Source organism: Eubalaena glacialis, chromosome X, assembly GCF_028564815.1.
Source record: "Eubalaena glacialis isolate mEubGla1 chromosome X, mEubGla1.1.hap2.+ XY, whole genome shotgun sequence".
NCBI lineage: Eukaryota > Metazoa > Chordata > Mammalia > Artiodactyla > Balaenidae > Eubalaena > Eubalaena glacialis.
This window is the reverse complement of record NC_083736.1, coordinates 32,168,704-32,240,792: the sequence shown is the minus strand read 5'-3', so window position 1 is coordinate 32,240,792 and position 72,089 is coordinate 32,168,704. Positions and strand designations below refer to the sequence as shown.

The 72,089-nt window shown below is 37.7% G+C and overlaps 1 protein-coding gene across 1 annotated transcript; it reads left to right on the top strand.

The window, feature by feature from the left end:
- The first annotated feature begins 57,955 nt into the window (after positions 1-57,955).
- On the top strand, positions 57,956-61,206 carry LOC133081753 (E3 ubiquitin-protein ligase RLIM-like). The gene is made up of 2 exons (XM_061178122.1): positions 57,956-58,199; positions 59,549-61,206. The coding sequence occupies exons 1-2, from the start codon at positions 57,956-57,958 to the stop codon at positions 61,204-61,206; spliced, it is 1,902 nt and encodes a 633-aa protein (XP_061034105.1).
- The last annotated feature ends 10,883 nt before the right edge of the window (positions 61,207-72,089 follow it).

The window sequence follows — 72,089 nt, the reverse complement described above, 5'->3', positions numbered from 1 at the left end:
ATTCTAGCCCTGCTCAGTTCCTTCTGTCACCTGGAAAAAACTGCTCTCACTTTCTGCAACATGTACTCCAAAACAGACATTCACTTCCTTGGAACCTCCTTAAAATTCATTAGCATAAACCCAAACCCGAGAACATTCCCCAACTCCTTCTTATTGGAATGTCCCACTGTTCTTCATGGTTTAGTCTCCTTGGCTGCAAAAATAAAGTTAACTTTGTTGACTATAGATATTCCTAGTGGTGCCTTGCTGGAGGGTATTAACATAGGGTACAAAAGTTAGCACCTTCATCATTAGCACAATTAATCATAAGTACAAGCTGTGAGGGCACAAGTGAAACCAGAAAGCAGCTGATAGATTAAAAGATGTAGATAGAACTCACAACAATGGTGAAGAATTGGTTTAGGCTGTAAGAGACTATGGTCAGGGAACATAAAGAGAGGACAGATTCGCTATGATGATGAGAGTTTGTATTGAGCACTTACTACTTATAGCTCCAAGCACAGTTCCTTGCACTCAGTAGACTCTACTGATTGAAGACTAATGTTTATTTTAAACACGGAGCTTAGAGCAAGTTCTTTGATCTCAAGATGAGTAGACTTTGCACATCAATTCAGATTCAGAGAGTATGTTAGAAACACAAGGACACTGTAGTGTTTCCTTTCTTTCTCCACTGACACGGTAGGGAAGAGATGGGGTTTCCCTGGCCAAAGAGCAGAGCTGAAGGGATCACTTTCTCTCCTCTCTTGCAAAGTAAAATAAATTAAATGAAATTCGTTTATTTTGTCATCCAGATACTACCCTCAACCACCAACTCATCAATGGAGAATAAATATTAAATATCCAATCTATAATAGTTTAAACTTATTCTGATGAAATAATATTGAGGAGCATCTTTTAAAATGCAGGTTATCAGATTTAGAGTAAAATATTTAATTTTTCAGAGAGCCTCCCTAAGGCCTTCCCTGCTTCTCTCCCTAAGGTGGTATCAGGGAATATGGACAGAAGGGTTTTAAGGATCTTCCTGATATGAAAAAGGTCCTCAAGTGTGATGCTCTCTACTCCTCTGGCCTCTGTAACAAGATTCGTTGTAAACATCGGTGTGGTTAGCCTTGCTAACAGTATGGCTGAAATTCGTGATTGGTTCAATTAGTGATCTGGTCTCTTTTAACTTGGTCAGAACAATTGGACCTCAACTTGCTCTCCACTGGCAGCAGGTTACTGATTGCAACTGATCGCCCCATCACATCTGCTGGCTCAACAGCTACAGTGAGCCCCTCATCAGGCCAGCCAGTTCTCAACCCAATGCCTGTGCCATATGGGAATCGGGATTGGTTCAGGAAAGGAAAACTGTAGGTCTTCCTTCTGTCAGATCCCATTATAGGCCAACTTCCTCAAGTCTTGTTCAGGGTTGGTGGGAGAGTGAAGTGAGAGTGAAGTGAAGGGAGAAGTGAGCTTTCCCTAGCTCTCTCAGTGGATAGTAAAAGCAACCGCCTCCTTCTCAGCCATTAATGTTACCCTTATTTATCAAAAGTACGTCCTTCGTATATCTGTAGCCACAAGCTGAGAAATTGGCGACTGCTTCCTTCTTTCCCTCTCTCCCTCCTTTTCCTCCCCCTTCCATCATTTCCTAGCCAGAAATGGGCACTATTTCTCTAGAGCTCCCCTATGCTCTACTTTCCTTGTACCACTGGGAAGTAAGTTTAAGAGCCTAAAGTCTTACATGGGTGGGGTAAGGAATAACTGTAAACTGGCTTCATTAGGTTGATGCTTCATAGCCTAAGATTTAGAAAATACTTGCTAAAGACAATGCTGGACTTGCAAGGCTGCCACTTAGCGTCATAATCCAATTTAGAATACCTCTTACCTAGGTCTTCTGTAACCAGTCACGGTTACCTCTCAGGAAGATGGATGCCTAGCGAAAACTAAGTCAATTGTAGTTTACAGAGGAAGTAAAAAATAAACCAACCTGTTAGTTCAGGAGAACTGATTGATAAAGAAATTGTAATGATGGTGTAAATCTGTGATAGCAAAACAGCAACCAGAAGAGCTCTAGGGTTTCTGACATTATGCATCTTGACATGTCATATGGGTTTGAGTGTTCAGGGTGAAGCTGGGGTCCTCTGATTTTTTCTGTTGCTGGAGGAACACTTGATGGATAACTCTGAAAGAGACAGCACTATACAAAACTTTTACATTCCAAGAGATTTACTCTCTCTTTTAATGTCAATAAGCACAACAGATGGTGGTAATATATGTTTTATATGTGTATTTTGGATTTATTTTAAGAAACTTTGCCTATAGTCATCTCAATGAATGATTCCATTTTTCCAATCTACTGTCTGATTCGCTTACTCTATAATTCTCTATTGTGACTATTTTAGAACTACGATGAAAAGGCCAAGCATAAGATGTAAGCATTTCCCTAACCAGAGCAGAGAAGTGAAGATTTTAATAAGTCTATTTAAAATGCTCTGGGGTCTGTAATAAAAAATGCTAACATAACACAAAATATACTATTAAACATATTTACACACTAAATATCCCCTAATGTCGTACAAATACTTAAATCTTAACCAAAACTGGTTTATATTCTACATTACTAAAATTCCATTTTTCCTACTTCATGAATTATTTCAAAGGCAATTTTCTCCAGCATGTGACTGTAAAGTGCTGGTATTTTTAATCCTCTGTAAATACATTCAAAGTTTAAACACAGTGGGAAGTTCCTTCTCTGTTGGAAATTTAATACAGCTGTACTGAGCAAAAAACATTGAGTTGTCTTTCAAATTGGACATATTAATTTAGCTAAAGTAAATTAAATTCCATACTGTAGGACGCCAACCTGATTTAAAATTTTGTAGCTCAAAGATTAAAAATCACTCTTGTTTCAAATAAGACATTAAATTGTAGAGTAAGAAATAGAATAATCATCTTAATATCAGTTAAGGGATCAAGTTACATGCATTTGGAAATGACTGATTTATACACACATGCCATAGAGTAGTACTGATTTAGCAAATGTGCTCCATTTTCATTAAACCTATTTACATGCATATGCAAAAACCCTGCAAAATATTCACTATATTCTATCATAGATACCACTTAATAAAAATATTGTAAGTATTATAATTTCCATAATTCTCATTACTTCTCTAACTGTAGAAATATATTGAGTCTTGCCTTGACTAATGGCAAGATTGTACTATGGAATGTTTTCAAGGTTTTACATTTCAAAGGGCAGGGAGTACTGTTCCAGGCAGTAATTTCTAGGAAGCATGATATATAGGGGCAAGAGTCATAAAAGCCAATCCTTTGATTCTCATGTGCCTACAGAAAAAACAAACCTTTCAATATTTGGAACCATGTCATGAATAAATTGGTCTTTTGATTTAACCCTACTCAACCAGATAGATCACCAACTGAATAAAACATGAAATGGTCTATAAGGTGCTGCTATTGACTGATGCATAAAGGCAATAAGACACCCTGGAGACTGTGTTCCACTTTGCTGAGTTAACTAAGGGAACTAGGATGATTACAAATGTCCATAAGCCCTACTCAAAGTACCTGTTAGATCCAGAGAAGCCTTAAAATTTTAGACTATACCCAGCAACAAAGAGTGCAAGTTGTTATTAATTAATCTGAACATAATACATCGTCCCCTTAAGCATAAAGAAATAAAGGCAGGGACTTCCCTGGTGGTCCAGTGGTTAAGACTTGGCCTTCCAATGCAGGGGGTGTGGGTTCGATCCCTGGTTGGGGAGCTAAGATCCCACATGCCTTGCGGCCAAAAAACCGAAACATAAAAAGAAGCAATATTGTAACAAATTCAATAAAGACTTTAAAAAATGGACCATATCAAAACAAAAATCTTTAAAAGAAAAAAGAAATAAAGGCAGAATTCAGCAATGATGCATTACTTTAGAGACAGGATGCAATGACAAGTAGACATGGAGTTCCAGGCCATTAGGTTGCATGCTATGTGGTGATGTCAATCTGTCGGTAGATAAAGGCTCAGTGGAGAGCACCCCACTAGAGTATGGGGGTCCTAGAGAGGGACATACAGTCATCTGAAACAAATAAGAACCAACATCAAAAAGCAAGATATGTGGTTTCTTTCCTTCTACTAACTTTGGGTTTTGTTTGTTCTTCTTTCTCTAGTTCCTTTAGGTGTAAAGTTAGATTGTTTATTCGAGATTTTAGTTGTTTCTTGAGGTACGACTGTATTGCTATAAACTTCCCCCTTAGAACTGTTTTTGCTGCATCCCATAGGTTTTGGATCATCGTGTTTTCATTGTCATTTGTCTCTAGGTATTTTTTGATTTCCTCTTTGATGTCTTCAGTGATCTCTTGGTTATTTAGTAACGTATTGCTTAGCCGCCAAGTATTTGTGCTTTTTACCTTTTTTACCCCTGTAATTTATTTCTAATCTCACAGCGTTGTGGTCGGAAAAGATGCTTGATATGATTTCAATTTTCTTACATTTACCAACACTTGATTTGTGACCCAGGATGTGATCTATCCTGCAGAATGTTCCACGTGCACTAGAGAAGAAAGTCTGCTGTTATCGGATGGAATGTCCTATAAATATCAATTAAATCTATCTGGTCAATTGTGTCATTTAAAGCTTGTGTTTCCTTATTAATTTTCTGTCTGGATGATCTGTCCATTGGTGTAAGTGAGGTGTTAAAGTCCCCCACTATGATTGTGTTACTGTCGATTTCCTCTTTTATAGCTGTTAGCATTTGCCTTATGTATTGAGATGCTCCTACATTGGGTGCATGTATATTTATAATTGTTATATCTTCTTCTTGGATTAATCCCTTTATCATTATGTAGTGTCCTTCCTTGCCTCTTTAACATTCTTTATTTTAAAGTCTATTTTATCTGATATGAGTATAGCTACTCCAGCTTTCTTTTGATTTCCATTTGCATGGAATATCTTTTTCCATCCCCTCACTTTCAGTCTGTATGTGTCCCTAGGTCTGAAGTGGGTCTCTTGTAGACAGCATATATATGGGTCTTGTTTCTGTATCCATTCAGCAAGGCTGTGTCTTTTGGTTGGAGCATTTAATCCATTCACATTTAAGGTAATTATCAATATGCATGCTCCTATTACCATTTTCTTAATTGTTTTGGGTTTGTTTTTGTAGGTCCTTTTCTTCTCTTGTGTTTCCCACTTAGAGAAGTTCCTTTAGCATTTGTTGTAGAGCTGGTTTGCTGGTGCTGAATCCTCTTAGCTTTTGCTTGTCTGTAAAGCTTTTGATTTCTCTGTCGAATCTGAATGAGATCCTTGCCAGGTAGAGTAATCTTGGTTGTACGTTCTTCCCTTTCATCACTTTAAATATATCATGCCACTCCCTTCTGGCTTGTAGAGTTTCTGCTGAGAAATCAGCTGTTAACCTTATGGGAGTTCCCTTGTATATTATTTGTCATTTTTCCCTTGTTGCTTTTAATAATTTTTCTTTGTCTGTAATTTTTGTCAGTTTGATTACTATGTGTCTCGGTGTGTTTCTCCTTGGGTTTATCCTGCCTGGGACTCTCTGCTCTTCCTGCACTTGGGTGGCTATTTCCTTTCCCATGTTAGGGAAGTTTTCGAATATAATCTCTTCAAATATTTTCTCGGGTCGTTTCTCTCTCTCTTCAAAGATCAGAGCAGAAATAAATGAAATAGAAACAAATAAAACAGTAGCAAACATCAATAAAATGAAAAGCTGGTTCTTTGAGAAGATAAACAAAATTGATAAACCATTAGCCAGACTCATCAAGAAAAAGAGGGAGAGGACTCAAATCAATGAAATGAGAAATGAAAAAGGAGAAGTTACAACAGACACCACAGAAATACAAAGCATCGTAAGAGACTACTACAAGCAACTCTATGCCAATAAAATGGACAACCTGGAAGAAATGGACAAATTCTTCGAAAGATATAACCTTCCAAGACTGAACCAGGAAGAAATAGAAAATATGAACAGACCAATCACAAGCAATGAAATTGAAACTGTGATTAAATATCTTCCAACAAACAGAAGTCCAGGACCAGATGGCTTCACAGGTGAATTCTATCAAACATTTAGAGAAGAGCTAACACATATCTTTCTCAGACTCATCCAAACAATGGCAGAGGAAGGAACACTCCCAAACTCATTCTATGAGGCCACCATCACCCTGATACCAAAACCAGACAAAGATACTACAAAAAAAGGAAAATTACAGACCAATATCACTGATGAACATAGATGCAAAAATCCTCAACAAAATACTAGCAAACATAATCCAACAACACATTAAAAGGATCATACACCATGATCAAGTGGGATTTATTCCAGGGATGCAAGGATTCTTCAATATATGCAAATCAATCAATGTGATACACCATATTAACAAATTGAAGAATAAAAACCATATGATCATCTCAATAGATGCAGAAAAAGCTTTTGACAAAATTCAACAACGATTTATGATAAAAACTCTCCAGAAAGTGGGCACAGAGGGAACCTACCTCAACATAATAAAGGCCATATATGACAAACCCACAGCAAACATCATTCTCAATGGTGAAAAACTGAAAGCCTTTTCTCTAAGATCAGGAACAAGGATGTCCACTCTCGCCACTAGTATTCACAACATAGTTTTGCAAGTCCTAGCCACAGCCATCAGAGAAGAAAAAGAAATAAAAGGAATACAAATTGGAAAAGAAGTAAAACTGTCACTGTTTGCAGATGACATGATACTATACATAGAGAATCCTAAAGATGCCACCAGAAAACTACTAGAGCTAATCAATGAATTTGGTAAAGTTGCAGGATACAAATTAATGCACTGAAATCTCTTGCACTCTTATACCCTAACAACAAAACATCAGAAAGAGAAATTAAGGAAACAATCCCATTCACCATTGCAACAAAAAGAATAAAATACCTAGGAATAAACCTACCTAAGGAGGTAAAATACTTGCACCCAGAAAACTGTAAGACACTGATGAAAGAAATCAAAGATGACACAAACAGATGGAGAGATATACCATGTTCTTGGATTGGAAGAATCAACATTGTGAAAATGACTCTACTACCCAAAGCAGCCTACAGATTCAATGCAATCCCTATCAAATTACCAATGGCATTTTTTACAGAACTAGAACAAAAATCTTAAAATTTGTATGGAGACACAAAAGAGCCCAAATAGCCAAAGCAGCCTTGAGGGAAAAAATACGGAGCTGGAGGAATCAGACTCCCTGACTTCAGCCTATACTACAAAGCTACAGTAATCAAGACAATATGGTACTGGCACAAAAACAGAAATATAGATCAATGGAACAGGATAGAAAGGCCAGAGATAAACCCATGCACCTATGGTCAACTAATCTATGACAAAGTAGGCAAGGATACACAATGGAGAAAAGACAGTCTCTTCAATAAGTGGTGCTGAGAAAACTGGACAGCTACATGTAAAAGAATGAAATTACAACACTCCCTAACACCATATACAAAAATAAACTCAAAATGGATTAAAGACCTAAATGTAAGACTGGACACTATAAAAGTCTTAGAGGAAAACATAGGAAGAACACTCTTTGACATAAATCACAGCAAGATCTTTTTTGACCCACTTCCTAGAGTAATGGAAATGAAAACAAAAACAAACAAATGGGACCTAATGAAACTTAAAAACTTTTTGCACAGCAAAGGAAACTATAAACAAGATGAAAAGACAACCCTCAGGATGGAAGAAAATATTTGCAAACGAATCAACTGACAAAGGATTAATCTCCAAATATATAAACAGGTCATTCAGCTCAATATTAAAAAAACAAACAACCCAATCAAAAAATGGACAGAAGACCTAAATAGACATTTCTCCAAAGAAGACATACAGATGGCCAAGAGGCACATGAAGAGCTGCTCAACATCACTAATTATTAGAGAAATGCAAATCAAAACTACAATGAGGTATCATCTCACACCAATCAGAATGGGCATCATCAGAAAATGTACAAACAATAAATGCTGGAGAGGGTGTGGAGAAAAGGGAACTCTCTTGCACTGTTGGTGGGAATGTAAATTGATACAGCCACTATGGAGAACACTATGGAGGTTCCTTAAAAAACTAAAAATAGAATTACCATATGACCCAGCAATCCCACTACGAGGCATATACCCAGAGAAAACCATAATTGAAAAAGACACATGCACCCTAATGTTCATTGAAGCACTAATTACAATAGCCAGGTCATGGAAGCAACCTAAATGCCCATCAACAGACGGATGGATAAAGAAGATGTGGTACATATATGCAACGGAATATTACTCAGCCATGAAAAGGAACGAAATTGGGTCATTTGTAGAGACGTGGATGGACCTAGACACTGTCATACAGAGGGAAGTAAGTCAGAAGGAGAAAAACAAATATCATATATTAACACATATATGTGGAATCTAGCAACATGGTACAGATGAACTGGTTTGCAAGGCGGAAATAGAGACACAGATGTAGAGAACAAATGGGGGGAAAGCGGGGGGTGGGGGGTGGGATGAATTGGGAGTCTGTGATTGACATATATACACTAATATGTATAAAATAGATAACTAATAAGAACCTGCTTATAAAAAAATTTTTTTAAAAGGCAAGATATGTGGAATGTTTTGAAAGAATGTCCAAAAAATTCTTAGATACTTTTCCTATTAAAAAGTGAAGTCTAATTCCCTTCTTGAATATAGGCTGGACCTAGTGACCAGCTTTCAATTAATAGAATGTGGCTAGAATGATGCTGCATGACTTCTAAGGCTAGGTTTGAAAAAGCAATAAGGTTTCCTTCTGGCTCTCTCTTTCTCACGATGTTTACCAACAGAACCCGGCTCACATGAAGAGGCTCCGTGTAGATGTCCCAATCAACAGCCTTTTATGAAGTCCCAGCATACCGCCAGAGTCACCTGCCAGCCATGTGTGAGTCGAATTCTCAGAAATGATTCCAGTTTCTGTCACTGTGCAACTGCATGAAAGACTAGAAAAAAGAATTGCTGAGCTGAGTACAGTCAACACAGTGAAGACATGAGAATAATAAATGACTAGTGTTGTTTTACTTCATTAAGTATGGAAGTGTTTTTATACAGTAATAGAAAACTGAAACAATTGGAGGTTAGCATACTACCCTCAAATTCTCCAGGGATTTAGACAATTCTCAGGTCCCCATCAGAGATGCTGAAATGCAATTCATGTAAGACAACGTGTGATTGCAAGTAACAATGACATGCTTCGTGTAATTATCTCTTTAATATGAAGTGAAGTGATTTGTATATAATCTATGAAATGTGGAGCTAAAGAGTTAAGAATTGTTTTGTTTGTAAACAGCATTGTCTAAGAGAAAGTGTGACTTGACTATCTGCCATGAGTATTCTAAACACTTTGCCAGGTATATGCTTGTGTTGGAGATAGGGGATATCCCTGTACACTCATCTGATGGAACTAACCATGTAATCATTTTTATTTAAGTTAAATACTTATACCTCATATTGGTTCAGAAAATATTTGAGGAAGCTTTAAAGGATATATCCTTTGCAAAAGGCAGCATATATTTTAAAAGTGACACAAATTGGACTCTAATTATTTTAAGATCCAAAATAAAATGTGAAATTTAGACAATTACATAATTCACAGAGCTCATACATTAAACAGAACAATTGCTCAGGAGTACACTTATTTCTGTCATAAAAAATGAAATAGAACTATGTTTCTCTGAGTGCAGGGTCATAAGAAGAGGTTATTGTGTGTTGTAAACGAACAACATCTTTTCAATTACTGCACAGGCAAGTTCTGGAAGATTTTTTCTTCTTTCTGTTTTTCTCTTACTGTCTTACAGTTTAAATTAAATAAGCAAATTTTTTTACTAAAAATAAGCAAATAACACGAAGATATATACTTTAAAAGATGAAAAATACCCCTTTATTTTTGCCCCATCCCTGCCACCCAATTTGAAATGTCAATTTCATCAAACAAGAAATTTTCGATTCTATTAAACTTCATAAATTTGTTTATTCCTGCAACAGTACCACACAGAGTAGCACGGCTGTTTCTCAGACTGTCCTTAAATAAGGCTGATGGTAAAACATTTCTGTATGTGTGAGTAGCAGGGAGGGAGGCAATATAATGTGATCTAGTTATCACATCTTCTGTTATGACAATCTAATAATTCATCAAAAAATATCTGGAAAAGAATATGTACCACATGTTCAAACAACAACACTCATGAAGTATTATTTTTTATTAATTGACCTGGTGACAAATTATGACTGGTGGTGAGGATAAGACTGTTTTTCCTAGTAATTGTCTAGAATGTAGTTTTTAAGTGTTCATCATTAGTCCAGAGTCATAGGTCTCATCAGTAACAATGTAAGGGTATTGATTTAACCTTATTTTGTGAAACCATAATATGGATCCATCTGGAATAAAGGGATACTCACTCTCTCTGAGGAGAGCTGAATGAGGTTGGGGCATATCTACGTGAAGGGGCAGGCTCCCTTCAATAACCTGTTTGAATTAACTGTAATTTATAGAGGATTGGGTGACCAAGGCCCCAGGGTTCTGCCCCAGAGCTCAGTCCCTTGGTGATTAGCATTACCTTCATTTGATTTTGGTCAATAAGTATGGGTCAGATAGTACTTTCCTACAGAGAACAAAGAAACAGATCTTTTGGTATGAGTACTCATGTCTGTTGGCAGCCTTATTTCTCAGTGCAAATTAATTCATTGGTATTTTATTTATCAAACATTTTTCCATGTTTTCAAGGAAAGTATCGTTCACCTAGTACCTAATTACATTTGGCCAAGTGAATAGAATCAAGTGATAAAAATATGCTGTGCTGTGAATGACTTCATCCTTGCATGTAATAAATAATAACTATGCTTGGCATTATTTTTGATGTGCTGGCTGAGGTGAAGAATGTTTTGCAAGATGGACAGACCAAGTTCTTCTGCTCTATATACGGGAAAACCAACAGCATATAAATAAATATGACAATTCCAGATGATGATGAATATTATGATGCTTTAAAACTGTGTTTTGATTTTGGAAAATGGTCTTTTGACTGGAAACTATAAGTCTAAAGGCAAGAGAAACAATATAAACACTGTAATCTAGTTTTGGTAAATTTTTTCTCGTGGGAGTACAGGTTAACAATTCCGTAGTTGCTACACATGTACACTGGGACTGAACAAACAAGTAAATGGATAGCAGATGGTGGGAGTCAGGTTTCTCACTGTTGGAGTAGGAGGTTATAGATAAACAAGGAGGTAGAATAAACCCTTTGATACTGGATTAGAGTTGGAGACATCAGTATAAACTCATCTTCAGCTTATTATAATGCAGATGGATAGATAAAAAATTTAGATAAGCGTGTGTACATGGCTTAATATGCATACATATATTTTCTACCTCTGTTCACTGAGAGGGTTTATAAGTAAGCATACCTCTATAGCAACAAGCACATTCAGTGCCCAGATCATGATTTCTAACACCATTCTCCAATTAAAGGAACTGGGGTTTCTTGAAGAAACATTGGGGCAGAGAATATGCAAGATGAGCCTGGAGCATCTTCTGGTACCAGAAAGTAAGGAAGTATTCAAAAAACAAAAAAGATGAAGTTATATCAAAGGGACTTAAGAGCCAATCTGAAAGAGTTACCATTGGCCAAAGCTGGAACAATTTGAGCAACAACAACAATAAAAAGTGATGGATTATAATTCAAAATATTAAATAAATATCCATGAGTCCATATAAAAACATAGACACGGTGGTGTACTAGTAACTGCTCAATATAAATAAATAATTGAGTAAATAAATAAATGGGGGAGAGTGGACAAATCTCTGTTACAGAAGAATAATTTATGTAGATACCCTCCCCTCGTGGAAATGGAGCTTAACTCCCCACCCGCCCCCCAAGTGTGGACTGCATTTAATGCCTTTCTTCCAAAGACAATTCTGATGGAAAGGGTGGGGCAGGGAAGAGTAAGAGAGTGGAGAAACCTGATAAACACTGTCAGCTCAGCCAGCTGACCAAGGTTAGTATCATCAGTGATAACTCATGCTGATAGCACATACCCTTGATATAATCTAACGAGAATGACACTTCACTTCTGTGGTCTTCCTCTCCGAAACCCATAACCTCAGTTCTAACCATAAGAAAGACTTCATAAAAACTTCAGTTGCAGGACATTCTACAAAATGCCTCAACCAATACTTCTCAAAACTGTCAAGGTCATTGAAAATAAGGAAAATTTGAGAAATTATCAAAGACTAGAGGGGGCTAAGGAAACATGATGATTAAACATAATGCGGTATCCTGATGTGATCATGGAACAGAAAAGGACATTAGCTAAAAAAAAAAAAAAGTGAAATCCAAATACAATGTGGAATTCAGTTAATAGTAAAATACTAATGTTGGCTTTTCTGTTGTTAAGAAATGTATCATAGTAACACAAGATGTTAATAATAGGGAAAACTGGACAGGGGATATAATAGAAGCTTTGAACTATCTTTGGAAATTTTCTGTAAATCAAAACTGTTCTAAGTGTAACAGTTTATTTAAAGTAAAACCCTGGATTTTGTGAGAAAAGGGTGACTGAGAGGCAGAGCGAGTTGCTTACTTTAGTCTGGAGGTAGTCGGAGAAGGCTTTTCTGAAGAAGTGGTATTTGAACCTGGATAGAGGAGGGATGCAAAGTTCTGGAGGACGGGAAGTCTTGATAGAATAGCAGGTGCAAGAGCTTGAGGCAAGAATGAGCTTGGGGTGTTTAAGGAATAGCAAAAATACCTGTGAGGCTAAGAACATAGCATTTGAGTAGAGAAACTGGTACAAGGTGAGAGCAAAGAAAGCAAAGGAGAAATCAAGGGAGTATGATATGTAGGGCTTTGCATGCCAAATGTCTTTCTCTCACACTAGACAAGAAGCTACCTCAGCATAGGGCAAGTGACATCCTTTTCTCCCCTAACTCTAGCACATTAACTCATAAGTACAGTATTTTTTTAGTGACTTAAAATTCAAAACTGGGGAAAAAACAGGCCCAATGGTGTGCTGGTAAATGTTTAACAACTGATTCTCTAGAGAAAAATAAAACCCAGATTGTACTGTTGACCAACTTCCTTGGTATGAATAGTCCCACCATGGCCGATTTCAACCCACTGATGTAATATCACCAAATGAGGCATTAGGAAGAGATGTGTACAATAAGCTCTCAAGAGCTGGCATGGCTCCAGCACATCACTGCACAGAGACCACTTAGGATCTCTTCTGAACAACACTCTCATTTAGCACAATTCTCAGTTGGCTATGATTCCACCTGTTCAATCACAAACACTTATTTTCCCAGCTTTTTCAGAAGGACATTATGAGAGACATAATTAAATGTCTTAAGTTACAAGTCAAAGTTACCTAGAAAAAGAAAGTTCAATTGATAAATCCTTCAACTTGTTCTTGGCGAACTAATTTTGGCTCCCCCCAAAGCACCAATTCCCTGTCACAGTATTCACAATTCATCTCTGCCAAGATCATTTCCTAAGGTTTTCTGGGTATTGAAAACTCGTCCACCAATCTTTTCTTGGAAAGTTATAATATTCACAGGTTTTTTTTGGCCTCGTCACGTGGCATGCGGGATCTTAGCTCCCCCACCAGTGATCGAACCCATGCCCCCTGCAGTGGAAGCACGGAGTCATAACGACTGCACCGCCAGGGAAGTCCCTATAATCTTCACATTTTTGAAGATCAGAACATTTTTCACTTCTTTCAAATAACACCACTTTCATATCAATAATTGCTCAATGATTACTGGCAGCAATTTGGTTAGTTATGGCAATGAATCCCCCTTTTAGTTTAAGTAGCTGGTTGGAATCACCATTCTGAAGTCCTGGAGTTTGGCCAGCATGCTAATACTGGAGAGCTCTTCCTGGAATTGAACATCTCTTCCTTGGATGAAGCTAACAATGAGTGATAGCAACATAACTAAGCAGTTGCTCTGCGGTCTTCTCAGTCAAGAAAATGGAGGGAGCCAGGGCTGAAGGAATGGCATAAGGACATATAGAAAGGCAACAACTAAAGAAGCCATTCTAGCCAAGGTATACAAGAAGCCGCAGCTCTTTGTGAGAACTCTCATATGATGGCATGGACTTAACAGTCATCATTAAATTTCCCAAAGTGTGGAGCAGATTTTATGTGCGTACACAACAAAAAGTACTGCAGAGCATAATCCAATGGTGTACAATGCCTAAACATAACGACTAGCATTTACTAGTAGTGTGGTCTCTAAAGGAGATGAAAGAACAGCTCACATTATAATTTTAGAGTGGGATTACTTATAAAAGCTCATTTAATCCTAAAAATAGCCTTCTGATAATAATATGATACCATTTAAAACACAGGAAACAATGCTCAGAGTTAAATCATTGGGCTGAAGTATATAAAATCACCATTTTTGTGGGTCAAAAAAATGCAAATATCAGTAGTTTCATATCCAGTCTATTCTGGCCAAAAGTCACAGTGTTAGTAACGAAGCAAAGACCCCACTAGAACTGAAGTCTACTAAACCAGATCCTGTTCTCTTTCCATGTCACTACATTGTATTTTTAGGATGTCGATCTCCTGGTTTATAAATTTCTGGAAAATAGGGTTTCTGACTTCTTATATGTGACTTGAAAATAATAAATGATCCAAAAATTATTAGAAAATCAATTATATCACTCAGTAATATGTCGATGAGAGCTGTTAGCCCAAATCAGCATTGCCTAGGGAGATTAATAAAATGCATATTCCTAGGCCACATACCTGGTGACTCTGATTCAAGAGGTTTGTAACAAGGCTCAAATTCTGTATTTTTGATAACCATCTCACATGGTTCTGATGCACCCAGTTCTGGAGAGATATTGGGGAATCACTGATATAGAAAAGGAGACAGTTTTGATGAAATCGATTTTTCTCTTTGTGCACAGTGTTTTGGCACTATGCAGATACTCTGATTCTGAGTATTGAGTTTGGACGATACAAACAGGCGACTCATAATAATAAAGCATGGACGGGCTGATGTGCAGTGTACATCCGTACACAACTGGCTATGACTGCATCTTCGATTCAGCCTGTTCTGAGAACACCTGCTAGGGGTTTGAGTAAACTGGAAAGAGTCAATTCCTTCCTTCTCACACTCTCCTGCTCCCTCTTACCCAACATCAGCAGCCCCTGTTTTCTAGTCTCCTTGACATTTCCTGAAGCCAACAGCTGCTATTAAGTAAGTGTGACCAATCAGACTTCTGGTGGGAGAAACATCCCAGAGATAAACCATTTTTCACACAAAGTTCTTAAAAAACGCTTCATTTTGATATCACAGTAGAAACCTTACTTGTTGACTAAAGAAAATAAGTATCTCAAGAGACAGCATATAAGAGTAAACAGCAAATAAAACGTAAATAAAAATAAGGTAATTATCTTTCCTTCCTTGAGATTTAGAGTCTATTTTCTTCAGCCATTAGTCAATTGGCCTTTTATTTGTGTGTATAACTCCCTAAATTTAGCTATATGCTCTTAAAAATAGCAAATGATTATATTTTCTCTGTGTCAGTCATTTGTCAATGTCACAGGTATCTGTGTCGTCTACCTAAATCTCTTTCCTGCCCCTCCTCCAAAATACACACACACACACACACACACACACACACACACACACACTCATCAATCCTGTTTTTCTCTATGTCTACATCCCCCCACTTTAGGGGACTAGAGAGTAATAATAAGGACTTAAAATTTTCCCTTCTTTAGCTTTACCTCACAAATCATTAGGTACTGTTCATAAGTTCTAAATACCTAGATGAGATTTTAAAACAGCCACTAATATATTGCAGCACATTTGCTGAGCACATACCACATAGCAGATGCTGTGCTAAGCCACTAGGATATATCCCTTCAAAAAGCCAGGCATTAATCATGACTTCTTGAGCTTATATTCTAGGAGGGAAGTGATCCGGACGCAATTACCTCTATAGCCCCTTCTTGTTTTAAAATAATGATTGTAAGTTAGAACGTTAACATAGGTATAAGATGAGATATTAAGGGTATGCATGGACTGAAAGACTTCACTGAGGTTAAATATATCATGATTTAGGTAAGACTGGTTTCCGAACTACATGAAATCAATAAACTACAAAAAAAGATGCTTCTTACATGTAATGTATTGATCTCACTTCCATTCAGAGATGCCAAGGGGTTCAGTGATCAGCCCCAGACCACACTGTGGGTTAGGACAGAGCAAGCAGAGCTATACATGCTGGTCTCCTGATGTAGTTTCAAAGTTTCTGACCATGCCATACAGCTTTTCCCAGTCCTAAAATGTAAGTTCAAAGGCCACCCTCAAACAATGGAGATTAAAAATGTGGGACCCAGCATATATCCAGACAAAACTCTAATCCAAAAAGATACATGTACCCCTATATTCATAGCAGTACTATTCACAATAGCCAAGACATGGAAACAACCTAAATGTCCATCAACAGATGAATGGATAAAGAAGATGTGGTACATATATACAATGGAATACTACTCAGCTGTAAAAAAGAAAGAAATAATGCCATTTGCAGCAACATGGATGCAACTAGAGATTATCATACTAAGTGAAGTAAGTCAGAAAGAAAAAGACAAACACCATATGATATTACTTATATATGGAATATAAATATGACACAAATGAACCTATCTACAAAACAGAAACAGACTCACAGACATAGGGAACAGACTGGTGGTTGCCAAGGGGCAGGGGGTTGGGGGAGGGGTAGAGTGGGAGGTTGGGGTTAGCAGATGCAGACTATTATATATAGGATGGATAAACAACAAGGTCCTACTGTACAGCATAGGGAACTGTATTCAATATCCTATGATAAACCATAATGGAAAAGAATGTAAAAAAAAAGAATGTATATATATGTATAACTAAATAACTTTGCTGCACAGCAGAAATTAACACAACATTATAAATCAACTGTACTTCAATAAAAAAAATGTGGGGCCCAGGACTCTTACAATAGTTACTGTGCCAGTAAATTTGATGTAGAAAATATACTTTTATGCCAGCCAGCTGAGTTTAAGCACTGTAATCAGAAAACAAACAAAATAACTCCTTCTCAAAGCAAACCTCTTTAGTGCCCTTCTTGATAAAGACAAGGGTTGCTTGGACCTTAACATATAAAAGAGGTGTATCAAATAATTATCAAGGTTCAAATGTTGGCATTAACTTTCACTAATTTTTTCCTCTTTTAAAAAAGAAAACTTTGTATTAAAAAATTTCAAAGGGTTTTACAGAATGTAAAACAGTTTTTATAAACCCGTAACATAATGGTATAATATGAAATAAACTTAAATTGAATGCACACAATTTCCTTTCAAGATAATCTTATTTTTAAAAAGTTAAGGAAGAATGCTTGAAAAACATCTTTTGATTTTATGATTCCCAAAATAGCTTTTAAAAAATGAGGACAACGTGAATTTGCTCATCCTTAAAGGGGAACCTGTTGCTTCCAACAACAGTAATTTAGCTTAGTTTTTGTTATCTACTCAGATACACACTGTGGGTTGTGTACTCTCCGGGTGCTCAGTAAATGGTTGCTGCTGGACTGACTGACAGATGTGTTTGATCTCCTCAGCACTACAGTAGCGAGCACAAACAGATACACAGATGCTGAAAGGGAGGACTTCATCGACTTAGAAAGCGAGGCAGGGCAGGGGAGGAGGTTAGGGCTCATCAAAGGGCTGAGACACTTGAGTTCTATGTGTCATTTGAAATTCATGTCCGTCAATTATTGGAAACATATGTAGGGAATTAGTGAAGCTGAGCTACACTCAAAAAAAGTGTTACAGATTACTGTTATTATTAGATAAATAAAATAGGGTTCTATCTTGATCTTTTATTTTCCTCCCAAACATTTTTATAAATTTCAAGAGGCAAGCAAAACTTACTAAGTAGTGCAGCCTAGGCCCTAGAATACACCATATATCTATTATCAGTTCCTATGGGCTAGGCTCTGAGGTCTGGCTGGGCATGTAATGACAGATAAATCAGTCATACAGGCGAGGTGTCTCTCTCACCATGGGCACCAACATGTATTAATCATGACTTGTATTTTTTATATTCTCATGCTTTGACATCTTGTGGCCTTGCTGACCCTGGAGAAACTGACCCTCCCGGGGTTAGCCAATTCCTAGAGACAGCAAACAATTCACCTGGGAAATGTGCCTTTCATATGCAAACCAACCAATCCAGAGCCCGTTCCTCCAGCCACCTCTTTTATTGGGGTCTTGCACTCCAGGCCACTATCCCCCTTGCTCTAATTACTCCAGAGCCAGGTACCAGACAACTAGGGACAGCTGCTATGCCACAGAGCCCACTGAAATTATTCAAACTACCTAATCCTAAACCTGCTGACCTTGTCTCACCAGTTCCTTCCCATAGAAACCACAATATAAGCTTGTGACCATGTTTTCCTCTTGCTCTGTCTACCTCCTGACTGACCCTGGTGCTCCCCCACGTGGCCTGGCATGGCATCCTTTGCCTTGTGTTTCTAGGGACCTGTGAGTGGAACAAACTTTTTCCTTCATGACAGTCATGTCTGTGTCTGAATGTCTTTGAATGTCTTACCAGTCCTCATTAAAACAAATCCTGGCTACCCTTAGTACATAACTCTACCAAACCATTATTTGCTTTCAACTAAGGGCTCTGAGATAATTTGGGGTTGGTGGGGGGCATGAGGGTGCATGACCAAGGCAGTAAGCATCTACAATGTACAGCTAAATGAGTTATGAATTCTCCATAAGTAAAGGAAGGAAAAGGCCATGAAATGAATTCAAGAGAACTAGATCTCATGTTATGTCCAGCATATGAAAGGCAATAACTTAGAAGCATTTTAGAGATAAAGCTAAGTGTCAACCTCCAAATAAATTTCAAGGAATGAGATGGTTTATCCACATAGGCCAGACTGTATTTATCATTTTCATTTAATTCATTCTTCAGAAATCATGTAGCAAGGTTTTTCACAGCATGGGTGAAAACATATGTGGTCAGAAAATCCTGATGGTGGTAGTTGAAAGTACTTGTGCTTTGAAGGATTAGATGGAACCCAGGATTGAATAATTTTTATATAGTTATGAAAATAATGGACCATGTTAAGGAATTAAAGTTTTGCAGTCATATATACTTTAGGAACCAAAAATCAATATTAATTAACATTGTTAAAATGCTCTCAGTGTGCTCAATATTTTAAAATACATTTTGCCTACTCTTTAGAAATACATTTATGATTAAGAAATGGTGACTGAATTCCTTTTTTTTTTTTACAGAAAGAGCAACAGTAAAATAAAGAGGATTTTTATTTTGAGAATGGATGATAGAAATCTCCCTTCTCCCAACACGGAAACATGGCCGTAGTTTCCATGACCTACTTGAATGAAGACCATTTATAATGCATTTATATGCTTAACAGTAGCCATGATGTAGGCCTCCTTACACCTGGTACTACCAGACCACTTACTCAACACTTGGCTGTTCCTACCTTCCTATCATGCACATGCTTAATAGAAATTATTGAATAGACAAGGCAGATGCCCTGTGCTTTTTTGCTGTTGCTTTTCCCACACTGATTAGGTCTGTGCATATATATATGACATAGTTTCAGGCATTATTCAATTAATCAAATCAATGAAGGAAGCAAAAGAAAAAGTAGCCTAGAGAACTGCATTAGGAAAATTCTCAGTAAAATGTGTTACTGTTCAGCATGGAGGCTCACATCATTATGTTTATCCTGAGAAAGAATCCCTTGAATTGCTGCAGCTGTGGAACCAAATGAAAATCCAGAGTATCTGTACCGTGACAGACATTCATTGCCAAGACCCTGGTGCCAGCCCACTAGTGAGTGTGGAGAATGTCTACCACTGTCTTCAAGAACATTCTTCAGACATCCCAGAATCATTGTGACTGGCCCCATGGAAAGACACATTTATCAAGGCATTGCAGCAGATTGTTGATTTTTTTTTTTTTTTTTGCAGTTAACGTGTAACAGAATGGAATGACAGTCATTCTAAAGTCAGAGGTCATACTTGTCTAAGAAAGGAAGATACATAACAAAAATCTATTGCTAATACAGAGATGGAATTCTGACTAGTCTATTGTAGCAACAAACCATCAAATGTGAGAAATTAGAAAATAAACTCTCACAGGGATGAAAGGAGTCATGAAGGCTACCCATACCTTAGATGCTTACAGAAAGGGTGAGGAACTTTACATATATTGAGTGATTAAACTGCCCCATGCTCTGTACTAGAGGCTTTACCTATGTGATCACACTTTAATCACCACAATAGCCCTAAGGGCAATGATAATACCAGCAATAATAATATTAATGACAAACATTTTTGAGTACTTGCTATGTGCCAAGTACTAAGAGCTTTACATATATTAACTCAGTATTAAACTTTTTCAACAAAGCTGAGTGGTAAGACATATTATGGTCCCCATTTTACAATTGTAGAGACAGAATATGTAACATTCCCAATAGCCAGAAAGTTGAAGAGACCCAATACATGTCATGTGAGAAACAGTTGGAGGATTCAGTAACAAGAAGGGAAGATTCAAAATGGAATCAGGTTGTATGAATGACTGTCATCCAAAGGAGGGAATAGATTGGATCCCTATGGCTCCAAAACTTCTTGCCATGAACAATGAGTGGAGGAGACAGGATGATATTTTGAACTGCTCAAGATTGAACACTCTGCCTTAGAGAACCGGGAACTCTCCAGCAATCTCTCCATCACAGGAAATTTCAAGTAAAACTAGGCAACCACCAGGCAGAATAAAATGAAGCAAAGAATCCAGCCTTTCGAATCTCAATGATCTGGGTTCAAACGTCAGCTTTGCCACTTACTGTGTGACTTTGGGAAAGCTACTTACGCACTCTGTGACCATCCTTCCTCAATGTGAATGGAACAAATAAAGGTACTTGGTTCACAGATAACAATGCTTGCCACATGACAGGCTCAATATAATGCATCACTTGGCAAATATGCCAAGATCATTTTGACAACAGTTTATATCGAGCACATTTCTAAAGTGTGAAGTTGTAGTAATCCCTGACTAGCTATATGCAAAAAACATATACCTGATGGGTTTTTCCCTTATCTTTTATGTTTCTGGCTTTTATGTGGACTCCATTATTGACAGTTCTGTGAGAATTTTACATCTAAAGCCAGCAGAAAGAGACCAATGGTGAATATATTTAGGAGATTCTGGCTCATGATTTTTGTTTCTATGAGAAATAATTCTAAAAACTTATTTTATCTCATGGTGGTTGCAGTGGGTATGAGGGGCTTTCTAAATATTGAGGGGATGATGCCTAACTTTTTACTTACTCATTCTGAAGTTTTCCTACTAGTGTGATTCATATGCAGAAAATCCTTTTTGTGGATTTGTCCTTTTCTTACATTTGTCTGTTGTGACATATTTTCCCTAAAATACAGCTGGCAGTTTGATCTGTGTGCTGCGTCAGCTGGAGGGGTATGAAATGCCTTTCTCACGATTCAGCTGGTCCAACGGAGTGGCTTTGATTTTCTTTCCCAGCTGTTGCATAAATTGAGTGTATTAGAACTAGTTTATGTTTCATAGCATTTAATAGCTTTAGAATTACCAGAAATAGCTGTCATAATAAACATGAAAATGGGAGCACTCATTCTTCTCCTTGAAGAGACACAAACTTTCTTCCATGTATTCTATCCCCTACTCTGACAGGTAAAAGCAACTACTACATAACAACTGTGATTCCAAATTTGCAATCAAGTATTTGGGAAGGTTCTGCAAATCTTCCTTCTTTAATTCTTCCCTGCTTTAAATTTTAGTTGCTTCATTTTCTTTATTTTAATTTTCCTTTCTCCATGTACTATTTGTCTGTATGAAAATAATCCTTCACCTCCTCAATTTCACACAGAACAAAAGACTAGATGCATATGACACCTGCTTTCTGTGCTAAATATGGTCTATTGCTAGGGAAAACAGAATGAGAAAATGGGGTCTAGAGAAACAAAGATGTAAAATTTGACATAAATGGTGGATTCCCAGTTATTCCATCTAATGCCCTCTTACGATCTCCAAGCCACCCAGGCCATTTACTTTCCCTTTCAATCCCTTCCATCCAGTAAGGTTGCTCTGAGCTTCAAAATGAACCCTTTAAATGGACCATAGAAATCTATTAATCCTTAACAAAGATAAAGCCTTTCATTTTCTAGGCATGAAACAAAAGCCCTAAATAGAAATAATTATAAAAAATATAATATATGGAATTAAAATTACACAGAAAATAGTTGTACCTGAGATACCCATCATTTGGGGGGAGAAGATTATGCACTGGTTCTCAGAAAGTTTGAAAAGGAAGATGATGCCTCTGTAGACAAAGCAGACAAAACTTTCCCCCAACTCTTACTAGAAATTGTCATGTCCTAATCATGTCCTTAACCACTGGAGAGTTCTGTCTCCAATCTGGCCTTTAGGTTATCAGTGAGGGCATCCTTTTGTATTAATCCACATTCTCTGAGTTGACCCCATTTATTCAGCCCCAAAGCATCCCAGTGAATCTAGCTTCCTGGATTCTTCTCCCCACTCTCAAACTTGAATCACAGAAAATGTTTAAAATAATATAAATTCTAGTTTTGCTTACCCATAATTAGACACAAAACATACTTCTTTCTGCCCTAGAAGGGAGCAGTCCACTTAATGTTTGATGAACTTACTTAAGGAGACAAGTGGGGAGTCACAGATTATTACAACTTGATATGTGGGCAACTACATAGCCTTTGGAAAGGAATGGTGATCTATTAATAGCCTGAAAGTTATAAAAAGAAAATTCCAATCATTTGGTGTTGCATTTTCCCGACCAGCTAAAACTCCAACTTGGATCCAGAACCGTGGCTGCCACACCAGGCCTTGAAGGACTTGCACACCCCAAGAATATTAGTTTTCCTCATTCACCCTTGGGTTTTTCAAGTTATTTACTAAGACCTTATCTACCTCTGCCCTGTCTTGCCCTGCTCCAAAGGAACGTAAAGAGAAGGAGTCACCCTTTTGGCATTTATAATCGCAGGTGGACAACACTGTCAACCTCTACTGAGGTTATTTTAACTGTCTCTTTCATGACATGGATTTTTTCCTCTCTCTCTTTCTCTTTTAGTTCTGTTGATTTCACACTCAAAATATTCATCTGAACACGGTCGGCTCAAGCTGATTCTTTTAATGGTGCCAGGTGGCATGGCTGAGTGTTTGACCTCCCTTTCATTAAGTTTTTTTTTGCACTGAGCCAGCAAGCCTTTTATTTCAGACCCAAATGAAGAGCGGAACAGGCACAGCACACTTGGCCTGCTTGTAACCATCTGGTTCAAGTGACTTTTGACTATACCAAATCCATCCCCACTTGTGAATTCACCCTTGAAACTGAGCTAAGGGAGAAAGAGTAACAAGGGCAGCCAGGGTTTCCCTGAGTCACTGTCAAGTATTGGTTTCACATCTGACAGAAAGGATGTTTTCAGCCAACTGACATCCCTTCCATAGCAAAGGCAAAGTTGTTTATGTAATTTTAAGAACCAGAAAAGACTTTGTTTAAAAATTGATTTATTCATAATGTGTAATTTGTGGATTGATAGTCTAATTCAATCCTGCACTGTTAGAAGAAATAGAAAACACAACTAGCTTTCATTCCTTGGGATGTAGTTGTTGTCATCTCAGTGAAAGCATATGTCCCACAAGGAGACCCAATTAGATCTGTCTTCTCCTTAGAAATGTCCATTTCCTAGCTCGACTGTGATAAATTCCCTCCACATGCTAAAATCAGATACAGAGCAGTTGTAGATAATGAAGATCTGAGGTTGCTGCTGAGACTCACAGCTTCAATGGTGGCTGGAGAATCCTGCCTTTTCACTAAAGCATGAGCAATTTCAGTACTTATTTTTACATGTCACCTGTAGTTTTTTACACGTCACCTGTAGTTCAACTGCCTCCCTCTCATATTTATTCATATCTTTTGAAAATGTTTATTTTATGGTCCCAAGAATAGCAGCACTGTTTCTTCTTCGATCATTCATAGTTGCCTCAATATTTATAAGGTTATATGTATCGGTTTGTATTTAATCAGTTTTCAAATTTTAGAATTTAGGGCTAAATCTTAGATTACCAAAACTGACAGTGAAGAATGTCAAAGTATCTACATTTGCGGGGTATTATTTTTTTTGCTTTCATCTCTCAAACCAGGTAATTAAAAATAACAAAGAATAAAAAAAAACACAAAGAATAAACAAAAGACACAGTTTTAATACTCAAGGTGGACAAGTTTCAGGATAATGAGGTGTTTAATATGACTCTATAATATTAATGTTCTCCTAGTTATATTTTCTATCAGTCTCTGTTAGTCTATTTTATAACCTTTACCAGAGTTTGTCATTATTTAGTTGACTTTCTGTCTTCCACACAAGCAGGTAAGTATCACAAAGGCTCAGGCCTCAACTCTATCGCTGCCAATTAAGAGCTTCTTGGACATCACATGCTCTCAGCAAATATTTATTGAGTGAATGAATGAATGTATGAAATGCAATTAGGCAGTTGTCAAAAGCAGTAAAATAAACTTAGAGCCTTTGTTCGTGTTATTCTTTTTAGGAATTTATGATAAGGTCCAACATGAACAAGTTCATTCAGTGTAACATTTTTAACATCCCCAAACTAGAAGAGCTGGCAGAATTTCCTGACAGATCAGTTGTGGAACATGAACAAAATAGAGGAGTCAGCAAGGTTGTGGTCTGAGCAATTAGAAGAAAGGCATTGCTATTAACCACGGTGAGGAGACTACAGCAGTCTCTGTTTACTAGGAGAACTATCAGAAGTTCAGTTCGACACATACTAAGTTTGGACATGTTAAGCAATTGGATACACCAGTCTGGAGTTCCGGGGAGAAATACAAGCTAGTGGCATAAATTTAGTAGTCATAGGTCATGAAATTTCGTGTAATCACCTAAAAATTAAACATAGATAGAAAAGAAAAGAGATTCAAGGACAAGGCCCTAGGGCATTCTAACACTTAGATGTCTTGGGAATAAGGAAAGAATCCGTAAAAGAAACCAAAAAGCAGTAGTTAGAAAAGTAGAAAGAAATTCATAAAAGTACACTGCCCTGGAATCCAAGAGAAGAAACTGTGACAAGAAGGAAACTGTGACCAACGGTGGCAAATTCTACTGCTAAATAAGATGAGAGCTGAGAAATGGCTTTTGTTTTTCATGGGGGTCATTGTCAACATGGAGCTCACTGAGGGGAGCTTTCCTGTGTTCACAGTGGTGTGCAGGTTAGGCACAAGAATCTGTTGTTAAAGGGCCACGGGCAGAATGGGTACAATTTGGTAACAGTGCCCTTGGAATCAGTATGTATGGCTTGGTGATAGGCAGGCAGTGAGACAATGAAGGTAGCTCAACAGAGAGGATCAGTGGCATTACAGAAGCAGTGGTATTAGGCAAAGTTGTAAGGATGACAAGGATATCCCAACATGCCTAAGCTGAGCTACTCTGAGGGTATATCCAATAGGATTTGCTGACAGATCAAATGTAGGTATGAGAAATACAGAAATACATATAGTCAAGAATGACTTCTATGGCCTGTGCTTCATCTCACATTCTATTCCTCCTGGTTCTGACCTATGCACACAATCACTTCATGTTATCATCTGCAATGTATGAACATGTTTGCCTTTCTATTTACTAAAAGAAGAGTACCACTTAAAGTGAGATGAGCTTCCACAGATCCAGTACCTTACTCAATTACAAGCAACCTCTTAGCACTAGCTTAGGGACTGAGACTGGTCCTTAAGAAATGTTATATAACATACACATCCCAAGACTTTTGTTCCCTTCCAAATACTCATTTTAGAAGTCAATGCAGTCTAATGATTTAGGCAGAATATTTTTTGAATTTCTGTTTACGTAACACTCCTTAAGACCGTGTTTTGTCCATAAAGCAATAAAATGTGGCTACAGAAGAATGTTAAAGACATAGAGGATATGATTTTTATTAAGTAAAAAAAAAAATGTTATAAGACAGTATGTAAAGTTTGTCCCTGCTTTTGGGAAAAATTATATATGCATATTGCATATATGTGGTGGAATGATTTGCAGTTCACACCTCCCTATATCCTAGACCTTTGATAGTGCCCTCCTATACTGACTGTGGCCTTACTTTGGCCAATGGAACAGAAGCAAATATGACTCAAGCAGAGACTTGACAAGTTCTTGTGTATTGGGACTTGCCCTCTTGTTGCTCTTAGGGCTCTCCAAAAATCATGTAAATCAGCCTGAGCTAGCATGTTAGATGATGAGAGACATAGGGAGAGGCTTATGTCATCCCAGCCTTGCCAGATGAGGCCATCATATACTAGCCAGCACCAGTCACCGCCAGTTGACCACAGACACACGGAATCAGCCAAGCCTGGCTCAGCCCAAAAGAACCACACAGCTGAACCCAATTCAAATATCCAACCTGCAAAATCATTATCTGTTATGGACCAAATGTTTGTATCCCCCTGAAATTCTTATGTTGAAGTCCTAACCCCCAATGTGGCTGTACTTAGAGATCGGGCCTTTAACAAAGTAATTAAGTTTAAATGAGGTCATAAGGCTTTCGAATAGAAAGACATCAGAGAGCTTATAAGAAGAGACACCAGTGAAACATCTCTCTCTCTGACACTCTGTGTGTGTGTGTGTGTGCGCGCGCGTGTGTGCGCGCTCATGCGCACACACGCACACACATACATCAAGAAAGGGCCACTAGAGTAAACAGGTAGAAGGCAGCCACCTACAAGCCAAGAAGATAGCTCTCACCAGAAACCTCCCATGCTGGTATCTTGATTTCACACTTTCAGCCTCCAGAACTGTGAGAAAATAAGTTTAGTTTTTTAAGCCACTGAATCTGTGGTATTGTAATAGCAGCTGGAGCTGACTAATACATGATCTAAATACATGGTTGTTGTTTTAAGTCACAACATTTGGGATAGTTTATTACACATCAAAAGCTATTGGATATTCATATATAGTTGATTTATATATATATATATATATACACTCACATTAAGAATTTAAAGTAATTAAAAATTAAAAATAATAACAGCCCAAATGTTCCTCTGAGTTGTGGTAGGATGATATGTAATTTTTATTATTTTCTTCTTTTAGTTATTTTCTCTTTTTCTGCAATGAGCACTTTTTTTGCAGTAAAACATATAAAAACATCATTAAAGTGAAGCAATATGAAAGGCTAACTTTTGAAATAGCAATGGAAATGAAGGATGAGAAAAAGACAGTCTAAAGCTGGAAGGAATATCATCCACTAACTGTGGGTTGGATTGAGAAGGAGCGTCCAGAGATTTGAAACTTCTACCTCCAGATCAACAGCATTAAAAATGGCTATAAAGATCTGAAAAGGCTCTGCATTATGTCCATGTCTGATCCTGGCACAGGACACAGAGATACACAAAACCAATCTCCCTTACTGAAAAGAGTCAAGACCCTCCATCTTCCCCATCCTAGCACCCTCAATGCCTAAAAGCCTCAGAGTTTCTTCTTGGATGCAAAACCAGGCCAAGGAAGAGAAGGGAGGACAGAAACACATGTATCCTGTTATACAGTTTCTTTTGCTGGGGTAGATTTGTCTTTAAATGAAAGGTAGTCAGAAGCCTGGTATGTAAAACACACAGATCAAAGCTAAGATGCTCTACTTGAAGAAGGGGTTGGAGAAAGAGGGAGTGATGTGGTCTTCAGAAAATTGAAATTCTATTCCTAAAACAAATTCTCCTGCTGCCTATCTGATGCTCTGGCATCACCATTTTTCTCCAAATAAGAGTCTCAGACTGGATGAAAAACAAAGCCCCAATTACATATTGCTTAGAATAAACAACTGTTTATCAATTATACCTCAAAAAGAAAAAGAATAAACAACAGTTTACTGCATCAATTTGAAGACAGTTCTGCAAAACCAAAGAGAACTCTGAAGAATATTTTCACCAGAGGAATAGGAAATAGTCTTTTAAGAGAATGAGTTTTGAAGAGGATGGTACACACTTGGCTATATAAGTAAGAGTATCTTGATTTTTACATTAGAAATAATATTCTAGATTTACATTTTGTGTACACTGGTATACCATAGAGACAAAACAAGAAATTAGAGGACACAAATTCTATTATTCAAATTTTTGATTGTCGACTATGAGTCCAACTCCGTGCCTGATATAAGAAATACAGATTAGAACAAGACATGCTCCTGTTTTCAACAATTTTTCCATCAAATAGTGGAAATACTCAAGGAATCAGCAATTACAATAACATGTGATAAGTACTACAACAAAGAAGCAATGATAGCAGAAAGAAAGGCTTCTTGAACAAGGGCATGAGGTCTTCTCTGTGGAGTTGACACTTCAATTTGATTTTCAAGAGCTAGCAAATCAATGGGCATAGTTTCAGTGAAGCAAAATGAATGAGCGCTAGTGCTGCACCACATTGTACCTACAGCCAACAAATAATGTATTGCACACTTAAAAATTTGTTAAGAAGGTAGATCTCATGTTAAGTGTTCTTACAATACAATTTTTTAAATAAACATATTTTATACATTTTAAAATAAAAATGTCATTAAATAAAAATATAAAAAAATTTTAAAATAGGTAAGCCACAGACTGGGAGATAGTATTCCCAAAACATGTATCAGGTAAGAACTGGTAACCAGGGTATAAAAAGAACTCCTCCAACCCAATAGCAAAAAGACAACCCAATGAATGGCCAGTATACACATTAAAAAGATGCTCAACATCATTAGTCTTCCAAAAATGCAAATTAAAACCCCAAGGAGTTACCCACCATAATGTTCACAATTAATAAGACTGACAACACCAAGTACTGGCAAGGATGTGGAGAAGCTAACAACTCTCATACATTGTTGATGACAGCGCAAAACGGTACAACTACTTTGGTAAAGGCTCTGGCAGTTGCTTATGAAACTAAACACTCACCTACTCTCTGACCCAGCAGTTCCGCTCCTAGCTATTTACCTGAGTTAAGTGAAAACAAATATCCACCAAAACACTTTTACATGAATGTTCATAGCAGCTTTATTTGTAAGAACCCCAAACTAGAAATTGGCCCAGTGTCTATTCATAAAATAATGGATTTATTCATGGTATTAATTTTCAGAACAAGCAAAACTAATCTACGGTGGTAAAAAGATCAGAACAGTGGTTTCCTCTGGGATGTATGTGTAGGGTTTGACTGGGAAGGAGTATGAGGGTACTTTATGCAGTGATGATAATATTCTATATCTTGATAGGGATTTGCGTTACAAAGATGCGTACATTTGTCAAAAACTCAACAAGCGTATGTTTAATATTTTTGAACATCATTATATGTAAATTTTATCTTAAAATTTAATAAAAGCTATAAACAAAAAATTAGTCAATAAATAAACCTGGACAAGGAATAACAGTAGGAACAGAGAAGGAACAGTATGTCTGGAGGTACAAAGGTGTGAAACTATATGGTAAGTTTGGAGAACTACAAGGATGTTGTCCAATGGCTAGACAATCTTGCTCCTCTTGTGTTTATATCAATAGTTCTCCCCAAGAGAAAATTAGTTTTCATTATCTCCAATGTGAAATAAATACTGACAGGTTTGTAACAACCCCAAGGGAAATATGCACCACTTTAATGCACAAAAATGTCTTCTGATACATCTAAATAGGCCTCTATCATTCTCTCTGACCTGGTATGGACTTCAGAACCTAAGTAATAGTTCTGTTTTCTATGCCAAGGTCCAGCATCAGCCTAGAGGGCTTCTATATCCATATGGATCTCCTATCCAATTTCCTATTTGCCAAGCTTCTTGATTTCCTGGGTACTCAACCACTAGTCTATTATAGCCTCAAAGTGGACCTTGCCACACCTAAAACTGTAATAACCCTCAAGTCAACCCACCACTTGAAACCTCCTAAAAAACTGTATCTCCTGATTTTCTTTCTACCTCTCTGATCATCTTTCCAGTTCCCTTTGCAGGTCTCACTAGCTCAGTCTACTAAAGTGTCATTAGACAAATTGTTCTGTTCTTGGCTCTATTTGTCACTATACACACGTTCCCTATCCAATCTCATCCATGCTCATGGTGACTCTCAAATGCCTATTATTAGCTCAGAGCTCTCTCGAGCTCCATCCTAGTACATAAGCTGCCTAATGAACATTCCTACCTAGATATCCTAGAGAAGCCTCAAATTTACCATCTCAAAGAGAGCTCACTGTTTTTCAGAAAATCCTTTTCCTATTTTGTGTTCCTCAACCTGGTAATGGTACCACAGCCATGAAAATGAAAGTCATCATTTATTCCTGCAGTCACTTCACCAGCCCTCCACATCAAAGGCTGTGTCCTGCCACTTCTAACACCTTTTTCTGGGCATATAATGTAATTTATTTTTAAATTTTTTCCAGTATTATTGTGGTATAATTGACAAATAAAAGTTGTATATATTTAAGGTATACAGCATGATGTTTTGATATACATACACATTGTCAACTCACCACAATGAAGCTAGTTAACATCCATCACCTCACATAGCTACTTCTGTGTGTGTACGTGTATATATGTGTGAGTGTGTGTGTGTGTGTGTGTGTGTGTGTTAAGAACGCTTAAGATCTACTCTCTTGTAGAGTGGTGGTTACCAGTTGCTGGGGGGCGGTAGGGGAAATGGGGAGATGTTGGTCAAAGGGTACAAACTTACAGTTATAAGATAAATAAGTTCTGGGGATCTGATGTACAGCACAGTGATTGTAGCTAATAATACTTTATTCTATATTTCAAAGTTGCTAACTCAGTAGATCTTAAATGTTCTCACTAGAAAAAAGAAATGGTAATTATATGACATGATGGAGGTGTCAACTAACCCCACAGTGGTAATCATTTTACAATATATGAGTGTATCATACCAACACATTTTATACGTTAAACTTACACAATGTCGTATGTCAATTATATCTCTACAAAGCCGGAAAAATCTACTCTCAGCAAATTTCAATTATACAGTACAGTATTATTATCTATAGTCACCATGCTTTACATCTCCAGAACATATTCATCCTGCATATAACTGAAACTTTGTACCCTTTGAGCAACATCTCCCCATTTCCCCCACCCCTCAAGCCCTTGACAACACCATTCTACTCTCTGCTTTTATGAGTTGACTTTTTTAGATTCCACATATAAGCGAAATCATGCAGTGTCTGGCTTACTTCACTTAGCATAATGTCTTCTTCTAACATCTTGACTTTTTTCACACCTGTTCATTCCCCCTGCAAAATTCCACTCAATTTCTTACCTTGAAACTTGCAGCTAGAAGAAGCATGTGAGTACGTGTGTACATGTGTGTGTACACGAAGTGTCATGATACTCATCTAGTAACCCAGGCATTCTCAAGCTTGGCTGCACATTAGGATCACCTATGGAGCTCACACAGTCTGACTGAACTGGTCTTAAATGGGATCCTGGTATGGTTCTGGAAGATTCGATGTGCAGCCACAGATGAGAATCATTGGTCAACCATTCGATGGTCCTCTATACTCTGCAGAATAAAGGTTCCCTTCTCACCTCAGCTATGTTTCCAAACAAATACCCTGACACATCAGTCCCTGAACAATTACCCACCAGCCATGTTAAAATATGTATAATGTCCCAATCTTGTGCTTTCATTGTTCCTTCTACCCTTTCCCCCCACCTCACCTAGTGAATACTCATCTTTCAATCCTTACTAAAGTGTTAGATCTTATAAAGTTTTTCTGATTCCTTTCCTTCCATTGTCCCTAGCTAGAATTTACTTCTCCCTCTAATATGTTCCACTGCAGTTGTACAGATTTCTATCACAGCAGCTAATTTATTCACTTATTTGTTTATACATATGTCTGTCTCCTCCTTTTTAGACTGTGACATTTTTAGGTCAAGCCTCCTGTCTTAGTCATCCTTGTAACCCCAGAACCCAGGACATGACAGCTAATTAAATAAATGAAACACCAATTAGCATTGTAAAGATAATCTAATCATTTCCAATTTCCCTCTGTAGTTGGTCATTAGGTAAATTGTCAGTTGATATGTTAGGAAAGTGTTTTCTTCTCTATCTCTGGGCTATTTAATTATCTTCAGTGGCTACAATGTCATTGCTTTGCTGGCCCTGAATTTCCAGTTTCATGATTCTTCAAACTGGCTTCTGAGCTCTGAGGTAGAAAGCAAGAACAGTAGTAGAAAAACCTCAATACCCTGAGTTTGAATATCTTAGCTCCTCTGCTAAGAATTGTACAGATATAGGCAAATTACTTAAATGTTCTAAAGTTCAGTTTCATTATCCATGAGGTTGAGAATATATGTCTACCCTGTATCCCCACGAACTCAAACAGTACCAGACATATAGAAGGCACTTAATACAGATTAAAAAATGAATAAAATGATAATAACTACGTTTAAGAGTTATTGTTAGGAAGAGATAATGTAGTCATGTATGTGCAGTTCTTAGAAGAGGACTCAGCATAAATATGAGATATTTAATAAACGGCAACTCTCTTCCACATTGTATCTTTAGCTCAGTTGTTCATTACTTTCATACAGTCATGTGATACATTCACCTATCCCCAAATACACCCTGATATGATACAACTCTGTGTCTTTCAGGTCTGGATCCTCCAGCATATGGCCCGAAGCCAAATACAGCCCATCTGGGGTATTAGGGAAAACATTATTTCACTAGCTACACCACATGTAACACAGTTGGTAAGAAATTTTAGAGTTCAGATTAAACAAAGAAGAAACAGGTTCAACTGGTCACAGATTTAATGTCTATATTGAAAGGTAGAAACATTTTAAATAAAGTTTCATGTCAAAAGAAAAGGTTGATGTATCTGGCTGTCATAACATCATTTGTCACAGAACCTTTTGTGGCACAATTTTCAGGTTGGATCATTGCAGGTGTGATGTTGGAGGTGGCCTACATTTTCAATTTATTATTTTTAAGATGTTGAGATAAAGTTTGGATATTTTTCTTATTTTAATGCAGTCAAATGTCAAGGTTGAAAAGTTTTACTGAGGTACCTTCACAAACCAAAGTCTTTGGGGGAATTCAAAGACTCTTGAACCCCTAGTCGTTTCCAAGATTTTACTTTCTTATTGATATATGACAGTGGGACACAATGAACTTAAAGCTTTAAGTTTAAAAGAATATTCAAGAATATAAGAGAGAGTGGTTATTTATTCACATAATGGATGCAGCAGATGACATGTGGAGACTGCATTTATTTCCCATTACCAAACGCCTTGAAATCAAAGAAATCTAAAGAATCTTAGAACTATTTGGTGGGAATTATATTAGAACTTTTTAAGATATTCAGGATTTATTTTAAAAGATAGTAACATGTACGGTGATAAATGTTAACTAGAATTATTGTGGTGATCATTTCACAATGTATACAAATATTGAATCATTATGTTGTATACCTGAAACTATAAAATGTTATATATCAATTATACCACAATAAAAGTTAATTAAAAAGAAAAAAGTATTTATGAGTATGAATCATGCTGTAAGAGTCTTATGGCTGTCACTGAAGGTAAATCTTAGGATATGTCTAAGCTACCAAACATCTTCCCCACTGATATGGTATAATTTTAAGAGGATCAGCCCAAACTAAAAGCAAACTGTACTCACCCAAAAGGCACCCTTAGAAGATTGACACTGAGCATACAAATGCCAGAATCAATGTAAAATTTTCCACGATTTAATGTAACTCTGGAAATATCTGGGTCCACCTAACTCACTCTCTGTCATGAAAATACTAAAAAGAAAGTTAGAACCTTCACATGAAGTTGAGACACAACTGATAAGAAACCTGAATAAAGAAAGAAACCCTATTATTCTCAACAATGGTTATATTGTATCTCAAAGTAATTCTCTTTAAGTTAATAACAATTGTTCAGTCTAGCTCTGTGTCTATACTATGCACTTCAGTACAACTAGTATTTATTAAAATTTTTAGCACTTATCACAAAATGCTATTAATATTCTTATTATATTACTACTTTAGTTAATAGCTTATAATAGGTACTGCTCTATATATTTTCCTCTACATTATTTCACTAATTTCTGCAATAGAACTTAGAGATGGGTAAAACACCTCAGTTTTCAAATGATAGTGTTGAGGCTCAGAGGGTTTAATGGATGCTGAAAGTGACACAGTCAAGACACTCAACTGCACAGTTAAATCACATCAATGTACATGCTGTATTTCCCAATTTAGAATGGATGGATGGACGGATCTAAAGCAGCGGTAAGTATTCTTGCCATGTGTTGGCATGGTAGGAACAATAATGGCCACCCAAAGATGTCTTAATCCCAGGAACCTGTGAATATGTTGCCTTCCATGGAAAAAAGGATTTGCAGATGTGACTAAGGGTCTTGAGATGGGGGGATCATCCTGGGTTATCTGGGAGGGCCCAATGTAACCACAAGGGCCCTAATAAGGGAACTAGTGAGGTAGGAGAGTCAGTCAGAAAAGAAAATGTGATTAGGGAAGTGGAGGTCAGAGTGTGATTGCTGGTAGGAGGCCATGAGCCAAGGAATACAGGCAGCCTTTAGAAGCTGGAAAAGACAAGGAAATGAATTCTCTCTTAGATCTCACAGAAGGAACGCACCTCTGCCAACACCTTGAATTTAGCCTGATGAGAATCATTCAGAAATGTAAGATTATAAATTTGTGTTGTTTTAAGACACCGGGTTTATGGTAATTTGCAAGAGTGGTAACACGAAACTAATACAGGAGGTAAAATAGGATAGTTTTTTTTTTTATAAATTTCTTTATTTATATATATATATTTTTGGCTGTGTTGGGTCTTCGTTGCTGCTCGTGGGCTTTCTCTAGTTGTGGCGAGTGGGGTCTACTGTTCGTTGTGGTGTGCGGGCTTCTCATTGCAGTGGCTCCTCTTGCTGCGGAGCACGGGCTCTAGATGCGTGGGCTTCAGTAGTGGTGGTGCATGGGCTCAGTAGTTGAGTCTCGCAGGCTCAGCAGTTGTGGCGCATGGGCTTAGTTGCTCCGCGGCATGTGGGATCTTCCCGGACCAGGGCTCGAACCCATGTCCCCTGCATTGGCAGGTGGGCTCTCAACCACTGCACTACCGGGGAAGCCCCAATAGGATAGTTTTAATTAGATGTATAATACAAAACCGTTTCCAAAAATTTCCAAATCTTAAATCCAAAAAAAAAATATCTGGTTTACAAAATTTTTATTGTCATCACCCACACTGTCTCCTCTTTCATGTCCATGATCCTTCTTCCTCTCTATTTCTCCATGTCAGATTAATAGAATACTTCAGTTGATTCTTCTAAAAACACTATACACATACTAAACAAAAGTGTAACACAAGCTGAAATATAACATCTATAGACTAAATTTAACTTCACTGTTAGCTTTTCCTCCCACTAAACCCTCACAATCACACTGGTCAACTATTTTCCGCCTAACTCGCCTTTGATTATCCACCTATGGACCTTTGGACGTGAACGTTCCACTACTGGCAATGTTAATTCTACTAAGCTTTCAAGGACGTTTTGTCGAGTCTGAATCCCACCTTTGCCCATTGTGTCTTTGCTGAACACCAGAACAGTTCTTTGTGAACTCCCGTTTCTCCCAAATACAATATAATGACTATATGATATGCCAAGATGATATGCCAAGCACTCCCTGTAGTAAAATGTCCCCTCTGACATAGATAATTTCTTATTTCAAATACATGTGTCTCTTCTCTCCAATCGGTCTACACATTCATTGAAGAGGGTTGGGGGAGGTGCTTATATTATATCACACCAAAAGCGGTTCCTGCTTCTCAGCCTGTGACGCTAAACCTCATTTTTCTCAACTGTTAAAATGAGGACCCGTATACAGGTCTCCAAGGGTTGCTGTGAGGAGTAATTGATATGGTATATTGTAGAATTTCTTTGGATAAGCCCAGCATGAATTAGACACTCCATAAATATTAGATTTTTACTTCCTCCCTCTTCATAACAAGTGATTACTGAATATCTGCTGACTTGCAATTATAACATGTCCTTCATCACTCTTACTAGGTTCCATCCAGATTTTTTAGAAGAACATGGACCAGAATTATTATTAAAGCTATTTCAGATCCTGTTAAATAAAATTAAAAAACAAAAACCACAGACACAAAGATATGACCACATCCTGCAGGAAGATATGTACCTGGAGAAAAATCTGAAGGCCAATTTTGAACTGCCCTTGGGAGGATTCTCAATCATGCTGTACCTTCCTGCTCTCCTCCTGATATAGCAGTTCAATAGTTTTATAGCTCTGGTTTTAAAGAACAGATAGGGCACACAGAGGACATTACATTTGATTCTCCAATTTCTAGTTTGGTACATGCCATACATAGTATACTCTGAAAGAACTTCCTGGCCTTGAGATTAATTGTAGTTACCAATCACAAGTCTCTAAATCCACTGTATTTCACTCCAAAGCTTTCTTCCAGTTCCCTCCTCTTGACTCCTTTCTCTTTTATTTGAAGGGGCCCAAATTGGAGCATGATTGTAAACATCAAATTTCAAGCAAATCTGTCAATGAAGATAGCTCTGTTGTGTCTCCAAGGCTCATCCACACTATTCATGAAATAAAACTGCTGCTTTAGGGACAAATGGAGTGTTTTGAAATAATTTATCCAACTCTTTTTTCCTCTTAGAAATTTAAATGTGCCTCAAATGCCAGACATGATGTTTATCAATTTGTCTTACATTGGAATTTGCATGATCTGTGAAGCTTCTAGGAGCATTTGTATACACAATTATTACTGTAAATTTTCTGTGTGTTTTTTTTTTAAATCAGAATGAGTCTATTAAATTGGCTGCAAAGAGGTAATAAACGTGTGTTCTTTTGACAATATGCTTAACCTGAGAATCTCACTTTTTTACATCATCCAACGTTTTGGTGGGAATTACAGATCCCATTCTCCATTTGGCTTATCATCTATACCCATCTAGTTTAGATAATTAAAGGCATTGGCTTTATTTTTTTCCCCTTGAAATGCTCAATACAAAATGCAAATACTGTGTTTCCTGGGGTCAGTATACAACATCTTTGTCCTATCAGTCTCGCTTGTCCTTTTAGCATTGCTGAGGATTCTAGGGATTCTTGAAAAGAATATTAATACGGATTTAATTGATCAGTGACATAATTAAACCATTAAATTCCAGGACAAGGGTGAGGAATAGACAGCCAAACTTTAATAATGAGCTTTCAAAAGGATGTAGGCAAAATGCTTTCATGTGTATTGTAAATTTTCTTTTCAGTCCAAATAAATGCTGTAGACAAAAGACCGTCTGATCACTGCCCACAGAATAATTGGACCACATAGCTAATGTTGATGAGTTAGGGGCTTAAATTTAAAAATTAAATAAAATAATAATAACAGAGTTAAAGAATCATGTTGATGTCAATTTATTAAGCTCTCAGGTTTTTCTGATACTTCCGTAAATTACTGTTGAGAATATTTTGAGATAGGTAGGCAGTTTAGGGGAAAAAAAGTCAAATTACTAAAAATACTCCACTCCCCTCATACCAAATTTGGGCTCCATTACCCATCTTCAACTACTGTATCCACAATAGCCACATAACTGACTGATTTACTTCCTTGATATACATATATTGAACAAAATATATCTGCTTATATTTTTCAAACAGTCTGCACTTACCCACATAGAGCCATGTTACACACCCACACACACAGATTTCAATGTAGGCTCCTATAAGCTGGAATGAGGAGGTTCACGACTAATTATAAAAAATGTTAATCAATATTTTCTCAATATTTTAACTCCATGTGATTTTTTCCCCATTAGCTTTTGGCATCAAATGTGTTTGCTGGCTTGCACCAATGTAGCCTACAACAAACTGAGCACTGAATTTCAAAACACAAATGCCCAATTCTAGTGCTTTTTGGTGGGTATGTAATGCTGTTACATAATAAATGCCATTATTCTGCTCAGATGGAGAAATCCTCTCTATGTTAAGAGCTGTAGAGCTCCTTACATCATCACTCTGCTCACAGTCAACGTTGCTGCTCACCGCAATGAAGAGTAGCCCCCGCTCGTCACAACTAGAGAAAGCCCATGCGCAGCAACAAAGACCCAATGCAGCCAAAAACAAATAAATAAATTAAATTAATTTTTTAAAAACGTCTACAAATAACAAAAAGGGAACTCTACTACACTGTTGGTGGAAATGTAAGTTTGTGCAGCCACTGTGGAAAACGGTATGGAGGTTCCTCAAAAAGCTAAAAATAGAATTACCATATGACCCAGCAATCCAACTCCTGGGCGTATATCCAGACAAAACTATAATTCAAAAAGATACATGCACCCCTATGTTCATAACAGCCCTATTCACAATAGCCAAGACATGGAAACAACCCAAATGTCCATCATCAGATGAATGGATAAAGAAGATGGTGCATATATACAATGGAATACTACTCAGCCATAAAAAAGAATGAAATAATGCCATTTGCAGCAACCTGGATCCAACTAGAGATTATCATGCTAAGTGAAGTTAAGTCAGAAAGAGAAAGACAAACGCCATATGATATCACTTTTATGTAGAATCTAAAATGTGACACAATGAACCTATCTATGAAACGGAAATGGAATTACAGACATAGAGAACAGAGTGGTGGTTGCCAAGGGGGAGGGGGTTGGGGGAGGGATGGAATGAGAGGTTGGGGTTAGCAGATGTAAGCTCCTATATATAGAATGGATAAACAACAAGGTCCTACTGTATAGCACAGAGAACTATATTCAATATCCTATGATAAACCATAATGGAAAAGAATATTAAAAAAAGAATAAATATATGTATAACTGAATCACTTTGCTGTACAGCAGTAATTAACACAACATTGTAAATCAACTACACTTCAATTTAAAAAATCAAAAAGAAAAAGAACTAGAGTGGCTTATAGGTGAGTTCTATATGACATTAAGAGGGGAAAAGTTAATATCAATTTAATCTAAACTATGCCAGGTGAATAGAAAAAAGATGAAAAGCTCTCTAATGTATTTTATAAAGCCAACAAGGTTTTAATGTTAAACCTGATAATAACCATTAAAAGTATAGCCCAACATCACTTACGGACAGAGATGAAACATTCAAAATAAAATATTAGGAAATAAAGTCAGAAGAATAGCACATTATGTCCAGGTAGGGTTTATTCTAGGAATGCAAGGATGGGTCAATTATTGTAAAATATATCAACAAAATCCATCCTATTAAAAAGTAAAGTAGGAAAGCCTCATGATAATATCCATAAATGCTAAATAACCACTTGATAAAACTCAGAGCCTTATTAATAAAAGTACCACATAAAACAGGAATAAAAGGAAACTACTTATGGTAGACTTCTTACCAAAAACCAAAACAAATATATACTAAATGCTAGTCACTGAAACAACTGCCACTATAAATTAGGAAATAAGACAAGAGCATCTGTCTTTAGGGAAACTACTCTTACAACATCTGTGTGTTAGTTTCCTAGGTCTCCTAAAACAAAGTCCCACAAACAATATAAACAGACTTAAAACAACAGAAATGTATTGGCTCACAGTTCTGGAGGGGACGAGTCTGAAATCAAGGTATTGGCAGGGCCGTGCTCTCTCACAGGACCTCCTTGCTTCTGGTGGCTGCTGGCAATCCTTGATGTTCTTTGGCTTGTAGATGGATCAGTCCAATTTCTGCCTTAATCTTCACAAGGCCTTCTCCTCTCTGTGTCTGTGTTCATATATCCCTCTTCCTATAAGAACAGCAGTCATTGAAATAGGGCCTGCCCTAATTCAAGTATGACCTCATCTTATTTTGATTATATCTGCAAAGACAGGTTATGACTTCAACATATATTTTTAGGGGACACAATTCAACCCATAACAATATATTAAAAGTTAAAATTCACATGAACTTTGGCCCAGCAATCCCACTTCTGGAAATCTCCCCCATAAAAATAAAAGCCCTATTTTTAGGATATAAAAGATTGTATACATACATATATTGGGTTGGCCAAAAAGTTCGTTTGGGTTTTTCCATAAGATGTTACAGAAAAACCCAAATGAACTTTTGGCTAACTCAATATAATGTTTAATGTTTATTTTAATGTTGAAAACAAACTGAATGACATGAATTGAGGAATTGTGGTATATCCACACCATGCACTACATGCACAGATTAAAGATATTTTAAAATAATGAATTATAGTTGGGACTAGTTGGCATGGAGGGTGCTCTACAAAGTAAATGGTAATGAGTGAGAAATGCAAGATGCAGAAAACTTTGCACACAGTATGATCCTAATTTTCTAAAGCAATGAAACAGAATTCCTATAGCAGTATATATACCCTAATATATACTAAGGTTAACGTGGAGAAAAATGAAGGACTCAAAGTTGTTAACATGGGTTACTTTCCTGGGAGAATAGAATGGGGGTAAGAAAAATAAGAGAAGAAAATGAGTAGCAAACAAAAAATCAAAAGAAAAAAGAATGCACTAAAAATCCATATAATAATATATACCATTCACATTCATGTAAAGTTGTATAGTTGTGTGTGTGTGTATAAAAACTTATCCTCAAGGGCTAAATAAATAAATATTGAGTTAAAAAACTGTTGTAAGTATTCCTACATAAAGATTCCTAAAATGAGTAGACTTGGATGACTATTAGAAGGGGCAATCCCCTTCTAATAAGCAATAAGGGTACTTATGCTCCCTTATATAGTTTGGTCTGGATATGCATCATAGTATAAAGGTGGGTGAAAAAAACTGAATAAACAAGTAATGAATGCATATTAATGGCAAAACTTTGAAAAAATATTTCTTAAGTATATATAATAACACTTCTTATATGTTCTATGTGTGCAAAGTAATATTTTAAGAAAGTGAAACTATTTAAATTCCTCTAATGGAATTTAGTAGAAGAATATTCCATGGGGTTCTGCAGATAGCGTTGTGATTTCCAGGTGCTCTTCCCCACTGAATTAATATGAAAACCTCAGTTCTACAATATCCCACTCCATGCCAGGGCTATAGGTGAAGCATGAAGTTAAAGTGGTCACATATTTTCTGGGGAAAAAGGGGAGGAATAAGATTAATAAGACTATTTAGTTGCAGGGTTTTATGAGATGACAGCTGATAAGGGAAGTGATAGTGTGAGCTGGAGAAAAAAAAAAATCTGAAACAGAATGGAGAAAACCCAGAGTTCTTTGAATATGTGCATTGGTGAGTTTACCCTAACTCACTTAAGTCTTTGGGCTAAATATGCAGGAAATGAAACTTTCAAGATTTCTGTACTTTTTTTTCCCTACTGTACCAGAATTTACCTGGGCAGAAATTAACTCAAGCATTTAATGCTGAAAGGGTCTTACACTGTCAGAAGCAGCTTTTTGAGAATTAAAACCTAATAGAATCTATTAAATATAATACAAATTAACACATTTTCCCCAAAGCCACAGCACTAGTGAATATCCATGCTGAGTAAGTCACTTTATTAATCCCTATGAATATGACATGATACCTTTCCTTAAGGTGTCTCCAGTCCTGGAAAGTAACTGTCTATGTCCACAATTAACCACAATTCAAAACAGAGATGACAAACTTGTAGTAGAAGAACAAATGATGTGTTAGGTGAGCAAAAAAGGAAATGTAATTATGTCCAAACTGGGTAACATAAAACTTAGTACACATAGCTAATTCCAATAAATATTTGCCTACTACTCTCACAAAACCCAATGTTACTAAATATTACAAAATATGTTCTGGCTTGCTCCTACTGTTTTTAGCAGTTGCAGCTTTTAAAAGTAACTGCATGTGAAGGGCACACTTGATCAATGGGCAACATTTTTGAGCACTCACTTTGTGCAGGAGGCTGCCCTGGGAAGGACACCTTATAAAGCTGAGAAGCAGGTGTGCATTCTTTTGTACTAAGAATAGCGCAGGCAGTTACATCAAATTGTCAGCATCATGCTAATGGCAGCTGGTTTCTCGAGTGCTGAAGAGTCTTTATGAGGTTTAACTCTGAAGACTGAGTTTTAGTCCTAATGCTTTCCTCTGTTTCAGCCTCACGTGCTTGGACAAATCATTTACCTTTTTTGAACTCCAAGAGGAATTCAAAATTCATTGGAAATAATAATTCTTTATGGCTGGATTATAAAAGGATAAAAAAAATACAGCATATATAAAAGTGTTTTTATATGAATGTAAGACATCATTATTAAAATAATTACTATGTACAATAGAAGGCTGATAAGGGAGCTAAACATAATTTTGATTAAAATGACAACTTCTGGGGATAAATGGAAATGACAGGCAATGTGTTTTTTAGTCGTCCCTACCGTTAGTAGACCAGGAAGTAAGCCAGACTTTCAGCTATGTCATGAACTCTGAATGACCTTTAGTGGGTCATACAGCCTAAATCAATTTGAAAATCTCTAACATGAAAGGGATGGGAGAAATAATCTCTAAATCTGTTTCACTTTTCAACTTAATAATAACTAATCTGATGACTGAGGTAAATATGTTGTGGATGTTATATACAAATGTGGATGTATATACAAACGTTGATAAACAAATGTGGATGTTTGGAATAATGAATGTTTGAATCTTAGAGGACAGTAGAATCTGAATTAGGAGACAAGGAACCACTGACAATTTTAAAATAACATGACATCATTTATTAAAACGGTATCGCGGGAACTTTGGTTTCAGCTCAGACATATAAAGAGATTGGAATCATCATTCCCATCCTTACAATAAGAAATAGCCAAACTGATTATCAACAACTTTTCTTGGACAGATCAGAGAACTGAGATTGCACGTCAAATTACCATCACACGGCTTCCCTGGTGGCGCAGTGGTTGAGAATCTGCCTGCCAATGCAGGGGACACGGGTTCGAGCCCTGGTCTGGGAAGATCCCACATGCCGCGGAGCGACTAGGCCCGTGAGCCACAATTACTGAGCCTGCGCGTCTGGAGCCTGTGCTCCGCAACAAGAGAGGCCGCGACAGTGAGAGGCCCGCGCACCGCGATGAAGAGTGGCCCCCGCTTGCCGCAACTAGAGAAAGCCCTCGCACAGAAACGAAGACCCAACACAGCCATAAATAAATAAATAAATAAAGTTACCATCCCAAAATCTAGAGACGTGAGCTTTTCCAGGGAGATAACTCTGTCATTTACTTATCTGGAGCTGAAGCCGCTGGGCAGATGCCATATAAGCTGGAAGGTACATTAATCTAGAAAATGTGATGACTTGCTAGAAGCTGGGTATAGGCTACCATGAGACTGAGAAGCTCCTGGGAGCTGAAGTCATGGGGAAGGGCCTACATTTTTAAAGGTTTTTCTTACAGGAACCCACCAGGCTCTCACAGAATCAAAATCCTAAGAAAGCTCCTCCCCTTGCCACAGGACCCTAGCTGGTGGAAGGGAAGAGTAGCCATTGTGAAATCCACCCAGACCCTTCTCTTAGGCAACAAAAGGCTTAATCTCCAAAAGGTCTGACACTGACAGTTGGCATCAGGGAAATCTCATTCAAGATGGGTGAAGGGAACTCTGGTCTACCACAGCCTCCTTGTGTCACTTAAAGAAAAAAAATGAAAAATTAAATGTACAGGGGAGAGAAATTCAATTATATATACTGGGGACACTGCAGGACAACCACTGCAAGGGTGAAGGATTAGAGGGCGTGGGGTGAAAAAGCTCTACCCCTAGAGAAGGGACAGAAACTCTTGTAAAAGCCACATCCCCTAGGCACAGGCCCATAGCACACTCCAAAAACTAGGGTTTAATCAGAATTAGAGAAAGATTCCCTACCACACACCCTACTACTACCATAATAACAAGTCTCCAAAATATAAAAAGTTTATTAAGAAAATAAATTGCATATAAAAAGGGCAGATCACATGTTAAGCATCCTTATCACCAAAAAAACGGAGGGAGGGCACAGGAGACTTTTGGAGGTGATGGATATGTCTATCACCTTGACTGTGGTGACGGTTTCACAGTGTGGTATGCATATATCCAAACTCATCAAATTGTATGCATTAAATATGTGCAGTTTCTATATCAATCATATTTCAATAAAGCTATTAAAATAATAGATTATACTGTCATCTTAAAAAAAAAAGAAGTTGCATTGTAGGAAGGAAAAAGAGATCGACTGTTCCAGCCACAGGCTTGGACCACCACACACCAATCCTTAACACACCAAAATCACAGGTTTCATTTCACACAGAAAGATGACCAGAGACTGGCCCTGTGGTCAGCAGTGGAGGGGATCTCTTCTGAGACTCAGACCAGGAGAGGATATTCTGAATACTCAGCAGGAGAAAAGAGGTTGGAACTATGTAGGTCATTAGGAAGCAAACTTCAAAAGACTGTTTTAAAGGGAGCCAATAACATACATGTGTAGAGCTCCTGGTATGTGTCCAGTAGAACATCAGGATCTAGGAGGCGGGCGTAGTTTGCCGAGGGCAGGAAATCCTTAATTGCCTTAGTTGACACTTCACAGCACATCTCCAACTACTGAATTCAGATTCTCTCTAAACATCCATAGGCTGATTTCTTCATCACTTTACATTCCATCACTTAATTTGTGAACTTGGGACTCCAACCACTTCTTAGTTAAGTTGCCTCATCTATAATACTGAGATAATACTATAATACTTCACAGTCAAAAGGCAGGGATTTAAAATGCATGGCCATTGACAGTTCTTACAGCACTTCATCTTCTCCATGGTGAAGGTGCATAATTAAATTAAATTGTCACTTGTTTGAGGTTTCCAGCTTTTCTGCATTCACTCTGGTCACTTTTATCCCTTTAGGAAGGGCTGCTTCCTCTCCTGCAATCTCTTCCTTCTCTACTACATTGGTCAAATTTCTTATTACTTGCAGCTTAGCAATAACTAAATAATGGTATTTGCACTAATATATAATTGATACCTATTTGTGGAGGGTGAGAAGGAAGATTTTTTCATCAGATAAAGTAAAATAGATCTTTTCCGTTAAGCTTCAATGTCATCCTCATTCCTAGCAGTGAAAAACCTTTCCTGAGAAGATAACTCATCCAGTGAACTTGCACTCACATGTGGTATCATGAATAAGTGCATGGCTGGTCACTGCTGCTTTTTCTTTTTCTGCACACCATATTCCTATTAACATTTCCTTGGGACAAAAATGAAATATTCTCACTTACAAAGTGATGACTTACTGAAAACTGCATGAGTTACTTTTTCTAATACTTCTTTAGAATTGCATTCATTTATCCCCAGGAACTCCAAAGGCTCTGAAAGACATAAATGAGCCTCACATTACTGTCAGGATTTTTTCTAAAACATCTATTAATTATTCAAAGTATGGTAAGGGGTGTTTCAGAGACACAGCAATGTATTTCAATAGATACTTCCAAATATCTTATATGGTTGTTTAATATTTATGATGCTTCTACAATGTGTTCTCACCTTTATAAAATGCAGTGACCCTAAATCTCTTTTACAGAACATCACTTGCCTCACAATAAATAAATGGATGGAAAAGCTAGGCTAACTATCTTAAGTTCACCTTTCATAAGATTAACATCTTAAAGCAATTTGTAAAATAGAGAAAAATCTAAACCCATCTAGTGTTAATAAAAATAGGGCCTTATATTTTTAATGCTTTATAAGTTATAAATCACCTTTTCACAAAGTAACTTGTTTGAGCCTTACAACAACTCCGAGACTTAGTTAAAACACGTATGTTATCTCCATTTCATAGATGGGGCAAATGAAGCTAAGAGAAATGTCATAACTTCCCCAAAGTACACATATTAAAAAGGAGAACGGGAATAACCAAAAAACTAGTCTTTGATATCTGGTCCAATGATCAATGTCAGGTTACAGAACTTTGAACGGAATTACTTGTACTATATAGTATGAAAATTGTATCACTCTGCTCCAGAGGAAATTGGAACAGAATTTAAGGTAATTATGTAATCATATATCTTCCTATCTATATGTTAGAAAGTACTTACAAGTACACTCACTTGCTTTCACATCACTGTTATGAAAGAAGTATAAACAAAGAGAGCTGACTGTAATTGTTGATATTACCTTAAAGGATGGACAACTGTCTCCCCAAATTAACATGTTCAGAAGAAATTGGAACCATCTCCCAGATAGTCATCTTTTAAGCCCACAGATGCCCAGCAGATGCTCTAAACTAATATTCCTGGAAATTCTGGTGTAATTTGTATATGATGAAGGGTTCCTCACCCTCATAAATACTCCAAAGGTGAGGAAAGGGAGACTGGAGGGGAGGGTGAGGCTCTCACACCAGCCCTGTTTTCCAGGTACAGTGACTATATGGATAATAGAAATAGAGGATAGTAAAAGGAAGATCAGGATTAGTACAATGCAGAGTCTGTTTTTTTTAAACATTTTTATTAGAGTATAATTGCTTTCCAGTGGTGTCTTAGTTTCTGCTTTATAACAAAGTGAATCAGTTATACATATACATATGTCCCCATATCTCTTCCCTCTTGCGTCTCCCTCCCTCCCACCCTCCCTATCCCACCCCTCTAGGTGGTCACAAAGCACCGAGCTGATCTCCCTGTGCTATGCGGCTGCTTCCCACTAGCTATCTATTTTACATTTGGTAGTGTATATATGTCCATGCCACTCTCTCACTTTGTCACAGCTTACCCTTCCCCCTCCCCGTGTCCTCAAGTCCATTTTCTAGTAGGTCTGCATCTTTATTCCCGTCTTGCCCCTAGGTTCTCCATGACCATTTTTTTTTTTTAGATTCCATATATATGTGTTAGCATACAGTATTTGTTTTTCTCTTTCTGACTTCCTTCACTCTGTATGACAGACTCTAGGTCCATCCACCTCACTACAAATAACTCAATTTCGTTTCTTTTTATGGCTGAGTAATATTCCATTGTATATACGTGCCACATCTTCTTTACCCATTCATCTGTCGATGGACACTTAGGTTGCTTCCATGTCCTGGCTATTGTAAATAGAGCTGCAATGAACATTGGGGTGCATGACACTTTTGGAATAATGGTTTTCTCAGGGTATATGCCCAGTAGTGGGATTGCTGGGTCATATGGTAGTTCTATTTTTAGTTTTTTAAAGAACCTCCATACTGTTCTCCATAGTGGCTGTAGCAATTTACATTCCCACCAACAATGTATGAGGGTTCCCTTTTCTCCACACCCTCTCCAGCATTTATTGTTTGTAGATTTTTTGATGATGGCCATTCTGACCAGTGTGAGATGATATCACATTGTAGTTTTGATTTGCATTTCTCTAATGATTAATGATGTTGAGCATTCTTTCATATGTTTGTTGGCAATCTGTATATCTTCTTTGGAGAAATATCTATTTAGGTCTTCTGCCCATTTTTGGATTGGGTTGTTTGTTTTTTTGATATTGAGCTGCATAAAAGACCTGTATGCAGAAAATTATTAGACACTGATGAAAGAAGTTAAAGATGATACAAATAGATGGAGAGATATACCATGTTCTTGGATTGGAAGAATCAACATTGTGAAAATGACTCTACTACCCAAAGCAATCTACAGATTCAATGCAATCCCTATCAAACTACCACTGGCATTTTTCACAGAACTAGAACAAAAAATTTCACAATTTGTATGGAAACACAAAAGACCCCGAATAGCCAAAGCGATCTTGGGAAAGAAAAAGAGAGCTGGAGGAATCAGGCTCCCGGACTTCAGACTATACTACAAAGCTACAGTAATCAAGACAGTATGGTACTGGCACAAAGACAGAAATATAGATCAATGGAACAGGATAGAAAGCCCAGAGATAAACCCACACACATATGGTCACCTTATCTTTGATGAAGGAGGCAAGAATATACAATGGAGAAAAGATAGCCTCTTCAATAAGTGGTGCTGGAAAAACTGGACAGCTACATGTAAAAGAATGAAATTAGAACACTCCCTAGCACCATACACAAAAATAAACTCGAAATGGATTAGAGACCTAAATGTAAGACTGGACACTATAAAACTCTTAGAGGAAAACATAGGAAGAACACTCTTTGACATAAATCACAGCAAGATCTTTTTTGATCCACCTCCTAGAGTAATGGAAATAAAAACAAACAAAGGGGACCTAATGAAACTTAAAATCTTTTGCAAAGCAAAGGAAACTACAAAGAAGACGAAAAGACAACCCTCAGAACGGGAGAAAATATTTGCAAATGAATCAACAGACAAAGGATTAATCTCCAAAATATATAAACAGCTCATGCAGCTCAATATTAAGAAAACAAACAACCCAATCCAAAAATGGGCAGAAGGCCTAAATAGACACTTCTCCAAAGAAGACATACAGATGGCCAAGAAGCACATGAAAAGCTGCTCAACATCACCAATTATTAGAGAAATGCAAATCAAGACTACAATGAGGTATCACCTCACACCAGTTAGAATGGGTATCATCAGAAAATCTACAAACAACGAATGCTGGAGAGGGTGTGGAGAAAAGGGAACCCTCTTGCACTGTTGGTGGGAAGGTAAATTGATACAGCCACTATGGAGAACAGTATGGAGGTTCCTTAAAAAACTAAAAGTAGAATTACCATATGAGCCAGCAATCCCACTACTGGGCATATACCCTGAGAAAACCATAATTCAAAAAGACACATGCACCCCAATGTTCACTGCAGCACTATTTACAATAGCCAGGTCATGGAAGCAACCTAAATGCCCATCCACAGACGAATGGATAAAGAAGATGTGGTACATATATACAATGGAATATTACTCAGCCATAAGAAGGAACGAAATTGGGTCATTCGTAGAGACATGGATGGATCTAGAGACTGTCATACAGAGTGAAGTAAGTCAGAAAGAGAAAAACAAATATCGTATATTAATGCATATATGTGGAACCTAGAAAAATGGTACAGATGAACCAGTTTTCAGGGCAGAAATAGAGACACAGATGTAGAGAACAAACGTATGGACACCAAGGGGGGAAAGTGGTGGGGGGTGGTGGTGGTGGGATGAATTGGGAGATTGGGATTGACATGTATACACTGATGTGTATAAAATGGATGACTAATAAGAACCTGCTGTATAAAAAATAAATTAAATAAAATTCTAAAAAAATAAATTTTTTTTCTAGTTCCCTGACCAGAGATTGAACCCCAGCCACCTGAACTGGGAGTGCGGAGTCTTATCCACTGCTCCACCAGGGAAGTCTCTGGAAAGACATTTTCAAAGGTGTGGATCAATTGCAAGCGAGGGTTGGAAAAAAAAAAAAAATCTACCAGACTACATGGACTGGCTCTGAAAAGGGGGGTGGGGGGTGGGAGATGGGAACCAGCCAACACCCAGTAATTCCAAAAGAGTCGTCCCAGTCTCCTTAGCTAATTCAGCTAATAAAATGAAGAAAGAAGCCCTACTGTTCCCTGCCTGGATTCCAGTGTCTTAGAATTATGAGATAAAATAATGATAAATTTGTTTCAGCCACTAAATTTTGATGTAGGTTGTTATGCAGTAGTGGATAACCAGAGCACATACATAGGAATTAATAACGTGCAGAAGATGTTGTGGCTTTTGTTGGGGCCCAACAATGCCAATCTGGCATATTGATTATTTTAAATTAAAGTTACTTAAGAAACAGCCAGTACAAAAGGGACACAAGATACTTCTTCTCTGTCCCTCTGAAAGCAGGAGATAAATCTCTCATGTGAAAGGTGCTCTCCCTGCATCTGGAGGTAGAAGGACAACCTTATCGCCAGAGACAGGGAATTCAGGCAGAGAAGCCTGTATAAACAAACCTTATTACTTCTTTAACCGACTACCCCAAGCCCAAACTCTGTTTAGATTTTTCACTAATTAAGCACCAAAAGCCTAAGTTTCTTTGTCCTGTCACTTCCTCACAAATTTATCGTTTATCTAAAAAGTATAAAAGCTTCCTTCCTGCTTTGGCTAGTCCTTAGGTCCCATTTCTATGAGACTTCTGTGCGCAAGAATTAAAACGTGTTTCTTTTTCTCCTGTTAATCTGCCTTGTGCCAATCTTCTTATTAGTCCAGCCACAGGAACTCAAGAGGGGTAGAGGGGGAAATTTCCCCCTCCCTGCTGCTTGTAAAGGGCACACAATGTTCACTGCAGGTGAGAAATACTTAATGGAATACTATTTTCTACCCCTATCATTGTGAAGCTCATTTCTTAGAGTCCCATGGACATGATACATAAGAAAAGATGCCTTGTCAACAATTTGATGAAATATTCATTCTAAAAATTTTTTAAATGAAAGTCACATCAAATGAACTTACTCCATCAGAAAGTATATCTGGTTAATTAATGAGAAAGTTTAATTTTAGTAAGCTGAGTTATATTCAATTATATAATCTGGAATCACAGATCAGGACAACTTTGACTGTTTTTTTTCAAGCAGAACAAGGGACCCGTATTGAGTTTCTGATTACAGTTCACACCCTGTAGGTGGCTCGCATGTTCTCCTCGCCTGTTAGTATTGCTGAATCACCCTCTCTGTTCATGATTTGTTTGGTGTTTTTTTGTCTCTGAAGTAGACAGATGTTTCTAGCATACGTGAATCAGCATTGCCATGTACTTCATCACATAATTATATCTATATGTATATACTTTTATCCATAATTGAATCTGGGTGTTTAGAAACATACTGGGAAAGTCATATCATGATGTTACAGTCATGAACTTTCCCTTAAAAAAAAGAAAAACTGGTACAGAGCTGTTCCTCAGGCGGTCTCAGCCCTGAAGATAGTCCAGGCGGATGGAACATTCTTGTTTCTCTAAGCAGCCACACGCTGATGGCAACTGATACAAAGAGGAGGAGCTTCAGGCAGAACAAACTCATGGCAACCGTTGTGACGCCTGGGCCGTGCTCTCAGCCTTGTCCGACTGCCGCTTGCTCAGACAGCATTCAGTCCGCGGGGCCCCAGCGGAGCACGCAAAGGCCATGAGTTACAGCCGCCCTCCTCCCAACGCGGACGGCATGATCTCCCCCAAGGTGGACAATCTGACCTACCGCACCTCACCGGTAGGTCTGAGGCGCGTCTTTGAGAAGTCTGGGCGCGTTGGCGACGTGTACATCCCGTGGGACCGCTTCACCAAAGAGTCCCGTGGCTTTGCTGTCGTCCGCTTCCACGACAAGCGCCAGGCTGAGGACGCCATGGACGCCCTCGACGGGATCGTGCTGGATGGCCACCCAGAGCCGCAGCCCGAGGCTTCCTCGCCACTGACGTTCCAGCAGCAGGAGCCGATCTTGATCTCAGCGTCGATCTCCCTTCAGCCATGCGAAGTCTCCATCTTGCTCTGATGATAGATCTCCATCAACCTCTAGGTCCAGATCTACTCGAAGTTCCAAGTCCAAGTCCCCCTCTGGGTCCAGATCTTCCTCAGCAACCACGTCCAGGTCTAGATCCATAAGCCTTACACCAGAAAAACGCCCAAGTCCTGATCACAATTGAAAAATCCCTCCAAGTTTCCTAAAGAGGAAGGAGCGGTGGCCCATTAGGATAATGAGTCATTAGCAAACAACCTGAGGGCTTGGGGGGAGGGGAGGGGAGCAACGTTCTCAGGCGATCAAAGAGTCCTTGGAATAAGCCACCAGCTGTTGAAAAGGTTATTCTTTAGCATGTTGTATAACTCTTTACTTGTTTTAAGGTTTGCCTCAAGTGGTAAACCTCATCTTGTATGGTATTTTGTCGCTGTTATTCAACTATCTTCTAAGTTAGTGAGGTGAACAACTTCACGCTATTATTGGTTTGAATATTGGAGGTAAAAATTCATTTCTCTTTACTGCATTCTGTTTGAAAGTAAACCGATTGTTATCTAATTTGTGGCCCTCCTGACTTAAGAAAATGTGTGCAGCCTTTTCGTTTTGAGTAGTCAAAAACTGTCTAGTGATTGACTCATCATTGCCATCATTCTTTAAAAAATAAAGACCTCCTTGAAGTTATTATAAATTCATTTACATGTGCTGTTTACCTTTGGGTTTAAATGGTAATCTGGACCTGCACTGGTAGAGAGACATTTAAGGTGAAAAGAATTTATTTTTAAAGGATTATTTATCAAACATAGTTCTAATCTCTTATGTATTGTGAAGTGCACTAGACACAGCTGTACAGCAGTTGAGTAATGCTGGTTAGCTGTTAAAGGTGGCGTTTTGTAGTGCAGAATGCTTGCCTCTTCCACCTTTTCTCCTTGTTGCTCCTATGTAAAGGTAACGTGCTACGCAGAAACAAATGGTTATCCAGTTTATGAAAAAGCCTGACAATTGCACTTCCAGTCACCCTGGCCTTGCATATGTAACAGGGCATACAGTGAGCACATCTAGCAGGTGAATTTAAAAGTAAATATGCCTTTATTTTTTCCTTTCACTCCCAAAGTGGTCAATCTGACCATCTTCAGTTACGAACTTAAATATGAAAAATGTTAAGAAGTAAATTGTAACTTTCTAAGTGCTAACAACATGCTGTATCTTTTTGTTTATGCATAGAATATTAAAAACAAGACTTTAAATTAGACAATAACTATAGTGTTATAGGAATTCAAAGTTCTAGATAAAGTATGTTCACACTGTAGAGGAACTTTCAAAACTCCAGTGAAATAGACCCATTACTAGTATCCAGAAACCACACCTAAGCCAATGGTTATTAACCTAACCAAACATCTGTTAAAACTTTTTAAATACACCACACATATACATGCAAGAACACACATAAGTACACACTTACTCACACTAAGACTTTGCTAAATTTAGGCATCCTAAAAATCCCACCAGGGAGCTAACTGGTCACATAACATTATCTCACTCATTAGTAAGGTTATCGGTGAAAGACATTTTAGTTCCCACCAGGACCATTCTGTTTCTTAATATAAGCCAAGTGTTCAGTGGTACTTTACCTCGGGATATTTTCTCTTCATATGAGAATTAAATGAGTATTACTGGGCCAAGGTATCAGAATACATTGTATAATAAATGAAACACATAAAAAAATAGGGACATTTTGAAAGGACCTCATGGTACAAAGAAGTAGGAAATTTATTCACAATGTTAACATTATATGTCATAACCACATTTCATTCATAATCAAATGAAAATGTTCATTTCCTTCAACTTTACAGAATTTCAAAGCCTAATAAATAGTTATTAAACAAATAAATGACAGAAAAATTCTGTTTGCTTATTTTTTCATAAAAACTAAGTCCAATCAAACTTAAATTGTATAAACATGTTAACTTTATAGAATGGACAAAAGCAAGTAAGTTTTACATGGCAACTTTATTGTAAATTACTTGTTTTTTTTTCCTTACAGTTTTATGGAGATATACTTGACATTTAGCACTGTCGAAGTTTAAGGCATACAGTAAGTCCCCTACACACGAACCTTCAAGTTGTGAAAGGTCAAATATGCGAACGTGTGGTCACATGTCCAATCACGTAAGTTAGTTCACATGTCTGGTGTACATTGTCATGTGTGTGCATCCTCTACAAGTGGTTGTGCTTTTGTGTGCTTTACAGTACTGTATAGAATACAGTAGTACAGTATCTTTATTTCAAGCCCAGGATGTCCGGAAGCAAGCATAAAAGCAGCGATGATGTAGCTGGTACTGCTAAGAAGCAGTGATAACGATGGAAACAAAACTGAAAATAATTGAGAGAGTGGAGCGAGGCGAAAAGATGGAATTGGCAGCCCAGAGAAAGGATGAAGAGAGACATGAGGAAGAAGAAGTAACTAAAGAACCAAAGAGATTCACGATGCAGGAAATGGCAAGGGGATTTTCTTTATTTGAGGAGGCACTGTTAGTTTTTGAGGCATAGGATCCAAACATAGAACAGTACACAAAGGTTGCAGCAGCCATTCAGAATGCAATCCAGTACTACTGTGTCATCATCTATGGCAAGAAAAGAAGAGCTGCAACACAGACATCGCTGGATTGTTTTTTCAAAAGGGGAGACAGAATTGAAACCAGCAAGGAACCAAACCTGTGCCATCAACGTCAGGCGCGAGTGAAATTGCAGCTTGCCCTCCGTCTCCTATTGCTGGCGATCCCTCAGCTCCACCATCTCCCACCTCCTCTCCCTCCTCCCGTCAGTAACTCTTCTTGCCCGTTCAGTCGATGCCAGCCCCTGTATGCCAGCTGTTGTACTGTACTACTGTACTTTTCAAGGTACTGTACTGTAAGATTAAAAATGTTTTATTTTTTTGTTTTTTTTTCATGTATTATTTGTGTGAAAAGTATTATAAACCTATTACAGTACAGTACTATATAGCCGATTGTGTTCATTGGGTACCTAGGCTAACTTTGTTGGACTTAACGAACAAATTGGACTTATGAATGCACTCTCGGAATGGAATTCGTTCCTTTGTAGGGGACTTACTGTACAGCATAATGATTTGACTTATGTTGGGCAATAAGAAATTTTCCTTTACCCTTCTAGATTTTTCTGGCTGGTCTAAGAATTAAATTAACATGAGACAGATTAACAGGAGAAAATCAAACAAAGTTTAATAACATGTACATATGGGAGAGGCCCAGGAAAACTGAATGACCAATATGGCTGAAACCCTCACCTGAAATATCATCTCCAGCTAAAAACAAAAGAGGATGTTGTGGGTACTGTTTGAGACTTCAAATGGGAGCAAGGTGATTTATATGAAGATGGAGAAGCAAATGTTTGGTGGATGGGCCGTGTAGAGAGACGATGGACACAGAGTGGACTCAGATCTCTAGGCCCTGCTGAGTTTCTCCTACCACTACCAGCCCGTATTCTTTGTAGATATCTCTGGTGATAGCTCTACTGGGGGATAACTGGCCCTCTATCTAAATTTTTTTAGGCGGTTAGGAGCAAGGTCAAAGTTTCTTCCTGAGACTTTTGGGCCTAGATTTTTTTTCAGCTTGAAATAATCTGCATACCAAAGAAACATTTTGCAGTGGCAAGTTTTGTTCCCCTACACTTACATACATCATGAAATGACGACCACAATAAGTTTAGCAAACATCCATGACCTCATATAGATACAAAATAAAAGAAAAAGAAAAAAATATTTTTTCCTTGTAATGAGAACTCTTAGGATTTACTCTTAACAACTTTCATATGCAACATACAGCAGTCTTAATTATATTAATCATGTTATACATTACATCCCTGTACTTATTCATCTTGTAACTAGAAGTTTGTACCTTTTGACCACCTTCATCCAACCTCCCCACCCACCTCTGGTAACCACAAATCTGATCTCTTTTTCTATTAGTTTGTTTGTTTGTCTTTTGAAGTATACTTGGCCTACAACACTATGTTAGTCACTGGTGCACAACATAGTGATTAGATATTTCTGTACATTATAAGATGATCACAAGTCTAGTTACCATCTGTCACCATACAAAGATATTACATTACTATTGACTATATTCTCCACAGTGTACATTTCATTCCCTTGACTCCTTTATTTTGTAATTGGAGGTTTGTACCACTTAATCTCCCACACATATTTCACTCATTCCCTGACCCCCTCCCCTGTATCAAATTACTTTTTGACGTCTGATTACATCACCAATCATATGGCTCTCCCGTTACAACTCTTAGGAGCCTTCCAATGATAAGTGGCAGGAATCTTTCACAAGCTTACATTTTAAAAATGAAATACGTTGTTTTACAGATCTAAAAATCTTAAGGCACATCTAGCTTCAGGTATTTCTCAAATTTTTCCTCAGGTATCTTGCTCTTTCTCCATTATTGTTTTCCTCTGTCTCTTTATGTCAATGTTCCTCATTCTTGGGACATAACATAGCCACAAGCATCTTCAGGTTTACATCCTACCAGCTTAGCAACCGCAGTGGGAAATGACTTCTCGTTTTCAGTAGTTCTAGCCAACATCTCAGATTTAACTCTTAAATGTACTTTTGGTCACATGCCCATGCTTAAACCAATTACCGTAACCGGTTTGAGATATACTGATTGGACATGGCTGCATCATGGGTCCTTTCCTCTAGCCATGGCAGTGAATTCAGCTAAACCTAAACCAAGTGGACTAAGATTGTAGAATGGGTTTTTCCCCCATGAAAATCAGGATGCTATTAGCATAAGTATGTTAAGGGGACGCTAAGCAGACACAAATAAAATCTACTGCTTGTTCTCAAAAAAATACCAAAACATCTTAATCAGTGTCCTATTTCTTACATGAAAAAAATCAAAACTCAACTTAGAGTTTGTGTCAAGTATTCTTTCTGAGATTAACTCCACATTTCCACCCAACCCCAAAATTGTGGCCACAGTTGCCCAAACAAGCCAAGGTCTTTCAAGTCTACTTCTTCCATCTGACATAGTCTTTCTCTAGCAACACATAACTGCCACTTTCCATCTATAGAAAGTATAATTATATTTAAAGATTCAGATTTAAATATAATACCTCTGTGAAACATTTCCCAACTCCCATTAAATAATTGCTACACAGTTCTCTGTACTTACACAATACTGCATATATAAATCTATTATAAAATATACTGTATTTTGATAGTTTCCATGTGGTGTTTCCCTCACCTGGTGTGTGAATTACTTGGGAGTACAAACTGCTTCAACAATTGACATATCTCTAGCCGCTAAGGCAATAACTGACCCAGTTTATGTTGGATGGATTAATTATTAAATAAGTCAAATTGAATAAAGTCTCAAATTCAGCAGCCAAATCTTGTCTTTACATGAATAAGTTGAACAAAGAGCTCCTAAACAAGTGTTAAGTGGGGCTGGTAATATTAATGAGTCCAGAAGCTCTTAGAGGTCTCCTTCAGATAGCACTGCAAATGAGCATTATTTTATTTTCACCAAGCCTTTCAGGTTATACATGCAACAAAATCAGCAAAGTCAGTATTCATTGTGGCAGACAAAGTAACTACTATGTATCTGTCTTAAAAGTTCCTGTGATGTTCTGGCTAGTTTTCTTTAAGTAAGATTTATAATATTTATGAGAAAGGAGGACAAAAATGAACCTGATGCTTTTGTGGAGAAGGAATTCCCTGGCTGAGCAGAAAAGCCTGCCAAAGTTTTGGTGTTTCTTGTTTGTTTGTTTGAAACAAGATTGAAGGGCCGTATAATGCAAGATGAAGCCATTAACAGTTAAAAGGGAGAGGACACACTAAAGAGACTCAGCTAGGGCCCTGGTAAATTATCAAAAATTGTGGGCTTTCTTAGTGAGAGTCTATGATTTGAGAAATTCATGAGGAGAAAAGGCGGAGGGGTCCCTGGGCACCTGAAAATGAGAATTGCTGCATTTAACTAGGCTGACTTTGGCATGGCATTTTGAAGAAGGCAGTCATATGTAATGGAACCAATAAATAGAGCATATCAGAGCCTGAAAACGCCTCCTGAAAACCTGAGAATAGGCTCATGTGGGTGAAACGAGGTGAAGGACGGTGCTTGGTACACTATAAACCCTCAGTAATATTGGCTGGTTTTGAATGAAATGAAACCTAACCTGAATCCAGTCCCTACTCGGTAACAGTGGGGAAGATAATGGATGCCTAGGCAACGTCTAGCAAGTTCTGGGATAGAGGCGGCTCCCACCTGTTGCGTCACCAGGGGGCTACAGAACTGAGTCGGGGACGGGAGAAGGGAGGAACCTGTGCGGAGGGTCATCCGACTGAGTCGGAACCGGAACCGGACACTCTGGCAGGAGGTAGAAAGCGAAGAAAACTAAACGACCATTGGTGAATTTCAACACTATGTCGTGAATTTCAGATCATTTTCCACTTGTTTACTAAGATGGAAAACTCGGATTCCGACGATGAAGGAGATGGAGTTCCGGCCCAACGCATAAGTCAAACGGACCGATTGGTTTGGGAAGAAGATTTCTTCAGGCTCGTCAACAATCTGAGTGAAGAAGATTACAAACTTATGAGAGACAACAATCTTCTAGGCATTCCAGGTGAAAGTACAGAAGAAGAGTTGCTGAGAAGACTTCAGCTAATTAAAGAAAACCCACCACAAGACTCAGATGAAAATACAGGTATATTTTGCTTTTGGAGGGAATAGGATGGGATGAATAAGGAACTTCATCATAGTAAATAGTAACTTCATAATAGTACATAGTAACTAATTATACAGAAGTGACATAAATTAATTTGGTGAGTAACTTCTCATAAAAAGAACTGGCATTTACTTGATTTTTGGTGGGAATGTCAAGGTATGTTTGTTTGTTTTCCTGATTCACATTTGGGTTGTTTTAATTGGGAAACAGTGTGAAGTAGCCTATTTGTATTTTTCTTGGTTTTCTACCTCAATTGAAAGTCCCTCCTACTTCCTGAATTATTTTTTCTACATAGACATGTAAAAAAAGCAAACAGAAATATTTTATAGTCTAATCAAGTGGTTCTCAACTGGGGACAATTTTGCTCTCTCCAACACCTGGGGACATTTGACAATGGCTAGAGATATTTTTGGTTGTCACAGGGGAGGCATGGGTGTTACTAGCATCTAGTGGGCACAGGCCAGGGATGCTGCCAAATATCCCACAATGCACAGGCTAGCTCCCCAAAACAAAGACTTGTCCAGCACCAAAATGTCAACAGTGCTAAGGCTGAGAAGCCGTGCTCAAACCTCAGGTCTGGTGCCTTCTCTCCCAGTGTGAAGTAGAGGATTTTACTGTCTAATGAAGAGGATACTATAACACTTTGGTTCTTGAATATGGTCTTATATGTACCATGCTAGGTTCAGTCTATTCATTTGATCTGACCTTCAATTTAATGTCAATTAAAAATCTTGGTAACATTAAGAAGTATTCAAATACTTTTAAACCTATAAAACTGGTTTATGTTTGGGCAATAATCTTATATTTTAAAACAGCTTATATATTATCAAAAGCACATAAGTGAAGAGCCTAGAAATAGTAATGTTGGAGACTAATGAAAATTAGACAATAATGTAAATTGAACTAAAATACTAGCATTGTACCTTAACTGGTGTTTACCTTGTTTAATTGCATTAGTGTTTTGACAGTGGACTGAAAAAAAAGTCTCTTGACATTCCTCCTACAGTGGTACACAGGGCTGTGTATATGACGAAATATTGAAAAATAGACTTCCTCCAGATTCCCTTTTTAAAAAATTCTCTAAGTTTATCTAGGATTAGCTCACTCTTTTTCAGATGGAACTGAAACTTTTCTACCTTTACTTATAAATCTAGACAGTGTAGTTTATAAAATATTAACTCTATAAATGTGAAATCAGTTTAAAACATCTGAGTATTTAAGTTCTCATTTTTTGTTTGTTTTTGAAACAAAGTTTCAGAGTGCTATTTTATGATGGTTCTAATTTTGGTAGTTCTTTTATGTCCCCTCCCCGTTTTTTTTGTTAACAGATAGAGGAGACTCTTCAGATGATGTGTCTAGTGGCGACTCTATAATACACAGGCTTAACTGTTTTGGACAAACTGAAAATATGACAAGTGGACAAAGAGAAAACCAATCTTGGAGAGAAGAGGGCCAAATTAATCCTAAAAGTGACCAGTTCAGATTCACTTTAGAAAGAAATTTTCACCTTGATAATGGGAGTCCAAATCCAGAGAATGAATATGTAGCATCTGCAAGACTTCCCAGAAGAGAAAATATGGAAGACAGCCAAAGGCAAGTGGAAAATCCACAATCTGGATCAATATTTACAAGACCATCTATGTCTGAACAAGATACAACTGAAACATTAATGGAATTCTCACCTACCAGAAGTCAGAGAAGAGCAAGAAGTAGGAGCCCAGAGTATCAGAGAACCAGAGCAAGAATTGAAAGTTGGCCGCCTCCACGTTCACTTAGGGAAAGTGTACAAAGACTTAATCATAGTATACCATCTCAGACTTCTGAGCAGCCTCTGGTAAGTGAGAATGTGAGATTTTCTAGAACTGAGCACCAAGAAATATTGAGACAGCAAATGACTGGATTTGAGTTGCACAATAGTGGTCTTATTGAAACTTCTAGAACAAGGAATGCCGTTCATGGAGAAAATTCTCCAGATACAACCAGCAGTGATGAATCTTGGGGAATGAGGGAAGTATATCCGACCATACCCTTCAATCTTGAAGTAGGACAAGTTCATTCTGGAGCATATTCTCAGAGAGACAGCATAGCTAGTAGAACTCAGTTAACATCTGAGACACCAAACAACACCGTCAGTTCTGAAAGTGAACGAGGATGGAGGCATGTGTATTCACATTCTGAGCGGGCAGATGTGAGAGCTTATGTCATTACCATCAGAAATCCCGTTTGTAGAATTTTAAATACTAGCTTAGATGATACAACATCTGTTCCAATTCAGAGCACGTTAAGGCAGACAATGACAGGATTTAGTAACTCGAGTAACCTTATGGACAGTGACAGTAATTTAGAGCATAGTGTCTCACCTCCAAGTCAAAACATGGAATGGCCAGAGTCACCAGATGAGAGCGATGGTCCTAATGGTAGTAGTAGTAGTAGATTTGGTTCTGATTCAAATCCTAGCTATAATCCCCATTCAAGTTCCACACTGATTTGTCATTCAAGCCCCAATTGTATGTCTAGTTCCAGTTCTCGTCCTATTTCCATTTCCAGCTCAAGTGATGAAAATTCAGAAATTAGCTCACTGATGTTTGAAGGCACTGAAGAAAGAAACTCATCATCAGACTTACCATCAGAGACCAGGCAAGGGGGTAGACAAATGACCCCAGTAATATCTGATGAAAGTGACCCTTTGCTCTTCCTTAGTCTGGAACAGTTTTTCCTCTTAGATGAAGATGATCTAGACCAACCTACAGGACTCAGCAAAGCACAGATTGACAACTTGGCTGTAAGATCTTTTGATGAAAATGATGCATTAAAAGCTTGCAGCATTTGCATTACAGAGTATACTGAAAACAGCAAGCTTCGCATCCTACCTTGCTCCCATGAATATCACATTTACTGCATTGATCGCTGGCTCTCTGAGAACTCTACCTGTCCTATTTGTCGTGGGCAAGTAGTGGATTCCAATGAGAGTGAAAATCCTAATTGAGATCTGAATTCTCAGCTATGTAAAGTGTTACAGTGACGGACAAACAACAGTCACCTGCCTCATGTCCACTTTTAGAGTTATTTATGCTTAAATATAACAATCTGAATCTAATCTAAATCTGAATCTACATATAACAATGTGAACTGAATCACTAGTTCCTGAAGGAATTATTGGGCTTTCCCCAATTTCTGTTCCATCATAAAAGGAAATATTAAAAAGTCAAACAATATTGTCCAATTTGACAATAAAAATTAATTTCACACCATAGCAGTTCACTGAATTTCAATAAAAACTTAGCATGTGCACTGGGTTGGGATGTTCCTGATTCCATGGGAGAAATGTCTTAATATGATATAATGAATCTAGATAGATCCTAGTAGTATTATCTAGTCACGTAAATCCCAGACATCTCTTAGCCCTGTTCAATCCTGGTTGTGCATGCAGAGAAACAGAAACCCAACCAAATGCCAATAATTAAGAAGCAATTTAAGACTATATTAGAGTCATTCACATAAAGAAGTCATGTTACATTCATAGAATGCCATAAAAAGCTTTGAAACCCTTCTCTTCCTATCTCTCTCCACAGCAGTTTATCCCACCTCCCTAACACTACCTTAAAGTTTCTCCTATTCCCCACTACCAATGTATCAGTCAGTTCTAGCTAAAAACTGATGGCACACTTTAAAAGAGTGATGGAATAGCATTTAATGAAGAGACTAAAGTGTGTAAAGAATGAAGGGAAACCAAGAGATGATGAAGTACCCTGATGCTAGCAACTGTGAGAAGCCAGTATTATAACCACTAGGTTTGAAGGGGCATAGAGGGATAGTAGTTCCTGCAACCCAGAATGCCTTAGAGTTGTAGTAGAAGTCCACCCGACAAGAGACGTAACCTTAGAGAATGGCATCCACTGCCAACCTAAAGTTTGGAAGGGGGCAGATCATGGAAATAAATACCCTTACCTTCTTTCCTCCTGACTTCTAATCTCTTGTCAGTACTTCATATTAGCCAAACCCAACCTGAAGACACAGAGAGACTGGTCGATGAAGCTGATAAAGGTCAGCCTCCTGGAATCACGAAGCAGGGTTAAGAAGGATGGCGAGTAGATCCGATAAGCAAATCAGAGACCATCTACCACAACCAGTGTTCCCAACTCTCTTCAAACCCAGTCTGTGTGTGCCTTCTTGCCTCTTCCGCTTGTTCTCTATTCCACTCTATGACTCAGCTCTTTAACAACCCTCTCTATTTTCCTTTCATCTACTCAGATCTTGTATTTTTAAAAGTGATAAGATGACAAAGCCTTAGAACTGAATTACCTTTCTCTTAAACATGTCACACTTTGATGTGCTGTGATTGTAAACAACTAAGGAAAAAGGGCAGTTATAGGTATGTCTTTAATTTTTGCTTCTTAAATATATTCAAGCTTCAATTTCTTTCTATATATGTTTAGTTCATATAATTAACTTTTAAAACAGATTCTGATTTCTTATAAAGGGTTTTATGGTTTATATATGACTCTTAATCCTTGTGTGAATGACCCAAAGTACCCAATTGCTGCTTGGAGCCTCTCAAGCTGCAATATGAAAGCCTTAAAGGTAAAACTTGGCTTCAAAAAACACGTCTACATAGTTCAATTCTAATTGTCCCCAGTAAAACCATCACCCAAAACCGTGAGTGTTTGAAATCAAAATTTAGGTCATGCTTCCTTCCAACCTAAACATAGTGAAGGCTTTTTCTCCTAATTCAGCCTGAAAACTATTTTATGGGGGGTGTATTGGCCAGTCCAGAAAATTGTGCTTAAAATTTTCAATCCTGCTATAGGTGAGAGTACATTGTATTATAACCTAAAGCAATAATCAGAAATTTTGTGCAATGTGCAACCTATACAAATGTAGGCAGTGTTAAGTATAAACCTTCTCTAAAAAGTTAAAGTCAGAAACATCACTGACCTTTATTTTCTATGTGAATTGCTGGCAGCCACAGTATTTGCACATAACTACAAAATAGAAATGGGGAGTGGTGGTGAAGTTTTCTAAAACATCTTTGAGGTAGCATATTTTTCACACAGAAGATACCTGCATGGCCAGAAATGAAGGCTTGGATCAAACCTCTGAAATTTACATTAACTTCTGAAAGTTGTGTGAATATTCTGATTTTTATGAAGTATTTTTGATGTCAGATACACTTCATTTAAAGTGAGTAGAATAATTGTAACAGTACTTGGCTTTCATACTATCCTAACAGATTAAAACCTTCCAAAGGATGATAATTGCTTCATTAATGCTTCAGTACATTCACATGCACCTTCTGTGGTCGACAGAATTCTAAGATGATGCCCAATGATCCTTGTAGTAGCCCCTCCCCTTGAGTATGAGACCTGTGAATGTGATGGAATATCATTCCCATTATTAGATTATGATCTATATAGCACAGTTGATTGGGAGATTATCCAGAGTGAGCCTGACCTCATCAGGTGAGCACTTAAAAGGCACAGAGAGGGGCTTCCCTGGTGGCGCAGTGGTTGGGAGTCTGCCTGCCGATGCAGGGGACGCGGGTTCGAGCCCTGGTCTGGGAGGATCCCACATGCCGCGGAGCAACTGGGCCCGTGAGCCACAACTACTGAGCCTGCGCGTCTGGAGCCTGTGCTCCGCAACAGGAGAGGCCGCGATAGTGAAAGGCCCGCGCACCGCGATGAAGAGTGGCCCCCGCTCGCCGCAACTAGAGAAAGGCCTCGCACAGAAACGAAGACCCAACACAGCCATAAATAACTAAATAAATTAAAAAAAAAAAAAATTAAAAAAAAAAAAAAAAAAAGGCACAGAGAGGACTTCTAATCCAGATAAGATGGTTTATACTTCTCTCTCCCGGCTCCCCCTTTATAAGCACAACTATATATCCTGGAAATAATATGAGACAACCAAAGGACAGCTCTGAAAGGTCTAAAGAAGGTGAATTTGCCTAGGGACCCTCAGAATGGATGAACAACCTCATGGCAGGGCACCTTATGACCCTCTACCAACAAAAAAATGTGATCCAGGCCCAGCATTTCCTAACTCCCAACGTAGTAACAGGAAGTGGCTCAAATAGGCTCTTCCTCCATCACATCAAATGGGGATCCCCCAAACACCAGGTGAGCCTTGCAGAACCTGCAAGGAGGAACAGTTGGAAGCCCTGATGACAATACATGACCAGGGAAAGTGCTTTCCTTCCCCACTGGGCCTGAGATCCCCCTCCACCACCCAGACACATCAGTGGCTAAGGGTACCAGCAAAAGTGATCCTACCACAAAAAGCTCCCACCTGGAAAATGCTCTCCTCAGATGGGCCTGAGACTCCTCTCCCTACCCAGAAACATCAGGCAACTTGCTGGTACCAGCAACGGAGATCCCTCCACAGAAAGCTCTCAACCTGGTAAGCACCCTCCATCCTTACAGTCCAGGGAGACCCTGTCACAAGTGCCTGGCCCAGGAAGGACTCCTCATCAAGTGTTCCAGAGATTCCCTTCCCTCACCAGAAGCACCAAGTGCCGTATCCTGGGGAAGCTGCTTCAGACCCCATGAGCAGCGTGAGAAGGGACCAGAGGTAACCCCACCTGCACAAGATAAACAGACCAAAAGAGTACCACAAAGGTTCTGAAAATTAGGTTATCATGGAACCACAGTCCCTAAAAGTACAGGAGATGTGTGCCAAACCTATAAAGAGTGAATGCCTGCTAAAAATTTAAAAAACAAAACAAAACAAAACACTTTAAATAGGGACCAAAGTATCCTAACATAATAGCCAAAATGTCCAAAAGACAATAAAATAACACTACTTATACCAAGAACCAGATACATGACAGCTTGAATAAGGTGTGACAGATGATGCCGACCCAAGATGAATTAGATGTTAGAATTATCTGACAAGGGTTTAAAAATGCTGATTTCAGACCTTTAAGACCTTGAACACAGAACCTAGTCACTCCATGCCAGTATCCCAACCTATAGAACTGTGAGCTAATAAAGAGATGCTGTTTTAAGCCATTACATTTGTACTAATTTCTTACGCAGCAACAGAAAACTAATACAACTTCTCATCTGGGATCCATCCTGTACTTAGAAAATGATTATAATGAGTCCTAGACAAGTAAATGGCTGAATGTCTTGGTTCTAGGCCCACTATGACATCATATCCTACCATTTTCCCCAAGAATGGAATCCCTAATTCCGGCTACGGAAGCTCCTAGAAGACAGTATCCTTCCTGTTTGAACCACCACCAATATCTTACCGCTCTAACTTTACTTCACATCACCCTATCTCATTCTAGCAGTGTATGCTGCTTATATCACAAACCCAATTTAACACTCTGACTCTGAAACTACACAGCCACTTATTTTTGTCGCAAAGCGATTGCTGAGTCCTATATTGCTCTTCCAAATCATATTCCTCTCTGTCTGCCCTGACAAATCAGAAATTGAGCAGATTTGTACCTGAATCTTCTGAGCTCAACCTGATACGCTTTTTACATTACAGTATATCAGTTTAAATACACAGCATCACTCACTGTGATTGTGAGCAGAAACATTTCCATCTCAAGAATTTTCTCTGCATTTCCGTGGTAGTTTTTTAAATATTTGTTTATTTTGGCCTAATTCCAAAACAAAACCCTTATCTGAATAACAAATTCTTTCTGAAAGTAGTTATAGCCTGTGGATAGGTTTTGGATAGCAATATAACGTCTATCTTTTTTGGCTAACCATGAAAATAAGTTGTGCTCTCAGTATCCCATGAAGAATTAAGTATAAAGATTCTTTTGTAAGTGCAAACAAGCCTGAGCACTTAACAACATGAACATCAAAACACTGCATGTACTGGAAAGTTCACAAAGAGATGTGACGTTTCTGTTAAGTAACATCACTTGTTATCAATATGCAATACTTTGAGATCTTCAGTATCTTCTCTACTACAATTAGCCAAACATTTCACGTCTTTTCATTATTTGAGAGGTGAATGTATACTCCCTTCAATGAGAAGTTTCCTGGTATGAGAATTTCGAATGGAAATCTGAACTGTATTTCTTTTCTGTGACTTCATTTAAGATTTGAAAATTCTTTACCATCCTACCTCAGGCTTTTTCACTATGAAATAAGAGGCTCCCCTTTGTGTGATATTCAAAACTCTCCATTTTTAATCATCAAGCCAGCATCTTTAACATCACTGCAAAAATGTGGGGATTTGGAAAAGCATTTTGGGGAAATTCCTTTTTCTCTCATCCACCATTCGTAGAGGACAGACACTAATTATAAGGCAACTCTGGATTCTGGGTTATCCATTCTGACATCACTAGTCACAACACAGTTATCTACCACCCCTGGCCTTGTCATCTTCTATTCTGGCAGTGTATTTTTTTTTTCTTTAGTAGCACTTGTGACTATCTAAAACATTTTTTATTTATCTTGTGCTTGTTTTCTTCCCCATTCCTATCCCAAAATAGAAGCTCCAAAAGATCTTTTTTTTTTTTTAATTACTACTACATTTCTAAGAACTAGAACAGTTACTGGCATACACACACACACACACACACACACACACACACACACACATTGCTTCAGAATTTTTGGCCACTGTGAGCATCCCAGACTTATTTTTCACCCTTTATTCTTCAAAAAAAACCTATTTTAATACTGTTACCTAGCATCCCGGATTTGATCTATTTCAACCTAGACCTCTCTCACTTACTTAACTTATTTGTATAGGGTTTCTTGCCTATTAAGTTATAGTATCTGCCAACCCTTTTCTAAATCACTATTTCAGGCATTCAACACTGACCAAGAATGTGCCATGCCCAATGCTGGGTGCTAGGGTTATAGTTAAGAAGTACAGCACTTATCATTAAGAAATGTATTAAATTTTAAAGAAGGCAGATGAATAAACAGACAGTAACACTCTACGTGAGGGATGCCCTGACACAGATTCAGATACAGGATATAATGGAATGATCTAGGAGGAGAAATCTACACTAATAATTCAAAACTCCTTAAAGTTGGGTTATATCTGAGTTGTATCTTACAGGACTAGTAGCAATTAGCCAATGAAATGAAGTCATTAATTTCATTCTAAGCAAAATAAACACTGCATGCAACAGTAAAGATGCATTGAAAATTTAGGGCTCAGTAAACAGTAAGTATGAATCATCATACTCTGGGGTAGAAGAGGAAGCGATGTAAGTACATTAGCAAAAAATGAAGAGATGAGGCCAAAGAGGTAACAAGTTGTATTGTGTATCAGGCTGAAGAGTTGAACTAGATCTTCTAAGCAATGCACAGTCAACATGATTTTTCTAATAGGAATAACATTTTTCAATGTTTAGAATGGTCATACTAGCAGGGATATGAACAGATTGTCAAAAAGTTAGATTGTCCCACTTACAGAGTTATGGCACTAACTGGAAGAAGAAAGTATAAAGTCCTGAAATAATGGTGAGACAGCTGAGATATGGATGCATATAGATTCAAGTAGTACTAAAGAAGCACAATAAAATTTGGTGGCTGCTTGGATAATTTAAAGATGACCTTAAGTTTCTGGTTTAGGTGACTGAGTCGATGGTGAGAAGTTCCACTGATATAAGAAATGCAATATAACTTGTTTGTCATAGTAGAGGAATAGATGACAATTCAGCTGGAATCTCTGAGATTTGAGATGTCAGAGTGATATTTTAGTGGCAATGTTCATCTAGCTATCACGGAATATCAAGTATGCTTCTAAAATTAGGATAAAGATGCCAGTATTGAAGTCAAAGAGGTATTGCCTGTGAAAGTATGTTCCATGGTAGTAGTGGAGGGAGACGGATGGAATCCTTTGGAACAGGAGCAATTATAAAGCAGACAGACATAAAGAAGATAGCAAAGATAATCAAGACAGAAAAACGAGAGGTATAAAGATAATCATAAACACAGAGCTCACGGTCTTCATTCGTAAATATGAAGAGAAAACAAAATATCTCTAGATGTTAAGAAGAATGTAAACTCCTAGGAAAGCAAGGGTTTTGTAATTTTCACTACAATAGTCATAGCACCCAAAACACTGCCTTGCCCAAAGTAGATGTTCCATAAATATTTGTTGAGATATTTGAGATAGGCATGACATAGAGAGAATAAGATAAATATTAAAAATAGAAAAATAAATCCTGGGAGAAATAGGAATAATTCATGGACTAGGAAAGAAGCTGAAAGGCTTAGTTTTACCATGAACAGATGGAGACCTGCCACTATTCTAAAAACCTACAAATGTTGAAAGAGTAAGTCTTTGGCAGGAACTGTAACAAACATACTGGCCATTACAGATCACCTGGAAACAGTCTTTACATATCTTTTTTAAAAGGCTCTCTTTTAAAAGAAAGAATTGGTAAGAGGGTGGTTAAATGCCTTTCTGTCAGGCTTTTTGCTTGGGAGACAAAGGTGTAGGTGAAGTAACTCTGCCCCACATAGACTTTCAGTCTACTTCTCCCTCTTGCCATCCTGAGTTACTCAGGAGTTCTGCTGGGCACATATATACCTCAGAAGCTGAAGCCCCCTCCTTGCATATTATAGTAGTGGGCTTCCCTTTCTTTCAGATTTCACCATTATTATGATAGGTTCTTGAGAGGCAAAGGTAATGGCTACGTATGCTTACATTCACAAACATCTTGAACCAGAGCCTATTTTCTTTTGTATTTTGAAATCCAATATAAAGGACTTTAAAAATTCAGCAACAGGGAAAGAGTTTCAGAGTATTTGAACTGGAAAGAGTATATACCCATAACTTCATTTTTGCAAGAAAATTAGCTTCTTGAAATCTTATGCAATTGCTGCCATGGTCATTGTATTAATTATAAGTTGTAATTTTAGAGAACCCTTACAAATTAGTTTAAAGGCTAAAAAGGAATTTATTGACTCACAATACCCCAAAGTTTGAAAGTGCTGATACTTTCAGACACAGGTAAGTGTGGGGGCCCAAAGGATATAAATAGAAAATGTTTCTCTGACTTGGATATTCTTCCCTCTGCAGTTGGTTTTGTTTTGTATTATTTTGGGGAAAGCTTTCTCCAAGGGGTGGCAAGAAAAATGACCAATAGCAACTCTATTTTTATATATTACCAATTTACTGAACCCAGGCAAAGAGAAAGCCTTTATACAAAAGACTGACTCAGCTTGGGATTTCTGTTCAAACCTCAAGTTCAGAGGATTCTAACTGGCCAGGTCTTGGTCACATGCCCAGCACTAGAATATGGAGGTGGGATCTCCAAGCCAAACCAGATGGAAATGTGGACAAATTCACCAAAAGTAGCAACGAAGGTCTTCTAAGGGTTCTCTTTTGTTTTTCACACTCTTCTTGAATCAATTCTGGTGATATATATTTTACTAGGAAATAATCAATTTCATCCAGTTTTTAGATTTTTACAGCATATTTACGTTCAGCGCATCATCCTAAATTTAATCTATTTCCCTTTGTATCTTTTTTCTTTCTGTTCCTATACTTTACACCTTGGCTTTCTCCCTTTTTCCTTGATCAGAATATCAAATGACATTAGATAAACTCTATACTAAGGTTTGATTGGAGAAGTGGAACCACTAGAAGGACTTTATTATAGGGATTAAACCTTACATGATAGTGGGACTTGGTTAAGCAGTCTATGTAAATCCACTGCCCCTGCCTCCTGGTGCCAGTCCTGAAGTCAGTAGGGCTGGCAGTCAGGAATGAGAGATGATGTCAAGTTAGGAGATCAAGGATAAGCTGGAACCTTCAAAGATAAGCTATAATCCAACTAGAAAAATGAACTGAACACCATATTAAAAGGATTATACACCATGGCCAAGTGGGATTTATTTGTAAAATGCAAGGATGGTTCAACATATGCAAATCAATCAATGTGATACACCACATTAACAGAATGAAGGACAGAAAAACCACATGATCATCTCAATTGACGCAGAAAAAGGCATAAAAAGTATGTTCATTGGAGTTCAAAACTCCATAGAAAGTTTAAATAACATATTTGATAAAAGTGAATTTGAATTTTATAAGTTAAAAATAAGCCAGAAAAAATTATGAGATTCAATGAAAATGTGAATGATAAAGGAATAAAGGATAAAACGGAAGACCCACATTCATCTAATAATACTTCTAGAAGGTGACATTAGAGTGAATTTAACAAGTATTTGAAGAAATAGTACTTCTCAGAGATCAAGTTAGAAATAAATCCTCAGATAAAGAAGTGCATGGAGTCACCAGTAAAAGAAATGAAAACAAATATATGACTATATCCCTGTATCGTATACCTCACCTCAGCCCGATCCTTCCTTTGTTCCACATTAAAAGAATGTGCAACACTGGCAGACTACTTATATATACAATCTGACAGTGTCTCACTGTGTTCATGATTCCAACAAATCTATCCCCCACCTCTCTCCTTACTCCAGCAGGTGAGAATATTCCTAAAGCAACCCTTTCAGTTCCTCCACAGGCTAAACCCATGGATGAATTCTTTCTCCTTTCTTCACATTCCCTCCCCATAATTTTGAGATCCAGTTTACAGAACTTCCAGGGGTCAAATCCCAGCTTGATCATGCATTCTCATATTGAATCGCCATCCTTCCCTGCTTCACTGTTTTTGCCCTGCAATCCTGTTCACTTGGATTGTACTCTCTAATTAAATAAAAGCACATAAACTCTTGGCCTGAGGCTCTGCTTTCTGGGGAACCAAGGCTAAAAAATAGCTGGTAAACCACATCACATAATGGCAAAGAGGAAAGTCTAAGAAACAATTTGGAAGAAAGAAAGAATATCAAATAAAAAGAGCAATTAGACTAGTACCAATCTTCTCATCAGTAACAATAGATGCCAGAAGATAACTGAAAGCACTATCCTCAAAGTACTAATGGAAAAATCACTCTTAACCTAGAATATAACATTTAACTAACCATATTAAAAAATGAAAGAGATGACATTTTCAGACAAAGACAGAAATTTCTACCTATAGACCCTCAATAGTAAAACTTCCAAGGAATAGGTTTCTTACTGAAGGGAATTAAACTCACCGTCAAGAAGTGGGATTAAAGAACAATACTGAGCAAAGAAAGTGATATACATGTAGATAAATCCAAGAAGGATTAACTGTTAAACACTGTGTAATTGTGCGACTAATTTGGGGGCCAAGTCAAAAATAAAGTGCAATTAAAATATAGATGATAATTACATGGAGATGATATAAAATGCAATCAGAACCAACGCTTTGAAACTTATCAATGTTGTTCTCTGTAAGGGTTAGAGCTATTAAATATAAGACTGTGATCACTCAAATAGGAATGTTAGACCTTCAATTACTAAAAATCTAGAATTAGAATAGATAAACTCCAAATCTGTTGAGGGGAAAAACATAACATTGAATGAAAAATGCAAGTTACAAAAGGAAATATATTATTTATGCAAGTTCAAAATATAAAAGAGTAGAATATTATTTCTAACTATAAACAAATGTCCTGATTTATAAAAATATGGATGCTAGAGTATAGTCAAACTTTACAGTGTGTAACTAAGCAGTAAGGAAAATGCCATGGACTTTGAGAGCTCTCATGTGTATCACTAATATTTTATTCTAAAACAAGATACCAATCAAATAGGGAAAAATCACATCTTGAATCTGAGTTTTGGATATACTAGTGATTCTGTGCTGTTTTATTAAGTTTAAATAGTTGTAAACAGTAAAAGTTAAAAAAACTGTAATGGATCAATGTCCTTTACTAAGTCCTTGAGTCTTAGATCATGCTTTCTCCTCCTCCTTGGGCCAGTCCTTCTCTCTTCCTCCTTTTCCTTGTATCTCTAGTACATAACCTTATATATGGAACATAGTAAGTACACATTAAACAT

Coding starts and splice junctions, on each gene's coding strand:
- LOC133081753 (XM_061178122.1), top strand. CDS start 57,956: ATGGAAAACTCGGATTCCGACGATGAAGGAGATGGAGTTCCGGCCCAA. Junction 58,200..59,548: donor AGACTCAGATGAAAATACAG/GTATATTTTGCT, acceptor TTTTGTTAACAG/ATAGAGGAGACTCTTCAGAT.